The sequence below is a fragment of the Marmota marmota genome, unplaced genomic scaffold (genome assembly GCF_001458135.2).
Source record: "Marmota marmota marmota unplaced genomic scaffold, marMar, whole genome shotgun sequence".
NCBI classification, from domain to species: Eukaryota; Metazoa; Chordata; class Mammalia; order Rodentia; family Sciuridae; genus Marmota; species Marmota marmota.
In genome coordinates, this window is record NW_026000171.1 from 3,617,098 (window position 1) to 3,689,186 (window position 72,089).

A 72,089-nucleotide genomic window follows, 5' to 3' on the forward strand; every position below is an offset into this window, starting at 1 on the left:
AAACTGTCTGGTAAATCAGTTGTCTGCCACCTTGCCCTGTAAACAAAGACAGTAATCATTCCTGAAATAACAGACACAGAGAGCTGGGACAGTCTGGGGCAGCCTGTGACAGCACTCCTGTCCACCACATGAGGAGGAACCTTCCTCCTTTATCCATCCACCCATCCACTCTAGACAAGACCTCCCGGGTCCGCACCAGAAGCTTTCATCAGAATTCTCTTCTCTTCTCCAAAGTGACTTTCAGTTCTTTTGCTGGTGCCCACCATGCACCCCACCTTTTCCTCACCCATCATCTCTGCCCTGGACATTTTGACCTCCCACTTTCCATTTTGGTATGGCTTCCTCCAGATGTGACAATACTCTGCCACTCTGTCACTTCCCAGTCAGAGTCAAGTCCCTGACATTTCCAGGAGTGGTCCTGGTGGAAAGAGAGCCTCCCCGATGGTTTCTCTTTTTTATACTTCAGTGGGCCTAGACTTGGGTGGAAGTTCCCTGGTCCCAGGTTTACCCTAAGGTTCGCTGGCCACTTTGTTTATGGGCGTTCTGTCACTTGGCTGGGAAGCAGACTTGCTCTGCTCTCGTCTGAGTGGAGAGGGAGAGGAACGTGAGGAGGGTAGTGAATACAATCCGGGGGTGGGCGCGTGGAGGAGGAGAGTGAGAGACCAGATGAATCACGGAAACTCAGAAGCATCCTGTCCTAGACATGGGGTCAGGAAGACAGATGGGGCAGGGGCGACAACAGCTGCCCCCTCCCACTGGCGGCTCTTCCTTGAGAAAAAGAGGTGGGGCTGGGAGACAGTCAAACTTCAATGTACCTGGAGGAGTCTACAGGGTGCAGAGCCTGCTCTGCCTCAGGGTCCTGGGGCAGCCCAGCCTCTGGGAGGGGCTCAGCTGACTCCAGCAGCATTGGGGAGGGGATCCAGCCTCCAACCTGTTGCTGGCTTAGCTGCCTTTCTTTTCTTCCATGTGTCACTCAAATCCACCACCTTAGAGTCGTCCTTGCTTCATTCTTTCTCTCACACCCCACAGCAGTTCTTCCTGTTGACACTCCCACCAAAAGCTTCAGAATCACTCCACATCTCACCATCTCCACTGTGACAGCCTAGTCCAAACCACCATCAGACCCCTGCTAGGTTATCCGACTAGTCTCCTACCCAGTAATTCCATTAACATTTAAGACCAATCACATCACTTTTCTGCCCAAAACTCTGCAGGAATGGCTTCCCAGCCAGCTCGGTGCACAAGCAATATCCCATAAGGCCCTGGTGGCCTGCCTCCCTCTCTATCCCCAGCTCTCTCTAGCCTCATCTCCTGCTGCTCCTCTGGCTGCTCACTGTCCTCCAATCATATGGCCTCCTCACTGCTTCTAGAACATTCTAGCAATGCTCAGACCTCAGGGCCGAGCACAGTCTACTCACTCGGTGGAATGTTCCCACAGATATCTACAGCTCATCCTATGACCTCCTTCTGTTCTTTACTCAAATGCTACCTTCTAGGTGAGGATTTCTCTAAATCCCCTATTTTAGCCTCCTCTCCACACTCCCCACACATTTCCTGATTTTCCTCTATTGCAGATCAACTCACATAGCACACAATAAAGTTTAGTTACTTATTGCATCAATTGCCTGTCTCTTCCCACCAGAACCTAGCCTTCTTGTTCCTGGTATTTATTTAGTGAATCTCTGGTACCCAGAAAAATGCCCAGCACATAGTCAGTACTCAATAAACACTTATTGAATGAACCAACAAACAAACGTCAGACACATTTTGAGAAGTAGGCCTTCACAGAGTAGGAAGGGAAGCCTGGTGAAATGGTGTGTGTGTATGTGTGTGTGTGTGTGTGTGTGTGTGTGTGTGAGAGAGAGAGAGAGAGAGAAAGTATGTGTTTGTGCATGTGCGTGTATGTTTCAGGGATGTTTGACAACCACCTTCACTTGGGTTCAACAATTTGTGAGCACTTGATTATTTGTATACATGTTTTAAACTTATTTATTAACCAGAGTCAACCCTTCATTTGTTCTCTTGCTCAGGAATTCACCAGACACTTATGAGGGAAGTTCGGTATAGGTGCTCTGCTAGACATGTGGTAAACACATGATGAAGAGCACAGTCCCTGTAGTATGATAATGAGGGCCCAGCACTTGGAACAGAACTGGGAGGGCCTCTGCATTAACTCAAACGGAACCCAGCAACATCTAATTGGAAACTAAATCCAGTGCAAGAAATTCATCCTAATGTATTTTGCCACCAACAGGAAAAGACATTTGGATGAGTGGCTATGAATGGGAATGTCCCCATCCAGAGATCCTGGAAGAGCGTAGGACTGGTTGTCAAAGGCCTTCCTAGAAGTAAGACTGTGCTCCTTCCAGTGAGGACAGTCAAGGGTGAGCAACTGTCAACTATGAGAGGGAGCAACATGGGTGACTAGAAAGGCTGCCCTCTCTGAACACAGGAGACCCTGCGCATGGTGTCCTCCCAGTTCTGTGAGAGACAACTCTGACCTTGATATCTGTTTAGTCCTGTAGATGTAAGAGGCAGATAACTCCTGACATGGCTGATCTATCTTGCCTTCTTGGAAAATTTCCCCTGTCTTTGGTGACCTGCAGAGGGGGATCAAGCCCTTTCTCTGCAGGTGCCCAGCATGTGCTGGGTGCTCACGTGTACTGACAACAGTTGGGAAGCTGGTCAGGGGACCTGGCATCTTGGCTATCTGCCTGCTTTCGTCAAACCCCTTGACGTGTCAGCTGGACTCAGCAGTTGATGTTTTCACGCAGCGTAACACACAGCCTCGGAGACTCTGCCATTTATTTATTTGTTACTTTTCCACAGCCACCTGCTCCTGGGTGGGTCTGCGGCTCTGCCATGCACTTTCTGGAATCTCCAGTCCTCCCCATACCTTGTCTCTTTTGACCACACCACCAGCTTTTACCCTTCTCCTAACAGCCTCACCCCAACCTTCTGGGCCCCCTCTTTGACTCCAGGGGGTCCGATCTCAAGTTTTTCTGTCCTGGTTGCTGCTTGTGCAAGGCCTCCCGAGGGCCATCAGGCAGGGTCATCCAAGGAAGGGTCTCGTCTTCCAGGGAAGTTGAGGGTTCAGGTCTTCTCTGTTCAGCCACTACCACAAATGTATGCATCAGTCTCCTTTCCAGGACCACCGTGCCCACATTTTCCCTGCCAGGAAGGAAGGAGAACAAAAGGAAGTGCAGTTAGTGACATGATGGAGGGACATATGAGGAACGCCACCAAGAAACATGAGGATTCAGCTTCTTTCCTGGCTCATGTGATAGTGGCACCGTGATCCCCCATCTCCCATCAGAACCTTATTCCTGGGCTCCCCAGTTTGCTCAGATCATCCTCCCACCACCCACTTGGACCCAGCAACTCACCAGCAACTACTGGACCTGCAGCCTGAAGCCATTTCTGCATGACTTGTCTTTCTACACTGCTGTCCTTCATTCTCTACCTTGAACAGTCCCTTAGTCCCCCGAGAATCAAGTCCAAGCAATCTGCTTGCCTTCCAGACGGCCAAAGTGCTGCCTTCCATACTCCATCCAGCTGGTCTCCCTCTAACACTTCTGGTCATCTACTTACACCTCAGGGGGACATCTCTGATCCTCAACAGGCATTCAGGTAAGGAATAACCCTCCTTCCCTGGAAGAGTCCTTGTAACGGCCTGACTCCTCCCTTATCCCACTCCCCAGAGTGCTTCTGTTTCCCATGCCTACCTTCCTCAGTGCTCCCCTCCAGACCCAGTGAAACCCCACCAACCGCATGAGCCTCTCCCGCCATCCCAAGGATGAGTGATCTCTCTCTCTTCTCTGATTTCCTGCCGCTTTGCAGTGTGTTCATTCTCAAGACACAGTGTGGTTGGTTTCTATTGGAAAGTGAGTGAAATTTTCAGCTCAAAGTGTCCGGTGCCTGCCTCTGCCAGGCCCTGGGTAAAGAAAACGGAACTCCTCATTTGTCAACCCCGAGGAGATGCGTGTGTCTCTGTCACTAGCACAGAGCACTTCAAGAGCAGGCCCGTGGTTGTCTAAACACAAACCAACCAACATCACCTACAGCTCGGTTTCTGCATGTGTGAAACTGGGCATGACAATGACATGGTTGTTCCAAGTGTGTAGAGCTACCCCAAGATCCAGGTGTTTGTGAAACTGCTTTGGGAAAAGTGAAGAATCACAAGAACTCCAGGTGATGTTATCATCATGCCTATGCCATGGACTCCTGCAGGATGAAGATATCTAATACTTGTAATTTCAATTAATTGGGAGCCTGCCCAAGGGTCCCACATCTGGAGGGACCTCACTGAAGCATGAACTGAAGGCAAGAGCAGACATCCTGCATGGACTAAGAGTCACTGACCTTCTAGCCATGAAAGGACAAGGATGTCACCCAGTGCTTTCAACTGGCCTCACCAGTAGGCAGCAGCTCCTACCCAGGGATTACAAACAAACAGGAGCCAGGCACAGTGGTAAAAGCCTGTAATCCTAGAGGCTCTGGAGGCTTTGGAGGCTGAGGCAGGGAGATCATGAGTTCAAAGCCAGCCTCAGCAACAGCGAGGCACTAAGCAACTCAGTGAGACCCTGTCTCTAAATAAAATACAAAATAGGGCTGGGGATGTGGCTCAGTGGTTGAGTGAGTTCAATCTCTAGTACCAATAAAACAGAAAAGAAAGAAAAAAAAAGATGGATGGGAGAGGGGTCCTTCCTAAAGCCCCACAAAAAATAACAGTAACAAAATAATTTTCAAAGAGGAAAGTAGAGGTGAAGTAATAAAGAAAATAAAAACCAGGAGAGTAGATGATGGAAGGAACAGCATTGAACTTGGAAGGCCAAGATTTAGGCCATGCCATTGAAATAGAAGTTGATTAACTCCAGGGAACCCAGAGATGCTCAGAGTTGGAGATATCCCAGTACAACAGAAGCAGGGTCAAAAAATGATCACAGTGAGAAACACCCTTCCAGCTCTCCTCCACCATCTCAGAAAGCCATGCTGCTGCGCATTCACTAACCTACCAAAAGATGAGACGTTTATTGCAGAGAAACTGGATCAGAAGGGCTGGAGTTGGGAACAGCTGTCACTGTGTAAGACAGGCTGAGGTGGTGCACTGAAAATAGGGGGCTTAAGTTTGTGATGTGAGAGACCACACAATGGACCACTCAGTGGTGAGACAGTCTGCCACCTTCCTTGCTCTGCTCCCAGAACAGTATCAGGCAGATAGTATCTTTCTTGGAGGAAACAAAGAGTTCCAAAAGAGAAGGACTTACAGCCATTGGTTCCCAGAAGTCCCCAGTAAGAGGTTCTGATCCAGCTTCATCACCTTGTAGTGAGCTCACCACTCAACAAGCCCAGACTCAGAGCCACCAACCAGCTTTTTATTAGCACTTCACTCTTGAAAATAAACAGGTATCCTCCTTGTAGGACAAACATCCAAGGAAAGCTTCCAACAGTTCAAAACAGAAGAGAAAAGCGGGGGAAACAGAAAATCCCAGAAGCAGAAAATACTTGGAAAATATTCTAAATCCCCTGATAAATGAGAGAACATTTTACCTATGAAACAAGAATAGAGTGTCGTGAAAAAATGAACCGCCCAAGAAGAAAAGATATTCTTAAAAATCATAAAAAATACGATAACCAAAATTTAAATGCCAATTGAAGATCTAGAAGACAATGTCGAGGAAGACTTCCAGAAATCAAGACAAAACTATCATGGAAAAAAGTAAAGATAAAGAAACTTGAGAACCAGTCCAGGAGATCCAAAGTCTCATTAATAGAGTTCTAGAAAAAGAAAACAGGCAAAAAGAATGGGGAAAAAATAATGAAATAATTAAAGAAAAATGTTCAACAGTTGAAAAACATGCATTTCAGACCAAGAGTGCTCACTGAACAACCAAGGGGATAAAACTAGTCCTACAAGGTCCAGGACCATGGAATCTAGAAATTAGGATGGCATCAGATTTTACCAAAAGCATCACAAGGAGTTAGAAGATAATGGAGGTGATTTTCAACCTAAAAGGCTATTCTCACCCAAGCAAGTGGTTTCCTAGTCCAGAGGTGAAGGAAAGCATTGGATAAAGTCAAGTTTAAGGTGAAAGTTAGCCTGTTATGTCCACATGAACTAGGAGGAGATTTACATTGCTCAGGAGACATTTACTGAACCCCCACCCTCCTTTTGGGCATCAAACAATGACAAGTATATAAAAAATTAAGCAATAAAAAGAAGATATTTAGCAATTCCATAGGAAAATAAAGTCATGTGAGCAATGAAAAATAATTATACCACAGAACATTAGGTGGCTCGATGAAGAATAATATTTACACAGTCATAATAAAGTAGAACTGAATAGTGAGCTAATAAATATCATGACATTTATACTATAGTGGGTTGAGAAGGTCTATATAGTGGGGTGTTTGTGTATATCATGGAGAGTAATGGTGGGTGGTGTTAAAAAAGCTAAAAGCTTTCCTAGTAGGAAGTCAATTTTTTAAGACTCGAAAAATAAAAATTAAAAAGCAATGGAAGTGTATTATTAGGAAGCATAGTCACAAGTCTAGATGAAACAGCTACAGAGCTGAAGGAGATTCTATTTGGGAACACAAGAGGGCAAGTTCACGGTTGGCTAGTGGCCTTATTGAATACGTTATCTTTTAAGCTTAGACTAATATTTCAATTTAGAGGAAAAGAAATAACACATGAAAAATTCCCCAAACCAAAAGACACAAGTCTCCAGAATGAAAAGCCAAGCTTCTAAGGTTGCCATATTTTAGCACAAGTAAGGACACTCAGTTAAATTTGCATTTTGGATAAGCAGAGAAAAGTGTTTAGTGTAAGTATGTCCCAAATATTACAAACTTTATTTGCAGTTTATCTGAAATTCAAATTTAATAGGCATCTTCTATCTTGTCCAGGAAGCCTATACCCAACACATCCACATGAAAGCACAGAGCCATGATTGCAAAGTACCAAGAAAAAGAGAACACGTTAACACTTGAGGGGGAGGGGGGGGTCACCTAAAAAGAAATCAGAAAAGCACTGACATCTCACGGCAAGACTGGAAGTTAGGAAGGAGAGGAGGAAGGCCTCCAGAATTCCGAGGCAAAATGATATCCATCCTGGAATATTATACCCATCCAACCATAAATGAAATTTCAGAATTGAACAGAGGCATTGTGAGGGAAAGGTTAAAAACCCTAGTTTCTACTTACCTTTTCTTAGAAGCTGACTGGAGGATTTCCCTTCCCTAAAAGGAAATAAATCAAGAAAGAAGGAAACATAGTCCAGGAAAACAGAAACGCAACATAGAGGAGAAGGAAAACAAATTCCCATGATACTGGCTTTGCTGGGGCAGAGAGAAAGCAGGCAAGATGGATGGGGAGAATGGAAGGTTCCAGAATGAAAGATTTTAGGGGGAAATAAAAGAACCCACAGTGTGATGCATTCTATACATTCAGTGTGATATGACACACACAAAAAAAATGGTGTCTAGAGGGATTTTTCAACTCAGTCGGAGAGTTCGGAACAAATTATAAATAGGAACACAGAAAATTAATCAGGTGAAGAAAATGAGGCTATTATTAACAAAATGTTTACAAGAGATTAAATGAACATTATCATAATGCACTGCTTGGCAATGCAGAAAATAATACTTGATAATGATAATGACATAAACACTGAACACTGACTTAAACAAAATATTATGTGGGAGGCAGAGAAAGCAGTAGAAGACATATGGCTTCATGGACAAACACAAGAGGTAATGTTCTACCTCTCAGAGTCAAGGTGTTAAGAGTAGCCCTAAATGATCTGTCAGTCCACCTTACCACTCTAACCTTAACCCTTAGTGCTCTCCCACGACTTACTTTGCTCCTGCGGTGAGGACCATAGGATGTTCTCTTCCTCAATTATATCACATCTTCCCACCTCAGGGCCTTTGCACATGCTGTTCCCTTTGCTTAGCATGCCCTTCCCCATGTATCCACGGGGCTCCCTCCTCCTGTACTCCAGATCTTTTCTCAGATTTTGTTTTCTCAGTAGCATCCCCCGTTCTCCCACTTCCTTATTAAGGTTGCATTTTATCCCTGATATTCCCTATGTCACCCTCACCACAGTTTATTTATCATTCATAAACTTCTGTAAATAGGTTACTACTTCTATAGAAAGAGGTGGTTAGAGTAACAGTTTATTTAAACATTTAAAAAATTTATTCTCCCCACTGGACCAAGGCTCCATGATCACAGGGAATTCTACTCCCTACATGAATCCACAACTTGTTCACCGATATATCCCTGCATAGAACAGAGTGACTGGCACCCAGTAGGAGCTTTAAAAGTATTCATTAAATGAAAAAAATAAATCAAGAAATAGCAGCATATATATATTTACTGAAAGACAAATGTAAATACAAAAAAAAAACTATTAAGATAATTGAAACTCTCCTCTGAGGACTTGCTAAGGACAAGAGAGAGAGGGTGTGCTGGTTTTCCTGAGAAGACTTATATTCTTGTTTGGTTCACCAAAGCATTTGCAAATATTACCTTAATGAACATTAAAGTAATTTTTAAAAATATGATCAGTTTTTAGCCCATACACACCCAAATGGTACTCCATCCAATTTCCAAATGAAATGGTGACTGGTCACCTACTCCCATGTTCAGATGTGGTTTGAGTGTGTCTCCCAAAGGTTCACTGGCTGGAAGCATGGTCCCCGGGTGGTGATGGTGAGCATGGAACCCTAATGAAATGGGGCCTGGTGGAAGGTAATTAGGTCACAGGGGCTCCACCCTCATAAACGGATCAGTGACATCTGGGAGAGAAGGTTGTTGTGGAGTGAGATCATCCATGCCCTTCTGCACACCACCATTTTTCCTTTCCACTTCTCCACCATGTTGTGGTGCAGCCAGGAGGGCCCTCGCCTGCATGCTGGTGTCATGCTGTTTGGATCATTCAGCTTCTCAAATTGTGAGTCAAATACACCTCTTTACCCAGCCTCAGGTATTTTATTATAGCAACACAAAACAGATCAACACATCTGCAACTTTATGTAATTAAGGCCTAGAAGTCATGCTCCTCTTCTCATTCACCCCTTTTTCTCCCATCTACCACCTCAATCCATCCTGAGTCTTGAGGTAGTTCTCACCTCCTCATAGGTCTCAAACCCATTCACCTCTGTCCATCTGTGTCACTATCACCCTAAGACCATCTTTTACCTGCACACTAGCAAAACTCGATAAATGGCCCACCCACATCCATCCAGTACCTCCAACCTATTACAGTGTGACCAGACTGATATTTTCAAACACAAATCTGATCCTATCACCCCCCCACACACACACACCTGCTTAAAACCTGTCCACAGCATCCCATAGATAAAACTCTTAACCTCTATGCCTACAATCACTGTACCATGTTTCCCCACCCCAGGGGATGGCATGCTGTTCCCGCTGCCTGGAATGTGAACTCCATCTCCTTTGACTACTTAGCTCCTATTCATCATTCAAATGTCAGCAAAAATGTCATTAAACTATATTCCCCTATTTTAGGCTCTCATAGCACTTTTGTGGGTATCGGTCCTTTGTAACACTTGCTTGGCACATTTGCAGTTTTACACTTAGACTTATTGGGTTAATATCTGTTTCCACCCCACATCCCCAACACACATACACACGTGCGTGCGCGCGCACACACACACACACACACACACTCCAGAGAGAGGCCGAGTTCTAAGCTTCATGGAAGAAGTCATTTGTTTCATTATATTCCAGCTATGTTTTAAAACTTCAACAAGCAACTTCCACTCATCTGTCTCATCCCCACCCTAAAATTCTACAACATGGAGACGGCATGCTTTTCTGTGAAAGCCCAGTCACCCTCTGCTCTATACCACCAGTGCCCATCCTCAGACGTGATTCTGGAAATGTATGCTAACATGCAGTGTGCAGGAGATTGTGTTGCATGTAGTTGCTGGCCTGGAGAGGTGTCACCAAACCCAGGAGGTTTGCTTTTTAGACACAGTCATCAATGATATATGTCGAGCATTCCACATATGACCTTGAACTGATTCCTTCCTCCACAATCCACCATACCTTCAACTGGCTGAACCCCAGTGACCATCTGACTGAAGCTAAAGATTCATCACTGTAGCAAATCTAATGATTTTCATCTTGTCTCAACACTATTAGCACAAGGCTTTTGTGTTGTGGATGTGAATGTGTGTATTTTCCCTTGTTTTTATAAAATTGGAGTAAAATATACAAGAAACTAACCAAACTATTGCACATACTTTTTTATTTTTTATTTATTTGTTTGTTTGTTTGTTTGTTTGTCTCGTTGGTTACTAGGGATTGAACTCAAGGGCACTCGTCCACTGAGCCACATCCCCAGCCCTATTTTGTATTTTATTTAGAGACAGGGTGTCACCAAGTTGCTTAGCACCTTGCTTTTGCTGAGGCTAGCTTTGAACTCACAATCCTCCTGCCTCAGCCTCCCTAGTCACTGGGATTACAGGCAGGCACCACCAGTGCCCAGCAGCACATACACTGTTATATAAAGCTGGTGATGCTGACTGGCAGAAAGGGCACCATGAGAATGACCATTCATCAGGTAATGCACACAATTCTAAGCTGAGCATCAGATGGGGCACTAGGGGGCTCTAAATTTCAACATTTAATGTTGAACGCCACTTATTTACACTACCTGTGCAATTAGGCACTACCTGATAAACCAATGTTAACTTAACCCTTTGCTGAGTAAAATAAGTTTAAGTTCATCTTTTTTCTTTCTTCCTCTTTATCCAGAACTATATGAGAAACCAATATTTTTAAAAGTTCCCTTTAAAGAGTAAGACTACCAGGTAATCTTCCTTAATAACTCTCCTTCAGATGCAAGTGGTAATTAGTCATGGGGACTCCCAATTTTTTAAATTCTACAATATAATGCAACTGGACCACTACACTTATATTTTTAAATATATATATTTACATATATTTTTTAAATATCCATCTTTCCCCCAAAATCAGTCTCTGGCATTACCTACTAGGGATCACATCTTTTTTTTTTGGGGGGGGGGTACAGGTTCCAGGGATTGATTTCAGGGGCACTCGACCACAGAGCCACATCCCCAGCCCTATTTTGCATTTTATTTAGACACAGGGTCTCACGGAGTTGCTTAGCACTTAGCTTTTGCTGAGGCTGGCTTTGAACTCACAATCCTCCTGCCTCAGCCTCCCTTGTCGCTGGGATTACAGGCGTGTGCCACTGTGCCCAGGTGGGGTTCACATCTGTAGTGGACTTCACTCCCCAGAGCTTGGACTATGCCATGACATCAGGGAGAGTCGAGGACCAGAATCTGAGGGATCTCCCTTACTGGATGCTGTGTGAACCACTGACCAACTCCATGGCCTCACCAGCACTCACTCTTCCTGTCACTGTTTCAGAAGTGAGGCCCAACCACTGCTCCCCACCATCCTGCCATTTCTGTGAGTGACGTGTTACTTCCTACTCCCTTCCAATATATCATCCAAGCCCTCTGGCTGCCCAGAGAGGTGGAGCTATGATGTGCGACAAATGAGGTCTACGGTTTATTTCAGTACCCATAGGAAAATTGTCAGGACACTCTCAAAGCTTCAGCTCACCCTTATCTTTAAGGGCACATCAGTCACAATCATCTACGAGAAATAAATTCAACAAGAAACGATTCTATACCCATCAGATTAACGCCTTCCCTGCAAACCCTCAGCTAGAACATTCAGGAGTGAGAAGCGTGACTCTCAAACAGAGCTGGTGATTTCTTCCATCTGTTAGTCTCAATTTCTATATTCATCCATTGCAGTTTTTTTAAGATGGGAATTTTTTTCCTGATATCCCCCACAAAATATACTCATTATAAACAATTCACACACTTCTGCCATCTAAAAAACAAAAAATTTAAAAAAATTTTTTTACACTAAAAAAAAAATCACTCATGTCCTAAATGAAAACTTCTTGCTTTGGAAGTCATACAAACTTGGCCTTAAACCGCTTGTTTACTTGGTGGCCTCATCCAAGAAGTGGAAATAATAACTGAAGTCACCCCACAGTGTGAGGATTTGAGACAGTTGTTGTTATAAGCCACAATGTTCAGTAACTTTATAATTTATGGCTACTAGTGTTATTGATATACTTTCTAGTCTATACATATGTACATATCACTGTGTGGATTTTATGTTTCCACGAGGTAACTTCTGCATGCTGAAAAGTTATTTAGAAGATACATTGTTTTAAATAAATAAATATTCAGTTTATTAAAGTTACAAATCTTTAAATCAAGTTCCTCCTTAATTTCTTGAGTTTAACCCATAAATTTTATTCTTCTATTCATAAGCAGAGTTTGCTTGTTTTGCATTTCTTTTCTTTTTTTTTTTTAGCAAAAGCATGAATTCCTTGAGAGTCTTTGAAAGCAAATAGTAAGAGAACATTCTTAAAGTTATATGTTATATAACTGAATATTTGTGTCCCTCCACTCCCCCAAATAATTTAGTGCTGAAGATCTAACCCTTTTAAATGGGACCTCTAATTAAGGTTAAGTGAGATCATAAGGGTGGGTCCCTGATCTGATAGGACTGGTGTTCTCATGAAAAAGACAGAGAAAAAGAGCTCATTCTCTCTTGTATGCACAGAGGAAAGAAAGGCCATGTGAAGGCACAATGAGAAGCCAGGAAGAGAGCCCTCATCAGGAGCTAATTTGATGACACCTTGATCCTGCACTTTGCTATCATGTGGATGCCCAATGTTGCCCAAAGGCCCATGTGATAAACGCCTGGTACCCAAGGTGAGAATATTGGGAGGTGGTAGAGCCTTCAGGAGGTGGGGCCTAGTGGGAGGTCTCTAGGTCATTAGGGGTGTGCCCTTGAAAGGAGTCCTGGGACCCTAGTCCCCCTCTTGCTCTCTTTTGCCTCCTGGTGATAAGGTGAACAGTTTTGCTCAACCACATACTCCTGCCATGATGTGTGGCCTCACCTCAGGTCCAAAGCAACAGGGCCAACCAATCATGGACTGGAACCTCCAAATCTGGGAGCCAAAATAAACCTTTTCTCTTTATAAGTTGATTATCTCTGGTATTTGTTATAGTGACAGAAAGCTGGCTAACACAGACTGCCAGGCTCCAGAACTGTCAAAAAATATATTTGTGTTGTTGAAGTCACCCAGCCTGTAATATTCAAGTATAGCAGTTTGAGCAGACAAATTTAATATGAGAAGCAGTGAGGATTCCCCAATAGTTTGGACATAAGAAAAAGGTTAGAGATCAGCAGTAGGGAAAATGAAGGGACCCACACACCTCTAGATGTGTGGCCAGACTTGGAGATTGGAGGCCTGGGGATCCCAGTCTGGAAAATGCAGAAACACTATTGGGTTTGTGAATCAGAGATTGATACTCAGTCTTAAATTCACGAGATATAGCAAATAAAAATGCAGGATCCCCAGTTGCGCTTGAATTTCAGATGATTTTACAATATTTGGGACATTCTTATACTAAAAGCTATTCATTGCTTATGTCAATTTCTGGACAGCTTATATTTTATCTGTCAACCCTACCCAGTATAGATACAGCCTCTGCAGTACAATTTAGTAATACATGTCAAAGTCTTTAAGGCATACACAATCTTCAGCATAGCAATTCTACTTCCAGACATTTATTCACAAGATAAGAGATAAATGTGTATAGGTCAGGATATTTATCAGTGTATTGCTTTATAATCATGAAAAAGTGAATTAATAGAAGATGGTTAAATAGTTATGGTATTTCTATTCAAATGTATGCAGTCTTTAAAGTCATAATTTTATAATCTATATTTATTAACACAAAAGGACATCCAGAATATAGGAAGTTAAAAAAAGATAATAAAGTAAATTTAAGTTTGATTTTATGTCAACTAAATATTTTATATGCACAAGACATATACACACATAAACAAATCTGGAATAATTATGCTAAGATGTTGACAGGAGTTATGTCTGGATTGTGAGATTACTGGTAACTTTTACTTTGCTCTCTATACCTATAGGCATATTATATCTCAATAATCAGAATAAAACTATTATCATTTCGAAAAAAGTACTAGTGACATGACATTTAGATAAAAATCATACAAAACATTCTTTGCTAGTTCTGTAATCCTGTATTCTGAAGTAGCAAGTCCATGTATGAATACAGAAATTCATTACACAAAGTCTGAACAGGTTCCTTTTCCTATTTTGGTGTTGTTATGAATAAGCTATGACATCTTTCTCGTGCTGAAAGAGCCATTGAAGAACCTGGATGCAATAGATACTTGTTTCTCATTATTTGTTTGTTTGAAGAAAGGGTGTTACTTTCTTGGCTATCCAACATTTTAACCCTTCTTTTCATGGTGGATTACAAATTTCCCTAGAGAAATTGTCTCCATATTCCATGATCAGTCTAAGTCCTTTGGGTAAAAGCTGCTCCAACCTTGGATCCAAGGTGTGCATGTAACCCAGATATGTCAAATTGGAGCATACCATTCCCTTGGCCTAATAATTTGTCCACATATAAGCAGAAGGTGAATTTCTAACCAATGAAAAATCAGATCACAGGTGTTGTCAGGTCAAACACTATTTTTATTGAACGAGAACCTGGGAGGGTGTATGCCTGGATTTATTAGCTATCTTGCCATCTTTGGAAGCCAACATGAAGAAAAACTGCATTAAAAGAAATGAAAAAACAAAAACCCCATAGATCACATACTATACCCTTAGCCCAAGTTTAGATGAAGTTACATGAGTTAATCAAAGTCCCTTTTATGATTATTTGAGCTAGATTTTTAGTCACTTATAACCAAAATAAAGAACTGCACTAAATTAATTACAGAACCAATGAGACCTAAGCAATATAGCCTAATTATAATGATAATTATGTTTTATTCATCAGTTACTATGTTTAAGATATTTGAAATAAATTAATCATGAATAAATCCATCCATCCTTTGAGACAGACATTATCTTCTCTGTTTCACAGATGAGAATCCTGTGGCTCCACAAACTTAAATAATTCACCCCAAATCACACTGCTAGCTAGACGAAACCAAGACAGCAAAATACTAAAGTCTATGTTCTCTACTGCACCAGGATTGATCTTCATTGTAGACTTAGAACCCTCAGTTCTGGTCTCACACCACAGAGAATTATTTTACTGGGCTTTGGTTCACTACCAGTTGAGGCAAAGGAACTACCAGAAAGCCTAACTTCCCCTAAATAGCTCTGAGTTGAAGCCAACAATATAAAAAGTACACAGAGCCTCAGCTTAGGGTGGGGAAGGAAGTTGCCTGGTGCTAGCATTTTCTCTAATTTCCAAGCAAGAATCAACAACTGAGATTTTAGCTCATCAAGTGAACTAAAATGTCAAACGCCAATCACTAGTATGAATCCCAAAAACATTACTTAAAGTTGACAATAACTGCAAACCTCCTACTTTTTACTACCTAAAACCATGTATGGTGGACATGAACTTTGCATTAATGCAAACCTGACACACAGGAGTCATCAGATGTCCAATAAATCATCTTACAAAAACACAAGCATATAAATAAAATGATTCAGACACATTTACCCATGACCTGGTCTCTATGTAGTATTTATTTTCTTACTTTTCACAGTGACCCAAATCCCTAAAAAATTAAAAAAAAAAAAAAAAGAAAAAAAAAAAAAAGAAAATGAGGTACAACAGAGAAGCNAAGCTAGCAGTGTGATTTGGGGTGAATTATTTAAGTTTGTGGAGCCACAGGATTCTCATCTGTGAAACAGAGAAGCTAATAAATTTAACTCCTTGACCTAATAAGCAAGTGTGATATTACAGGATACAAGACCAATGTGCAAAACTTGGTTGTATTTCTATACATCAGAAATGGGCACATGAGAATTGTGATTATAAATGCAATAATATTGACAACTGCTTTTTCAAGATACAGGTAAGCATACATCTAACAGAACATGTAACAGGGCTTGTATGATGAAAAGTTCAAGGTAATAATGAAAGAAATGAAAGTATATCTAATTAAATGGAGAGATGTAGCATGTTCTTGGATTAAAATACTCTAGATGATAATGAGATCAATGCTCAAATCGATTTATAGATTTAACACAATTCCTATCAAAATCTTAGCAAGACTTTTTTCCATGTAGAGTTAATTATATCTTAAATTTTATATGGAAAGGCAAAGGAACAGAAAGAGCTAAGGCAATTTTTCAAAAAAAAAAAAAAAAAAAAAAGTAAATGGGGAAGAATCAATTGACCAGATTTTGCATCAATTTTTTAGCTGTAGTAATTAAGTCTGGTAGCTGACTGGATGCATGCATCAATAGAACAGAATAGAGCCCATCGACATACCCTCTTATAAGTATGGACAACTAAAATAATTTAATGCAGGAAGGATAGATTTTATAGCAAATGGTTGAAGTAATTGAACATCTATCAGATGGGGGAGAAAAAAAAAAACTTTGACCTAAACCTCATGCTACATAAAAAGAATTTCAAACAGAATATAGATTTCAATATAATATTTAAGACTACAAACTTTTTAAAGAAAATTTGGGAGAAAACTTTCTATGGTTTGATGAACAGTGTTAGATTTTATACCAAAAGCATAATTCCTAAATCAAAGTATTGATAAATACGATTTTATCAACAATCTATGGCTCATCTTGTAAACAACATGTTAGATAAAATATTCATATCTAGGATATCTAAAGAAGACAGAAAGGCAAACTATTTAATTGGGAATGAGCAAAAGACATGAGGGGACATTTCCCTGGAGAGATTATACAGTTCAAACACATGGAAGGAAACTCAACTTCACTTAGTGTCAAGGAAATGCAAATTAAAGACCTTGATGGGCCATCACTACATTCTTATCAGACAGCTGAATTTTTTAAAAAAGAAAAAGAACAATAACAACAACAGCAAAAATCCTGATAAGTTAAGTGTTGCATTCAAGTCAGGCAAACAAAATAGAACCATCCTGTCACATTTCGTGCAGGCAGCACTTGAAAAACAATCAGAGGACAAGGGTAGCCTCTGTTATCCTCAGGTTCTGCTCTCCAGGAGCAGCACCAGGGAACACTCCAGGGGGCATCCAGGCTGGGAGCAATCCTGGTGGAATGGGGGCAGCAGACAAAGCTCTCCCTTTGTTTCTGAATAAGCCCATTTGTCATCTGGGCATGATGACTTCCTGGAAGTGCTGAATGCTTTATTGAGGATATTTCAGGAACAAAAGAGATGTTGTACCCTCCAAGTTGTGTGTTCGAGGGGGGGAGAAATGTTCTCAAAGCTGCTAGGTGGGTATAGGGGATGTCAACTAGGAAATGGAATGTACGAGACCCTTTGTCCCTGAGGTCAGTCAAATGACGATAACCACCCCTGGCGCCATCCCAGCCTCATCCTGAGCTCTGGGAATTTTCTAACCTCAAAACTCTTGGAGAAAGTTCTCTGCAGCCTGGTGCAGCAGCACCCCAATACAAATGTTCTTTTGAAATCCACCTCTGAGCTGCCGAGCCTACACTGGGCCCATCCAACCACAAATTCCTAGCAGATGTTTAGCACGTGAGTGTTGCCCTCCTCCCTGGATTCCTGCAAGAGTCCCTCCCTCACCCCACCCCATCTGCTATGAACCAAGCAGGGTGCATTGAGGGTCTGCCCCTGCTCAGGGAGTATAGGGGTACATTGTCCACAGAGAATTTAAAAACCATCGTAAAACTGGCCAAAAGTCAGACCACTTTTTATTTTCATGTCAAATATAAATAATGTCAGTGATAAAATATTCCTCCTGGCCAGGTGGACCACCCTAACACCTCTCCCAGAAACTGGCTATGCTAGTCTTGGCTCCTAGGGGACAGCTAATCTTTCCCATTCCTGTCTTTCCTTCAGCAGGAGACTTCATTCAAATATACGTACCGAGCATGTCCTGCCCGATTTAAAATTCTTGCTTGCTCCCATGGCCACCAGAAGGAATCAACTTCTGGTAGCTTCATGGCTCTTCACCATCAGAATCCCACCTCATTCTCCAGCCTGCCCTGCACCCTTTCTCCCATTTCCTGTACCCCAAGCTCCCAGTTCCTTGAACACACTATCTCATTCTCCAGCTCTGTGCATGCATATGTTGAAGCCATTTCTTTTATTAAGAATTTTCTTTTCAACCTTGAAATTTCCAGGTCCTCTTCCAAAGCCCTGCTGATGAGGTCATTTCTCTGAGGAACCTTCCCTGATTCCCTCCAGTCCACAGGAAGAATCCAGAGCACCTACTATGTGACTCTGTATCATTGCAGATTCTACCTGCTCTGCTTGTATTTCCTAGTTTCCCCTAAATGTTCTCTAAAGCAGAGTAATTCCCAATCTAAAGGTCAAGCCAAAAAAAAAAAAAAGGAATTTTTTTTTTTGGCAAACCAAGTCTTAGTAGTTAACTGAGTTACTGTGCCTTCAACCTGTCTTCATAACCAGCTTGCTTTTCAGTTCTTGGCCCCTTGGGCCAAGCATATTTTCTTCTGTCCATATGATTCACACTCTATGAAACCATCAGGGCAAGTGGACCTAGAGCAACTTTGTGGTCTTGCTTTCTCTCTTTCTCCCAGAAGTCACCTCTAAATGAGATGGTCACAGATTTTAGTTCTAAGATACGTAAGAAAAAGAGACCCTCCCTTTGGTCTGTATCCCAGCCATATGTCTCAATTCAGTCTTTTACCCAAGAGCACAGAATTGCAGGCAACTGGAAGCAGTTTTAATTACATACTAACTAGATACTTTAACTAGATACTAACTAGTTGTATCCTGACTCCTGCATTGTTCGTTTTTCTATCACTCTTAGTGAGAGATCAGTGGTGAAGGGGTGAACAGCTGGGTGGGATCTGGGCCCTGGTGTAAGCCCCAAAGCTGCCCCCAACTTCTGCCTCTCACCACTGTAACTTACCACAGCCAGTTGTTCACTGTCTCTGCCCTCAGGACGTGGTCTCTCTACAAAGACTGAAGTCCTGCTTACTTTCCACTTCATGGGGCCTGGCACATTTAAGCTGCAGACTAATGTCTACTAAAGGGGGACAGCCTCCATGTAGAGTGTCCTCCACACCCTAATGATTCCCAGCCCTGCTGCCAACTCCTGCTTCTGTTTTCTTTGGTCTCTAATCTCCTGTTTTGTTCAGATTTCTGGTCCCTCCCCAGCCCTGCTGGGTGACTCCCACTGACTCTAAAGAGATCACAGTGGTGGGCAGGTGGTATGTGCCTGAAGCCCCAGCTACTCAGGAGGCTGAGGTGGGAGGATCGCTTGACTGAGAGTTCAAGCACAACCTGGGCAACATAAGGAGACCCTGTCTCAAAAGTTAAAAATAAATAAATAAATAAACACATCATGGTTATCCCACCCTCCCAGTGATCCTGGTTAGGGAGTGTCCTAACCACGTCCTAGTGGGAGCCGCAAGTTCTGATCCCTAGGAGGACTCTTGGCCCTTCCTGAATTCAGTCACAGCTGTGGGAGCACAGGAGGCCTGGAACTGCTGCTGCCATCTGTGAGCACAAGGGGGAAGTCCAGCAAGTCCCAAGAACAGAATCCCTCAAACCAACATCATTGTCTCTGGCAAACCCATTGCCAAAATGGTTCCATTTCCCCATGCACCCTTGGCAAAGTGACTTGGAAGCCCCTCCCATCAGGAGACGGGGTCTACTTCCCCATTACAGAGCCTGGCTTGACTAGATCTTTTGTTTCTAAATGCCACTGTCAGATACAGCCAACAGCTCCCTAAAAGAGTGCTGCTAAAGAATTGAAAAAAAAAAAAAAAGAGAGAGAGAGAGAAGGGCCCTAAATAATTTCAAAACCACACCAGCTGCAGAATAGAATACTAGGAATACAGAATATTATTGATTTAAATAGAAAGACCTCTTTTCTTTTATGAAGCAAAGATTAATTGCAAAGCGTCTCTAATCCTCATTAGAACACCCTGTAACAACAAAACCCCTCCCTTTTTTTGTTGTTATTTTTTGTTTCTTGTTGAATTTTTTGTTTTGTACTGTTTTGCATTGCTGGATGGAACCCAGGGCCTCACAAATGCTAGGCAAGCACTCTACTGCTGAGTTACATCCCCAGCCCTATGATCCCCATTCTATAGTTGAGGAATCAATACCTAAATGTGAGAAATGTGCCCAAGGTCCAAATGCTAGTGAGGAGAACAGCCAGAGTTCAAGTCCAGCTCAGTCAGATGCTGGGACCTGTGCAGTTTCCACTAAACACCATGTAGTGCCTAATTAATATCATTTCTTCAAAATTTGAGCTGAATATAAGCTTCCATAAGATATTATTTGGCAATTCATTACCTCTTAGCCAAGAGAATATTTGTATTAACACTTTGAACACCAAGATCCAGCTCTGTTATAAAGTAGCTATAGTGGCCATGTGGATTTGGGTCAATCAAATGATCTCTTAGGTCTTCAACTCTTTATTTCATTTACAAATGGGAAGTGAAGTCAGAAGATGGTTCAGACCCCTTCCAGCTCCCCTGACTAGAAGGTTTGCTATTTCTCCCATAGAGTACAAGCTGAACCAGAACCTTTTGTCCCAACTAAGCTTTCTAGGAAAGAGACTGAGACTGGCTCAAGTTCAACCCTGGTCCAATCCACTGTGGGGAAATGGGTCTGACAATACCAATCTGGCTCATAAGCTGTGGATATTGGGAAGTAAAGGAGGTTACTGGGTAGGACTCTTGGGCCATCTGACAGATGTCAGACCATATCCAACCAGAAAGGTAAGATCCACCAAACCAGATGTTCTGGGTCACATGTAACTCCAGGGACCACTTTGAGAGTCAAAATCTTTCCTTTGCTTTGGGAGAGAAGAGCTGGCGACTACCCTCCTTCCCTATGCTCCTTCCAAATATCATCCAGCAGAAAGTTCACAGACACATAAGGATCGTTGTATAACAGGAGAGGGACCCAGTAGCAGGCTGGCCTTGCTGTCAGAGAGAGAGAGCCTTCCCTGAAAGTCAGTGCAGGGAGATGAAAAGCCACGGACCCTCCAGGCCAACTTGCAGTGTGCAAGCCCTGCAAGAGGAAAAGAAAGATGTAGCTGCACAAAAAAGCTGGTGGTGGCTTGGCCTCAATGACAGGGCTGCCACATCAGTAGGCGATGTTAGATCAGCATTTGGTACTCCTGTCTAGGTGCAGTTCTGCTGCCTGTATCGCCTGTAAGGCCAAACCCCGCCTCCTCCATCCTGCCCCCCCAGCATCCCGATGGAGACTGCAGGATGCTGACACAGAAAGCCTGCAGTTCCTGGGAGCTTCTCCAGGATGCAGCCTGTGCGAGGAAAAAGGTTTGGACAAGAAGAAGAAGAGGAAAGAGAAACAAAAGTCCTCGGTTTGAGTCAGGGACAGATTTCGAGCTGAGAGCTGGTTGCTGGGTGGGGGCTGTGGAAGGGACGCATGCAGTTCCTGGTTATGGCTCTTCTGGCCCCTGACCCACCTTGCGAAGCTCCTGTCAACCCAGAGGGGGGACTCAGCTGCAGCAGGAAGTGGCCTCTCAGGAAGGACTCAGGTGGGCTTTGGGGTTATTTGGAAGTAGGGAGGGAGACGGTATTGGGTACAGGGCCAGGGAAGCTGTGATGGCTGTGAGAATGCTTGACTGGAGTGGCAATAGGGGAGAAGGGGACACAGCAGTGGGACAGCCTGGGTGTAGATGAGAGTCTCTTGGTGCCGGCAATGCACTGTGCTTTCTGCAGAGCAACAGCAGAGAAGGGCCTGGATCTGAGGCTAAGGGTCAGCATGTCTGTGTCTTCAGACCACTGTGGGTGATGTGGACTGGCCAGCCCCCAGGCTTTCTGTCCCTCAGTGTCATTCTCTCACTGGTAAGTGGGATGGGGCGTGGGAGGATGGCATCACTGCACAGTGCACAGGGAAGGAGGAAGGGTGCAGTCACAGAGGTGGGTGAGGAGGGAAAGAAAGGGCTCCCGAGTCAGCACTGAGAGGCACCTGAAGGACTGTTTCATCCTGGGAGACTCTCAGGGCATGGAGGCTGCTCTTCCCAAAGGGCCTGGCAGGACTGGCTGTGGGCTGGGCAGAGAATGGCAGCTGCTGACACACAAAGATGCTATGTGACCTTGCACAACACAGTCAACCTCTCTGGGACAAGAGCAATCATAACACTGGATTGTTATGGTAGTCCATAGTAAAAGAGACTTATAAAATATTATAAAATTATAAAAGTATTAACTATAAAATCATAATCAATATAAAATATTGCATATAAATATATTAAATATAAAATTACATATCAAGTATAAAATTATTAAATATAAAGGTGTAATAGAATTTCTTGGGCTGGTGGTGTCTTACTGGCTCCACACAAGACCTCTTGAGAATTTTTTTTTAATGCTTTATCTGGGTTTCACCCTGGATCAATTATTCAAAGTAGAGCAAGGGACAGCAGACAGGCAGGAAGACTTTTTAAAATCTTCTTGGGTAATTCCAATGCTCTGTAAAGTTGAGACCTGCTTACGGGTCATAGGAAGTCTAAACATCCTGAAATAATCACTTGGAGCTCATGTATTTAAAAAAATGGAGTCTCCAACTTCTCCCAAATCTACTGATTTTTAGGGAGGCCTAGAAGTCTCTGTATAGCTGATCTTTTATATCCATGAGTTTCATACCCAATGATTCAACCAACCTTGGATCAAAACCATTCAGATAAAGATTGTACCTGTACTGTATATGTACACTATTTTTCTTATTCATTACTCCCTAAACAATGTAGTTTAACAAATATTTATATAGCACTTACATTTTACTAGGCACACAAAGCATCTAGAGACGATTTAAAGCATACAGGAAGATGTCTAGGTTCTATGCAAATACTATATGGTGTTACATAAGGGACTTGAGCATCTGCAGATTTGGGTATCTGTGGGGAATTCTGGAACCAGTCTTCTTCAGATTCCAATGGACAACTGAATTTAGCAAGCAATAAAAGCAGTGTAGACATGTTTATTCCAGCAAGGAGTTTGCCAATTACCTCCTTACCCACTGGATGAATAATCACACCTAGTGATGGTTCCTGAAGGCACAATGAGGGGACACATTCTCTTCAGACAGCATATTCAGATGCTTGTTTTGAGGAAGGGGTCCTGCCAGATAGCCATATCCAACCCCATTCCGGCTCCACCGAAGTGATGGTCCAATTAAAAAATAACAAATTTCCCAGCCAGAGAGCCTGGGAACTTTAAGATAAAAGGGAAAGCAGGATGAGCTATCTGGATCACACCGATGAGCCGTGTTTTTGTGTTTTGTCGATAAGGTTGTTCAGGATTCCTTGCTTCACATTCTGTCTGCCGACTGTTCCATTCATAAGGCTGTATAAACACACATGCAGACACACACACACGCTTGCACTCACTCCACCCTCATCAAGCCAGGAATGGGAGAATAAAGAGGAATAAAGGAGCCTGTGAACTGGGATCAGGCGACTGTGTTCCAAGGGAACACAAATAGTGTTAGTTATGAAAGGTATCCTAGCGGTTGTTTGGTTCAGACTTTTGATCTCACAGAGGCAATATCAGCAATAGCAGTTGAGAGTAGAACTCTGCAGCCAGACAGCCTGGGGTGAAATCCCACCACCCTGCTTCCTGGAGAGCTCCTTCCATGAAATGGGAAGACCACGGCAGGGCAGCTGAGTAGGTTACATAGGTGGGTAGCTGTGCCTGGTGTGTGGTGCACAGGACGGTTTTTTGCTGCTGTGAGCATTGTTGCTGATGATTTATTCCAGGCAAGGAAGTCAAGGCCTGGCAAGATGATTGCTTTGTTCACACTCTCTGACTCTTATAAGAATATTGCCAAAGGGAAGAGTCATGAATGTGAGCAAATCTCTATACTAAGAGTGCTCACTGTAGCAGCACTTATAAGAACAAAAAACCAAGCAGCAGCTTAACTGTCCAACAGTGGGGTAGCTTACCAATCTGATGAAATCCGTGTGACAATTGCCTGAGAAAACTAGAGCCATAATGTGAGGTTTTTAAAATGAAATCCTGCATGATTTCTGTAGAGATACAGAAACAGAACTAATGTTCTGTCAACAAACTATCAACGCAGGGTATCTCTGGTTGTCAGTTGTGGGGATTTTTATTTTCTTCCTTATAATTTTCTGAATCATATTAATTTTCATAGTGAGTAGTGAGTCAAAAAATAAAATAAAACAAAATAAAGTGTTTGTTTCCAGAAACTTGCTCAAGGCCAAACAGCACCTTAGAAACACACAGGTTTTCCACTCCTGTCCAGGGCTCTGCCCCCACCTCAGGCTGGATTAACAGCAGTAGTAAGAGAAGCCAAATGGGACAAGAAGGATGAACAGACACCAAAAAGTGGCAAGATGTGGTGGAAACGTGCAGGGCTGGATCCCAGCCCAGAAGCTTCCTAGGGCATAGCTGCAAAGGCAGCCCTGGACACATTGCCCAGAACCTTCTATCCTAAAGCCATAGTGTGGCAGGATGCATGAGCCCAGCACACAGTGTGTGCCCTGGAGGTTGCTCCTGGTCCTCTCTCAGAAATAGAAAGGAAGAAACTTCAACACTGTGTGAGAATACAGTGTTGATAGAGGGTTCTACCAATGTTTCTTTTATCCTTTCTGCAGTCTCCCTAAGGTGCCCAGATGCAGAGAGTACTGGTTAGCATCCCTGCTAGTCTGCATTCGAGCTTCTCCTTAATATAGAAGCCTTTCCGTGCCCAACATTTTTCCAATCATAATGCCAAGGTGCTCGACACAGCCAAAACCAAGGAATGTTTATTTTGCAACATCAAAATAAAAAAGGATCTGGAAACACTTAAAACTAAGATAGATCTCATCTAAGAAAAATAAAAAGGTAGAAAGAAAGGGGGGGCAGAGAGAGGGAGGGAAGACAAAAGTACAAAGATTGATCTTGATACCAGATAAAATTATTACCTCTCTCTAAAAACTTCTCTATAACCTGTTCAGTTCGTTCTTTAGATGTTAAATTCTGATCTTTGTATCTAAAATAAGAAGCTGGAGCAGAGGAGCTTTGAGATTCAAATATTCCGTATTCAATTGAAATTTTAGCAAATCCAACTCTTTTTCAAAAATCTCTCCAGTGGCAACAACCAAGCAATAATGTGATTAAGGAAATGATCAAGAAGAGATCAAGCAAGCCCCGCCCCGCACGCTTGGTGACTGCCCTTGAGCATCATAGGATCTTCAAGCAGAAACTCAATTGTCCAATCCAACCATCTCATTTTACAAATGAAGGCACTGGGCCAGAGAACAGTGCTACTGGCCAACACATGCTGAGAGCCAGACAGGTGACTCGTCCAGGGCCACACACCAGCCTAGTGACAGACCCAGAATTAGATGCAATTCCCTTCTTCCCCCACAGTCTATTTGTTCTGATTTTCAGTGGATTTAAAGATCAGAGATGCAAGTAGATATCAGAAATGCTTTCTCATGGCTCAGGATGTCTAGAAAAGGAACAGGTACAAAGGCATTCACAGGTAAAAGCAATGACATCCTTTCTTCTTCTGATTCTGAGCACAGAAGGAAAACTACAGAAGAAAGGGTTTAGTCCTGGGCCAGCTGGTGTAGGAGCAGGTGGTGAGCCTCGGGCCCTCTAGGATGAACAGAGAAGAGTCAAGGCTGAGCTCCTCCAGCAGCCCAAAGAAATTCTAGCTGAAAAGAGCTGCCCTGGAAGAACCCAGTCCACCTGGAATTGTTCAACACTTGAAACACTTCAGGAGAGACAGAGCAAGTGTCACACTTGAAAGCAGTGTTTAAGGAAATAGGAAAGAATGAGAAAACCCAGTTGCTTTAGCTAATGGTATTTGTGTCTTGCTCACATTGTGAATAAGATTTTATAAACTGGGCTCTGTGGTGCATGCCTATAATCCCAGTGGCTCGGGAGGCTGAGGCAGGAGGATCATGAGTTCAAAACCAGCCTCAGCAAAATTGAGGTGCTAAACAACTCAGTGAGACCCAATCTCTAAATAAAATACAAAATGGGGCTGCGGAAGTGGCCCAGTGGTGGAGTGAGTGCCCTGAGTTCAATCCCCAGTACCTCACCCACAGAAAAAGATTTTGTAAATATGACAATTAGTAATATGATCATTAGTAAGGTTATGTTCTCATTAGTAGGTTTAGTTAATTAGAATAGTGCTCATGAAAACAAACATGTGACAATCTTTGATTTGGTTAAGAACATGCATAGATTAGTTAGGACCACACCACAGCAAAGTGATGCAGGCATCCTCATCCACCCGGAAGAGCATCCAAATTGTAGACATCTGCTAACAAAGTAGATCAGAAATGGAATCTACAAAGATCAGCTCCCACATCTACCTTCTTAGAAGACTTTCTATTGAAGAAGGCTATAAAGGGCCATAGGGAGAGGGTGTCTCCTTTCACATTATCCAGAGTCTTATCAATAATTGTAAATATTGTGACTTTTTATGTAACATAAATTAATAGATTGAGAGTTATTATGATGGGTTGTAAACAAGAATGGCTAGTGAAAACGGAAGAATGGAAGGCTCACAATAGGTTTCCTATTAGGGGCTGAAACGTGGCTCTGTGGTACAGCATGTGCCCAGCATGTACAAGGCCCTTGGTTCAGTCCCCAGGGCAACCAAAAACCAAGAATAAACAAACACTTTCTGTCCAACTGAAGAGGGGTGTGGAGAACGCTAAGAGGACTGAAGCCACAACATGGTCCATATGAAAAATCTCTGATGGCAGAAACTCCACGGACTCAAATCCATTGGAAGGAGTTTCAGATCTCTTTGACTTTCTCAATATGTATTTCTTGGATTAAACTTTCCATAGGGTATGAACAGAAGTTAGAGAGAGAGAGAGAGAGAGAGAGAGAGAGAGAGAGAGAGAGAGAATCAGTCTGTGGCAAAATAATTATAATAATAATTTTTACAACCCATCATAATAGCTCTCAATCTATTAATTTATGTTACATAAAAAGTCACAATATTTACTGAGTTAAAGAATTGACCTAGGCTTACTTGCTGGAAGACTTCTCAGAGCCTTTAATTTGAGGCACACATGTGCTGCGTGTCTCCCAGAGGCAACATTCTGAAGCTCAGTGCCTGGGGATGGCTTTTCATGAGAATATCATGTAGGACCAGAGTTCTGCAAATCACATCTGGGGAACTCCGGCATGAGTTATTCTAGGTAGCATGGCCAGTTAGGCATCCATCTCAGTAGAGGACAAAATAGGAGAAAGGAAGTCGAAAGTGCGACAGGTGATGTACATCTAAGGCAGGAGGAAAACAACTCAACAAAAAAGATCATGAAGCTCAAACACAAAGAGTTCAAAGGCGTCTGTGCTAGGGATGCTCTTTCTCTGGGGAATATTCAGAACAGGTCTGTAATAACTTAGAAATGCAGAGTGATGGATTCCATGAGTTTTACCTAAGTCTCTTCCTGCTCCATTATTCTCTGTCAGTTTGCTTTGTTCTCTATTTATGTACCATTAAGTGAGTGCAGATGGCTTACTTGCAAATGAAACACATTCCTGAAATGCTGTGTATAAAGCAAATATATTATTTGTAAATGGAGTCATATTTTCCACTGATACAATTCCAAAGAAGAATGTTAACCTCACACATCATCAAAGGCGTAGAGGAGGCAATTCCACCTGTGTCCTTGAGCAGCTCTTGAGAGCTCTTCTCCCCAGGGCCAACCCTGGAGAGGGATTGGCCAGGGACTTCTGATCTGAGCACACTGTCCACAATTGGTTATGCAATCTCTCAGTCAATCCCCAAGCATGTTGGAAGTTCTCAACTGATCCCAGAGATTCAGAATGGACAAGTCATCTCATTGCTTTCTCTGGGCCCACTTATATGAAAAAGCACCTCTGATAGCAAAATGATACTATTATACACACACAACTTTTCTGGAAGGTGTATGGAAAAACTGAAGCAGACAGACATTGAAATGGAGGCTCAGGATAGATTTCTTTTAATTGCAGCCTGATTTAACTTTTTTTGCACTCTTGTCTCATCTAACCTGCTACATCTGAACCAGAGCCAACTTTGACAAAGTTAAGTTAGGGCATATATTTGGGGAAAATGAAAGTATAGGATCCTTCTACTTTTTTTATTTGTTATATACTGGGGATTGAACCCAGGGACACTTAACCACCAAGCCATATCCCCAGCCATTTTTATATCTTATTTAGAAACAGGATCACACTGACTTGCTTAAGGCCTTACTAAATTGCTGAAACTGGCTTTGAACTTACAATCCTCCTGCCTCAACCTCTTGAGCCCCTGGAATTACAGGATCCAGCAGGATCTTTTTAAATTCTGGTTTTCAGAAATAAAAGATATCCCCAAGGAGAGAAGACCCACATGAAGTCACTGAGCTCTTGGAATCCCAAGGATTTGGATCTTACTCTAGTTCTAATTCCTTTGGCAACTGACCTCTTGAATTCTGGCCCTGAAATATTTTAATGAAATTACAGGTAAAACTAGAAGCTGAGGCAGGTTTTTCTGATCTCCTTCCAACAGCAGTTGGTTCAGTTCTATGACCATTTAATCTGCGACCAATAAACTTCCAAGGCAGGAGAGTCCACCTCAAAGCCAAAATACTGAGAACCACCCAGGATCTGGGAACAAAAGGGATCTGGGAAGGATGATGACGTCATTCCCCCAACAGGACAAGGGCAGAGCCTGAGCTAAGAGCCAGTCATTATTCCAGGAAAGTGATGAGTCCCTGTCTCACGCCCTCTTGGTGCTGGCGAGCAGGAATAGAGTGGTGTCTCATTATCTGACACCCTGGAAGTAGGAGGCAGTTCTCAAATCAGAAATATCCAAATACTGAATTTTGCCCTGCCGTGTAGTTTGAATCTTAAATGTCTCCCCAAAAGACTCAGTCTTCAGCTTGGTGCTGTTGGGAGATGCCTAGACGGAAGGCGTTCAGTCATCAGGGGATATGACCTTAAAGGTGATAGTAGAACCCTGGTCCCTTCTTCTTCCTCTGTCTCTCTCTCTCTTCCATATCCCAGCCCCTACCATGATGTGCTTGCTATTCTTCCACTAGAGGCCTAAAAGTAATGTGTCTGTCCAGTCATGGACTGGAACTTCCAAAACTGTTAGTCAAAATATCCTTTTTGTCTTTATAAGCTTATTTATCTGGGGTATTTGTTATAGTAATGGAAAGCTGACTAACATGGCCTGACTGCTCATTTTAATCACTTTAGATGGAAATCCTTAATTGCATCACATATTTCTCTGCCTGCTTAACTGGACAGAGGACACAGCACATTCTTGTTACTATGTGGTACCATCTTCATTCAGCCTCGTGATCCTGTCTCTCCTAGGTCACAGGGATCATCTTCTCCCAGATACAAGCTTCCACTTCCATGCTCATTGTCCTTTCTATCAGCCACATGCACTCCCACCTCATCTAACCTGCGACCTCTGAACCAGAGTCAACTTTGACACAGTTAAGTTAGATCACAGAGGAAAGCTCTGCAGAGAGGCCACAGTCACCAAAGTCTACAGGGTCACAGGATGACAGAGGTCAGTATAGTTTCCCTAAACATGGCACCTTTTGGTCTTTTGCTTCATAACCTTTGGCAGAAATGGACATATAGAGAAATGTTTTCTACCCATGAGGAAAATAAGGCCATGGGCATAATGAAAGCTGACCAACAGCCCCAGTCTCCGCATCCAGAAGGCTCACGGACAGCCTCTGGCCTTGGCAGCAAGACCCCAGGCTTCTGGTCTCATGGATTCAGGGTCCTTTTACCTTTCAGAGACTTGCTTTTTCTGTTAAATTTATTGACTTGGTAAAGGAAATCGTCATGGATTGGAAATCAGGAATGAGGATTATTGGAAGCAAAAAGAGACTCAACTCACTCTGAAGGGAACAACTATAACCCAGCTCCTGCTGATGATTGTTGGAAAGCAGATCAGGCCCAGACCTTTTGTTTTTCAATAAAAAAAAAAATACAGAACTGTGAGTGAAATCTCCCAATACTTCCTAATATCACATCATTATTGTCACACTCAATCTGACGACTTAGGACCTATTGAAAGGAGTAAAGTACAGTTTTAGGGTAGGCGCTCTGCTTGTGCTCCTTCTATAGTCACTAAAGCCATGTACAGGAAGGTTCCATATGCAGAAAATAAATGAATAAATAAATAACAACACACACACACACTTCCAGGTGCGTGTGTTGGGCTCCTACAGGTGCACATGTGTGTGCTCTCCTGGGTGAATATGGTCCCTGCTGTGAAGCACAGAAAGCAGTTACTGCAGGGAACACAAGCTATTTTCCCCATCATTCCAGACCTTTCTTCTCTTTCCAGCAATGCCAAATTGCCTTAAGGCAGCTGGGGAGTGCTTGTCTGATTTATGGCTCGACTACCATGGCTTCTGGAAACTTTGTTCATTCTTGCCCTAGTCCTGTGATTTATAAAAGACATCTATAACCCAGCAGCAACTTTTTCTTCTCTACCAGGGCAAGCAAGTGCAGGGAAGAGTGGAGAAGCTGGTTTCTAATTCCCAGAGCATCTGAAGTCAGCACTCTTGGGTAAGATGCTAAACTTTTGCATTCCTTCTTCCTTCCTGAATCCAAAACAGAAGCCTCAAGTGACCCCCTGCTTTTCTGACAGGGGTTTCTCTAGCTAAGCCTGATGCTTCGGTAACCTGGAAAGTCTGGGGAGGGAAAGATAAAATTGCAAACATTTTAATTCCATTTCCTATGGGAAGTTCTGCTAAGGAGTTTGGTTGGATAGGAAATAAAGTCATTCATTAAAAAGAAAATATTCAAGTAATCCTTAGATTTCCATCTTCTGGGAAAAAGGATGCTGGGATCAGAGTCAGTAAATGAGTGTTCCCGACTCAGCTCTGCCCACATACCTGTGGGGTCTTGAGTTAATCAGTTCACTTCTCTGCCTCAGTTTCCTCCTTCATGAAAAGAGGCATTTACTGCCCCTTTCAGCTCTCACATCCTGTCTGTCTGTGACCTTCAGTACTGCCCTTGGCAATGCTCTGGTGCTCAGAGAAAGGTTTAAGTAAAGTTTCTCCTTTTTATTTTGGTTGGAAATGAACCTTGTTGGAAAAAAAAAAATATATATATATATATATATTACCAGTATATCCATCCTATTCCTCCGATAATCATTTGGATGACATTTTTATACATTCACTCATATCTTAAGTGCAATTATTTAAAGAAATTCTGCTGTGATTCTTCTAGGCAAATAGCCTTCTGGTAAAGCAGAGAGCTAACCAAAGTCTAGTTTTTATGTCATTTTTCATTTAAATGTTTGTGTCAAAGAACAAAACCGAAAGGTGAGGACCCTGCCTTTCTTTTGAGAGAGCAGGTGGGCCTGGGCCTGCTCTCAGGTGGACATTCAGTGTCACTCATCAGAACTGTGCTTTGCTGAGAGTTCATTTCCTGCTAAGCCCTTTAACTGGCAGCCTTGTGTAACCCTCACCACAATCCTAAGAGGCAAGTGGTATCAGCTTCCTTGTTTTGCAGATGACAAAACTAAAGCTTAGCAAGGTCAAATGAGGTGCAGACCCAAGTTCAACTCCAAAGGCAGGCAAGCTCTGAATCCAGAAACAGGAGGGCAGCCATGCTTCCTTGCCCTGGTCTGGGTCCTTCAAGAGAAGCTGAAGGGGTCACAGCAGAGCATTCTGGGCTGCACTGAGACCCCCAAGGAAAGCTGCAGTAGTTGCTCTTTAGCCAGGAGGAGGCAAATGAGACTCTCATATGTAGAAGAAGCTGGCTTCTTCCAACTTCAGGGTCTCCTCTCCCTCCACCTTTGAGAAGGACAGGGAAGCTGAAACACAGCCTGCAAAGTGGAGAGGACATGAAAGTGGTCGGGAACCGAATGGGTAGTGAGGATGACGACCAGAGGGAGAAGAATGGAACAGAGTAACAAAGGGCTCTGTAGAACAACGTTCCATTTATCTGAGACGTCCACACAGACATAGGAGAAATCTCCAGGTGCTTTCAGAGCCCCATGGGGGAGGGGCTTAGCACACCTGCAGCTTCTCCATCACAGACAAATTGGCACGTAAACAAAAATCTATATATGCAATTAGGAGCCACAGCTTCGCTCTTTCTTCTTGCTCAGTATGGGTCAGACGCTCACTGCACTCCATTCCACACACCATCTGTGATAGACCACACATAGCCATGTGCCCTTGAACATGTCACCACCCCTCTGAGCCTCAATTTCTCTTCTCCACCAAAGAGGAAAACAACCTGCCTACCTGCCTTGTTTTGTGGTAGTAGGCACATGATCATCATAGTCGATCTTTATATAGTGCTTGCGAGTTTAAACATTGTACGTGTATTAATCTATTTAATCGGGGCTGGGATTGTGGCTCAGCAGTAGAGTGCTTGCCTAGCACCGGTGGGAACCGGGTTCGATCCTCAGCACCACATAAAAATAAAAGCATTGTGTAGAGTCCATCTATACCTAAGAAATAAATATTTAAAAATAAATCTATTTAATCATCAAAACAGCCCTATGTTGTCAGAGCTATTTTTACTCCCCTCTCCAGTTGACCAAGAGGGCAACTGAGGCTCAGAGCAATTTCATAACTTGCCCCAGTGTCACCCAGCAGAGGAGGGACTTGGACCTAACCACCTGGCTCCGGCGTTCATGGCCCTCACCATTTTATTCTAGAGCTTACTGCCTGAGGAGAGCGCTGGGTGGGTCTTTGTCAGAGGACAGCCTCCTTCTTGTTTCTATTAGAACTCCCCTCAGAGGGGAGGCTGCACAGCAGGGTCCAGTTCACCGGGGAGGGTGAAGCTGCCGTCGAGGGTGGCAGATGCTAGCCAGGTGCCCGGCAGGCTTCCTGGAGGTGAGGGAAGGAATGGGCATCCTCCAGCCCCTCCCAGCCAAGGGACTGTCTTGCTATGTTCTTTTTCAAAGTGGTGTCTTTGCTGCCAAGACCGGGTTTGTCTGTCTCCTGGAGACAGAGGTTGTCAAGCCCTGAGAGAACAGCAAGCATGTCAAAAATAGCAGCGCCAGCAGACTGCGCGGCTGCAATTTCCTTTTGAAATGTCGGCTTTGCTCTCGCCAAAGAGCCAAGGTCTGTCTACCCTCCTTGCAAACTGCAGCAGAGGCAACTTAAGGGTCCAAAATGTTTCCCAGGGGCAGGCAAAGTGTATCATCACAGGAGCAACTGAGAGAAAATTCTCCATATAGTAACAATGATACGGTTGGAGTTGGGTTAAATGAAGAAGAAGAAAAAAAAATTTGCCATAATCCGCAGCAAGGTCGGCCCCAAATAGGTCAGTGATAGCCAAGGCTAGACCAGTGTTACCTGTCCTGGCTGGTTCTCTCGTTCTCTCTCGTTCTCTCTCTCTCTCTCTCTCTCTGTCTCTCTAGGAACGAGAGAGTCATTGTCCTGTGGGGATAACACTTCCTAAGTGTCACTGATAGGTTTCCACTCCTCCTTTAGGGTCACATGTGAAGCAAGGGGATGAGGACCAAGAAGGAACAAAGAAGCAGGCTAAATTATTTCCTCAAGTTCAGAACAAAGGGACATGAAAACAGGACAATCTGCAACTCCGCAGGGACTGCAAGCCCAGAAGGGGAAAGTGGTGCATGGGGAAACCCAGCAACATGAGAACTAAGAGCCCATCTGTCCTTATTCCCAGTGGCCCGTGTGTGGGAAGATATGTTCTCTCCCTCCAAACCCCCAAGTGCCAGACCTTATTCTGCCATGAGATATCTGTGCAGCCTGGTATAAAGAGGAACACAGAAAGGAACCCTACTGTTGAATAAATGGATTTCTTTCCCTCCTCTAAGTGATCATGACACGCTAGAATCAGACCACACTTTCCTTCCCATAGTAATAGCACACCGTCAAAACCAATCAGAGCCAGGATGGCAAGTCCAGCCACATTGTCCTGGGAGGACAATGTTCTCTGGGAATCTAGCTTGGCATTTATGTAGAGATGCAGGGCAACAGAAATCCTGCCTGAAGCAAGAGCTCAACCAGTAGGGAGAAGGAATAATAAGTTGGCAGGACTAGAAAGTGTCATCTGGCAGAAAGCCCTAAGGGAGAGAAGGAAGAGATCCTGTGGCACAGGCCAGAGGAAGAAGAGAAGGAACTGGCTCACAGATAACAATGCAAAGGTAAAATGAATGAAGGTTGTCATCTCCCACTTCTTTGGTTTATCCAAAGCACTAGAGACTGCTGGTCCTCATTCTAGGGCAAAGAAGGGTTAATGACTACTTTAGTGGGTAGTTGAGGTTGGAGGTTGGGAGAAATAAAACCTTGGCTTCTAGGAAATTTCTTAAGGAAGTCAGAGTTTACAGGTCCAAGAATTAGGTGGGGCTTTTGGTTTGTTTGCAGAGGATTTATTTATTTGTTTGTTTGTTTGTGGCCCCCCAAAAAAACACATTCTTTGAGCAAGCTCACCTCCCTACTCCTATATAATTAATATGTCCAACACATTCATCATTAGTTCAGGATGCGCTAGTCATACTCTGCACCTACCAAAAGAATGGCTTGACATAATTTTGGAGAAAGAAAAAGGATATAAATCCTACAGTAGCTTCATAGACCAAAAAAACACACACACTATCAGTTCTTGGTATCGTACACAAATTGCAAGGTGCAACTGCATGAAAGCTCTGAAGTGTCCCCGTGTGGCAGAAGAAAAAAACTGTCATTCCATTACAGACCTTCAATCTGGTCCATCACTAGAGATGCTAACCTTGACTTATAAAACCAAATCTTCCTCCCATTGCAGTGGGAGACTCCCAGGTTACTAGACTCATATCTCCTTTTCCCCCAAATTGCAATGTTTTCTGTTGTTGTTGTTAACTTTTGGAGTTGTTAATGACAATAATGATTGTCCCCACAGTTCTATTTCAGAACATTTCCATCACCCCCAAAAGTACTTTGGTGCTAGCTTAACAGCCCAGTCTTGGGCCCCTGAGGAGCCTGGGGTTGTCCTAATGTTCTGATGTCCTGATGCAGATGGGACTTAAAAACCTACGTGCCACAGCCTCCAGTAGGGCAACCACACAGTCTCCTTACGGACTGGTGGGGAATCTTAACCTACATCTCCAAGGAGCATCTCCTGCACCTTACACCACTGGGAATGGTGTCTCTCAGTCTCTCTGCCCTAGTGCACAAGGGAGCCAGCCACAGGCTAAGCAAACCTCCAAGTCAATGATTGGCAGTTATCAGGCGACCCCGAGTGAAGGACTTTCCCATTCTAACTTCAATCTTATACCTTCCTCCCAAGTCCTCTTTTTTTCTGTTTATTTTCCTATTCCTACTGTTCTTTTGTCTTCAACATCTCTGCAAGGTTCTTAAGGTTCAGGAACCCTAAGATGACATACTCTAGTACTATATGGCAGAATATTAATATAAGGCATCAAGTTCATTCTCTCTCCCCTGCTCCCACCCCTCTCCCCCTCCCTCTTTCATCTTTATATGTTCAGGAAATCACTGGGAGATGTTTTTCTAAACCCAGAGCATCCCAAGTTCCTTGGTAAGTGCAGGACATCCCCCAATAGGGGAGTGTGGCAAGAAAGGATGGGGAACTGAGATGTCAGGAAACAGGGAATCCTCTGGCTGGAGGCCGACCTTTTCAAAAACACCCAGGATCACAGCTGTCCTAGAATTCAACAGAAACACCGTAGGTGCTGCCAGCCACCCAAAAGGTACAGAGAGGGAGAAAGAGGAAGAAAAATACACAGAGAAAGAAGAAGAGGTTGAAAACAATGGGGTGGGGGCAGGAGAAATGAAACAGAGAAGGAAGAAAAAAAAGGCACAGAAAGGAATAAAAAAAGGAGAAAAGGGAGAGGAAAGAGAGGAGGGAAAGAGATGGTAAGAAAGGTGTGGGAGAAGCAGCATTGAGAGGACAGAGACAGAGGAAAAGGAAGTGAATGGAGGCACAGAAAATACACAGAGATGGAGCAAGGTGGTCACAAAGAAAAGGCAAATGAAACCCTGCTCCCCCACCAAACTTAATCTTCTCCTACTTTCTCTCCCTGCCGTCCAGATTTCTAATTTGGCATGGAGGCTGATCCAGGAGCAAAATTCCCCCACAGTAGGACCTACCTCAGGTACAAAGACAGCCAGCTGTCCCTCCTCACTCCTCAGGGACGCAGAAGGAGTATCCCTCAGTCCAGGCTGAGGCTGACAGTCCCAGGAAGTCCTCTGGGAGTCCCTGTCGGCTCCAGTCAGGTATAAAGATGGCTTGGTATAAAGAGTCCACCTTTCCTGGCAGCTGGGAGTCCCCATCCCAGCTGGGCCAGCAACACACAGTGCGTATTCTCCTGATGCTCAGGTCACGACATCCACATAAAGAGACTCACAGTCAGAGAGGGGCCATTGGACAAAATCCTTCACAGAAACTAGATTGGGCCACAGTCTTTCGGGTTTTCTTCCATGTCTCAAGAAGAACTGTGAGATCCCTCCCAGGAGCTCGACTGCTCCCCGAGAAGAAGGGGCTTCATTTCTCTCAGTCTCTCTTAGAGCTGGGAAGATCCTCTGTCTTAGGAGATGAGAACTCCATGACACCTAAGGCTAGGACTGTTCTCAGCAAAGCCCAGCCTGGCTGCTTCTGGAGGAACACACTGTCCATTCTGAGGGCTCCCCTGGTCATTTTTAAAAGCATAACATTGATGTTGGTTTAACTGGGCAGCTGCTAAGCATTCAAGTTTCTGAAGACTCAGGGGTAAGATGAGGCAGCTTCAAGGACTGGGTAGGGGAAACCAGGAAGAATCCAAGGAGGAAGTTCAAGAAGTTTAGTTTCCTCCACATTTTCCAAGGTCCTGTGTCCCTGTCCTGGCTCTACCTGCCCCTAAACCAATAGTAGAAGGTGCTCCCATTTGAGAAGCTGGGAATATGTAGTCTGTTCTCCCTTGATGCCCGAATCAGAAGACTGAGAGAACAGTCTGGAAGGTTGCTACGGCAACCAGAGTCCCTAGAGATCCCAGCTCTCCACAAACCTTTTACTTTCAGGCATGCTCTGATTTGAAAAGGCAATGTTTGCTCAGGGATGATGATGAGCATGATCACATACACATATCTACAGATACATGCATACATGTCCCAACAGGGGGCATCCCTTTAGCTACTGACATGGGCCCTTCTTTTCCCAAATAGCCAGGAGTAACAGAAGAGATTTGGAAAAATAGCACTTCCTGACCTTGGAACAGGTTTCTGAATCATAAACACCTTTGTCTCCTACTGTGTTTCAGGTTTAAGGAAGCCAATCTCCTAGGCAAGGTGACCTCCAGCCCTAAAAAGGATCTACCCAGCCTGTCTAAAGATGATTCTCCATTCCGAAGGGTAAGAAAAAAGACTGAGGAGCAGCCCAAGAGCCCAGGGAGGGATTTAGGAAGTGAAGAGCTCATAATGAATGGCTATTCTTGGGTTTTGGTTCCAAGGCAGAAAATCGGGGGGGGGGTGTCTTACTTCTGGGAGGTGGGGAGACAGGGTAATGAACTAAAAATCAAATCAACAACTATAATTCACATATGTGCATAGTGTCTTCCCCAGCTTCCCAGATGAGCTCATTGACATTCACCATGAGGTAGGGAGGGGAAGACATTAATGTTCCCATTTAATGGGGGGAAACTGAGGCACAAAGAGGGACTGTGGTGCCAAAGCTACCCTGTAAAGCTGTGGCAAAATCCAGATTTCAGTCTGGCACTCACAGAAGCTACACTGCCTCTCAAGCAAACCCTCAAAGGCTATCCCTCAGAAGTTGCTCTTCGGGAATTTTTATTTTTTAAAAATTTTCATCTAAGAGTCTTAAAGCATAGTTATAAAATTAAAAGCATTGTAACAGTCCTTTCAGTTTCAGAACTGCACCCAGAAGAGATTCGAACAGTACATCACAGTTTATCAAAGGCAAGAAACAAAGGGTAAAGTGACCGGGGAGAAAAGAGGGAAGTGGGCAGGTGGGATGGATGGCAGTAGTTTCACAATGGAAGAGGATGGCTGAGTCCAGGTGGGAAACAGCCAGATTACCTTACCAGTTTGAGCAGGCCAGATACAGCTCCAGGGGGCAGAGCAGGTGAATGTTTGCTTGACTCAGCAAAAACCCCTACCAGTGTCAGCAAAGGAATAATGCTTGTTCCTTAACCTAAGCCACATATGTCATTACCCATAAAATGAGAAGAAACTGGCAATCAATATGTGTTTTCACCTGTCTACAGATTTGAGCTGGGGTTGCTTTAGAAAGCCTTCACCTGAAATCCTAAGTCAAATTCCCAGGAAGAAGAGTGGAAAGCCAGAGAGGGTTCTGGTGAAATGAGGGAGAAAAAAACCTGACATCTGCAACAAGATTACTCTGCCCCTCCAAAATGACAATCTCTGCTTAGTGGTACCTTGCTTCTGGTTTGTGATCAAGCCAGTTGCTTGACTATATTCAGCCATTTCTCCTGGTTCTGTAGGTCCTGTTTCCAGTTCCTCTGCACAGGAAGGCACTTGCACAAAAAGAGTATTTGGCTCTGAGAAGGAACCTTCCTGGAAGCTCAAGAGAGAGTCAGGGATAAGAGTGGGGAGGACTAAATGCAGACCAAAGACCAGTGTTTCCTATACCAGATCACAGCTGGGAGAATCCTTTGGCCCCTTGGTCCAGGACTGACCCTCATGTCCTCCAGATCATCCACTTTAATTGCATTTTCTTTCATTCCATCCAAGATTAGAAATGGATAACATATTTTGAGGCTGTATAACTAAGTCTGTATAGAGGGTGCTCTGCAGGATGACCAGAGCAGGTGTTACAGTTCATGGAATGAAACAGCACATTGAGTACTGTTTCCATCTTCCAGCTTCCACCAGTTATCAAGAAGCTAAGACAGGTACATGCCCCCCAAAGCAAAAGACAATAAGGAGAGTAATAGGACTCAAGTATGGCTGATTTCCATCCTATTAATGTTTCTGCTCCTAAAGATAAGACAAGTTCCAGACAGGAAAAATCAGAGTCTTGAGGGAAGGTCAGACAGAACAGTATATCTCATCCACGTGACAGAAGATGGACATGATTGGGTGGCACCGTTGCAATTTCAAAAATGTCACTTAGATGGATAAACCTTGAATGCTGTTCAGGTCAAGCAACAAGGTTGACAGTCCAGGTATTTGGTCCTGGTTGCCATGTACTGGGTGTAGGGAGAGGGAGTCAAGAGGTCAGCTGGATCTAGGGTGAGAGTTGTGAGGATGAGAAAGAAGCCTAAGAGTTAGTTCACTTAGTACACCCTTCTCATGTAGGCTCTGCCCGCCTGGGTCAAACCTCTGTGAGCATCCTTTTCTCTGCAAATGCCCGATGTGGAGTGGGAAGGTAGCTGGGCCTCCGTTCCCGGGGGGCCTCAGAGAAGTCCGGCTTGCCAAGTCCATTGTCAGTTGCCTTCAGGTCTGGTGTAGGCTGCCCACAAGTGACGTGGGTATACTGGCCTTGCTCCTCCTGCTCTGTCTCCCGGTGGTAGAAGTAGTTGAAGTTGGAAACGATGACTGGCACAGGCAGGGCAATGGTGAGGACCCCAGCGATGGCGCACAGAGAGCCCACGATCTTGCCCCCGACAGTCATGGGGTACATGTCTCCATAACCCACTGTGGTCATTGTAACCACTGCCCACCAGAAGGCATCTGGGATGCTGGGGAAGAGTGAATCATCATCATCAGCCTCTGCAAAGTAGACAGCACTGGAAAAGAGGATGACTCCAATGAAGAGGAAGAAGATGAGCAGGCCCAGCTCCCTCATGGAGGCCTGCAAGGTCTTCCCCAGGATCTGCAGCCCTTTGGAATGGCGGGAGAGCTTGAAGATGCGGAACACCCGGACCAAGCGAATCACCCTGAGGATGGCCAGGGACATGGCCTGCTGCCCATTCTGGCCACCCCCTCCACTGGCTGGCTGCTGCTCCTGCTGCTGCACTAATTCAGTGCCCAGGGTGATGAAGTAGGGGAAGATGGCCACCAAGTCAATGATGTTCATGATGTTGCGGAAGAAGGCCGGCTTGCTGGGGCAGGCAGAAAAGCGCACCAGGAGCTCAAAAGTGAACCAAACAATGCAGAGAGTCTCCACCAGAAAGAAGGGATCTGTGAAGAAGGAGCCCCCAAGAGTACTGAGTGAGGACGAACCTCCTGTCCCCATTCCCCCAGAGGTGATGCCCGGGTGAAATGTATAGGAATCATCTTCCTCTTCCTCCTCCTCCTGACTTCCCCTGGAAACTGGGGAGACTCGGCTCACACCACCATCATTGCTTCCACTGCGACCATCTGCACGAAACTGGGGCAAGGTCTCCAGGCAAAAGATGACGATGGAGATGAGAATGACCAATACGGAGACAATAGCGATGCCTCTGGCGGGCCCGGAGCTCTCAGGATACTCAAAAAGAAGCCAAACCTGGCGCTGGAAGGGCTGGGAGGGTAGCGGCTTCTCGTCCTCTCCACCTTCGGGCAGACAGCCCTCATCCTCCCGGAAGGCCGCCAAGGCTTCATCCCCCAGTTGATAGAAGCGAATCTCCTCCATGAAGATGTCGAGGGGCACGTTGACCGGCCTCCGCAGGCGGCCCCCCGACTGGTAGTAGTACAGGATGGCATCGAAGCTGGGCCGGTTGCGGTCGAAGAAGTATTCATTCCTCAGTGGGTCAAAGAAGCGGACTCGGCGGCCAGGGTCCCCAAGCAGCGTGTCAGGAAACAGCGACAGGGTGCGCAGTTGTGTCTCAAAGCGCAGCCCGGAGATATTGATCACCAGCCGCTCGCTACTACAGCAGCCCCCGCCGCCAGCGGCCTCCGGGAAGTCTCCGGCATCCTGTTGCTCCCCCTCCGGCCCACGGACCTCCCCCGGCGCCGCCAGCGTAAGGGATTTCTCCGATCTCATGTCCTCTTGGCTGTGCGCTCCCCGCCACTAGGACGGCGCCCACGACCCAACCTCGCGCGCGCGCTGCACCCGCTTCCCAGTTCCCGGTTGCGCTCCCTCCTTAGGGTGGGGCTCGCGCTCCTGCAGGCTAGCGGTCTGACCTGGCGTTTGGGTTGGTGAGCCCTGAAGCCCTGATCCCTGCAAGGATAGGTCTGGGAGGTGACCTGGGCGCAGAGGATTTGGCTCCGTGCTTCTGATACCCGCGCCTCGGTGCTGGTGCTTACTGAGATGCCTGGAATCTCAAACTGGCGCGTGAAATTGGCCGTCCGAAAAGACGCGTGGCTTCGCCCCTTGCTGTGCCTGAGGCTGGGCTCCTGGACGCTGGGGTCCGCCCTCCAGACGAGCTGGCTCTTCCCAGCTCCCACTGCGCTTCTCCAACAGCTCAAGCCCCCGGCGGCCGCTGGTACCGAAGCGCCAGATGCGCCTCCCTCCGGCTCGGCAGACTCCTGCCCGGACTCGGCCTCCGCCCTAGGTCCACCGCGGGGTTTGGTTTGGCCAAGGTCGTGGTTAAAGCCGCCACAGACACCACCTCCTCCCCAGGAGCTGCTCCGCAAGCTTCGGAGAGGGCCCTGAGGCTGCCCCGGCGCGCCGGAGCGCGGGGACCCACCTCCCCACGACTCTAGCCTTCGCTGCCGCCGCCGCAGCAGCAGCGGCTCGGCTCTCCGCTCTGCCCTTCCTTCCCAACACACTCTCCAAGTGACGTGGCAGGCCCCGCCTGCTGCCCCCTCCCACCCCACTCCCACATCACACCCCTCACCCAGCCAGGGGCTGCAGGGAGCCAGGGCGCTGTGGAAATAGACACACACTTGCCTCCCCAGTAATCTTCCCCGCGCTCTGTTGGCACGCCTCTCGCTTTCACACAATCACCATTCATGGTCCCCCTAAACAGGAGCCAGTACCCTAGTACCACACCCCCTCAATTGCCGCAATCAGCTTTTCTCATATGGGTTTACCGAGTTGACCTGCGCAGTGTTCGATCACTGAGAAATCGCACCTCACCCCCACCTCAACACACCCCTCCCACGACTTGATACAGAGCAGTGTGCCTCCAGTCATCCAGACATCTAATTTAAAAAATTAAATCCTATGTCGTCTCTCTGTATTTACAAAGACCCATATGCTGGTTTCTCCAATATCCTACTGTAAAGAAGAAGAAAAAGAAAGGGGGGGGGGAGAGAAAAAGAAAAAGGAAGTATTTTTGAAATGTCTTGAAAGCTTCCAAATTAGATTGTATTCCAATGCAATTCCCCCAGGGAATATCTCTTTGAAAACCTGGGAAGGCGAGGCTGCAACTCTCCCAGGATGGCAAAGTGATAGTAGGAAAGGGTTGGGAAGCCTGCCAATGCCTTTCTCATCACAAGTCTTCCTTCTCCCAGGGAGTCCTGGGAACGTTAGGTAGCAGTCCCAGTGAAGAAAGAACCAGAAGATGGTGGCATCAAAGACATCACAGCCAGGAAAATACACCTGGGGGAAGCCTTTGCTTGCAGCCTCCCTGGAATGCATCTGGAATTTCTGCTTATTGCACAGCCAAGAAAAGGGAGGAAAGGGTGGAAGAAAAAGTATGTCAGAGGCTCAATTTTAAAAAAAACTGCATTTATTAAGCATCTAATGTGTACCAGCCACATTCTAAGTGCTTTACCAGAAAGATGGCCTCTGCTCCTAGACCAGGCTACAATGAAGATCCATTGACCAATATTTGGATAGGACAAAGTTTGTTATTAGGGACCACTTAACTCTTTCCCTGACTCTCTAAGAGCATACAAGTAAGAGTGGCTTTCTATCCATTTCTGCCTTTCACCAAATAGTCTTTCTTCACTACACCAGCTGATTGAGGGTCTATAGGGGTAGGGCTCATCTTTGCAAACTGCTACTTCCAGGTAGATTGACACTTGCTTCTCTATGCCTCAGTTTTCTCCTTTCTGCCTGGCTGTGGCCAAAATTAGCTAACAACTGCAAGGTGTCTTTGTGTGGCTGCTTCTGCATTAGTAAGAGTTCATTGGAGATAGCAATGAGAACGATACATAAATGTACTCTCAAACCACAGGATGCATGGAAGAGTTCTTTGTATTGCACAAAGTGTTTTAAAACTGCAGTTGTTCTCAGCAGCATTTGCTCCCAGAGGGGATGAAGGGGAGGAGGGAACTAAGGCTTCTGGACCTCTAGGGAAGAGGTCAGGTGGCGAGCGGGTAAGGGAGATGCTAGCTTTAGAACTCACTGCATTCTCTACTTTGTTCCTCACCAGGTCTTCCATGCTACAGCTTCTGCTTCTTTTCTACACTGTTAGTATCCGTTTCCCCCTCCTCTCTCTTGCATGTTTCATTGAAAGGTGAGAAAGCTAGTATACTGGTTTACCCAGTTTTCCCATTCACAGCCTTTGTAATTAAGCAATTCGGTCTTCATGCAAAAATTGTTCCATTCAAAAAAAATAAATAAAGGGAAGCAGCAATAAACACAACATAGGAGATACTTTTTTATCTTTGTCCAATTTTCTATAATATTCTCTGGTTTATAAACTGGCTGGCCCTTGATTCTTTTTGGTTTTGTTTTCAAATTTTATAGTCAATTATTCACTGGCATATTCATTTAAATCATTGCCGCTTTTATTCAGGAGATTGTCAACTAGGTCAGTAACTTCGAAACAAAGAAGAATGGGAAGAACCCTGAATTCTGCCAGAAGGGTACACAGCCAGTTAAGCCTGACAAGTGCTGTCTGCCACCCTACAGGCAAAGCTGATGTTCTGTGGTCAACCTTCACATCAGGCATAAGGCTGCGCCCCAAGAAAGGTTTCATTGTGCACGGGGAGGATCCCCTGAGAGGGAAAAGCCATTAGCAAGTTCATGAATCAGAGTTCTGTTTTTAGTTCTTTTGTGAAATAGACTCATTTCTTAGCTCAAGAAAATCCCTATGCCTAGATCATTCTTCCTAAGTATATATTAAGGATGAATCAAATCACACCTTCAGAAGTGCCAGTTCCCAGGTGAAGGAAGACAGGAGACTCAGCTCCTTTCTTAGACACTGCAATGCTGCTTCTAGTGACAGGTGATCATTTCCCAACACACACCCAGCACAATTTCAGGCCGGCACAGATTGTTTTCTTGTGTTGTTGTATCTAGATTCAGATGTCTGCAATGCTCATATGGGGCTGTTCATTTACTTAACTTGTATTGGAACAACTACTGGGTGCTCTACATGGTGTCGGGTACTGAGAATTTAACAGTGATCTAGACAAAATATCTACTCTTGTAAGTTTATATTTTAATGCAATATATACATTACTTTCTAGACAGAAAATTTTCATGAAAAACAATAAATAAGATATTTACATATTGTATAAATGTTTTAGAGAAAGGGAGGCTGTGTCAGAAATGAACCTGGGATTTAGCTTTGAAGAGGGTAGGTTGGTGAGGGAAGTTCCCTCTGAAGAAGTAGTTTCAACGGAGATTTCAAAGATGGGAATGCAGCAGCCATGCTAACAAGCAAGGGGAGAGCATTCTGAGCAGGTAAGTATCAAAGCCCTGAGCTATACAGGTCATGGGTGTCGAAGGATCACAAATAAGACCACGTATGAGAGAAGTACAAGGTGATGTTGGAGAAGAAGCAAGAGATAAGGTCTTAGGGGGTGAGCTGTTTAGATTTTGTCTTAAGGGCTATGTGAAGTCAGTGACGGTTCTTAAACAGAGGAGAGAGATGATGTGATTCACATAGAGAGTGAAATGAGGATAAATGGCATGAGGTCAAAGACCAGGAAATCTCAGTTGTCTGGGGAAGGGGTGGTGGTGAGTTGAACTAGGGTAAAGAAAAGAGAGTAAAGACAGAGTGGGGAGGTCAAGGAGGACACGCTCCCTAAGAAATCACCTGGTCACCTGACTTTAGGAGATGGAAGCAGCAGTAATTGATAATCCATAGGCATGAGAAATAAGCAATGCCAGGTTTGGGGTTTGAGCAACTAGTGGTGCTATTGATTGAGAAAGGTAACATGAAGGGTTAAACAATGGGATCTATGAAGACCTCATTTTTACACGTTAAAATGGAGAGAAGAACTAGACATGCAAATGAAGACATCAATGAGGCAATTGTTTATTCAAGTCTGGAATGGGGACAAGAAATCTATAATTATGAATTTAAAAATCAAGAAATACTTAAATCCATGACACTAAAGCCTTCAAGAAAGACAATAGACACCTGGATGTGTGTACCAATTGAGATAAGTGCACAGCATGGTACATAATTTGATGACCATTGATATTCTTAACTCAGCCCCAGGCCCTAGAATGTCCTTATCCCAGGTGTATAAATGATTAGTCTACCCTATTTTTCAGGCTTCTTTTTGTTACCTTTAGTACTTTGCTGTGTGCACATGAATGTGTGTGTGTGTGCGCGTGCGCGCTGCTCATTATCCTGGCAGTCAAACCCCTAAAGTTGTGTTCTGGGAGAGGAAGACAGTGGTTATAGTCTCAGCTTCATTATTTCAAGGGCTCTGTGGGAATGTTTCTTCTCTCTGCCTCCTACCCACAGGCCCCTGCAGTAAGGATGGGTAGCACATGGTCGGATCCCTGGCCACTTGCTGAGTGATCACCTGTGCATGAGGACACGCCCCCTAAGAAATCACCTGGTCCTAAGCATTTCACTGTGTTATGAAAACTACTCAAAGCCAATTGGATGCAGACATGTGTTCCTCATCTCACTGTCTCATCTCTGGGTAGGGCTCATGTCCTATGCTTCAGTTCTTCAGGATGTATTATGTGGAAGTTCCTCTGACGAAAGACAATCATGATCCACAAGACCCAGCCTCTCTTTCTTGTTCCTCATTCACCCCTTTACCCAAGGAGAACTGGGCCATTTTCACTCCTTCTCCTAATCTTCTCTTACTTTCTCAACTGGGGCAATGAGAGAAGAAAGTTTTAAACCCTGGGAATCCTGGGGAACAATACCTGGTGATTGGATGGTTCTATACTTTGCAGACAACTTTTGCTATTTGCCTTTTGTTTTCCTCCCTACACATACACACACACACACACACACACACACACACACACACACAACATCCCAAATTTTGGTTATCTAAGAATTCCATTAAAAACAAATCAGATATCCTCTACTTGGAGGGCTAATTTCCTGTTGATGGCACCCATTGTTTCCACAAACTAAAGTCCCCTGCACATATTTAGTAGCATCATTCTTAGACCTAATGTCCCCTTCCATTTAGTGCTTGGAAGCAGTGTGATCATTTCCTTTCTCCATGACCTAGTGGACAGGGGGAAGGATAATTGCAAAGATCTGTTCTATAGATAAGCACTATTTATAATTAACTGCTTAATCAGAGTTTTTAACAGTGATGATGAGAATGTCAATCACAAAAATAGTGATAATGAGGCTCCAGAAGTCACTAGAGAAAAATCTAACAGCTTTCACCTAAGTGAAGTGTATATTGAGGAAGGAATGCATTAGACGTCCATGCCATGAGAATTGACAGCCTTAGGAAAGGATTCTGTGTGCCAAGAAATACATCTATAAGAAAACCCTTATCTTTCAGGAGGATTCCAAGAGAGCTTGCTAGCATGACAAGTATGCAGTCTGCTTCCTCCTGCCATCCCTTTATTGCTATAGTCATGAGTGCTGTTTTCCAAATCTCTCCAGCTCCAGCTGCTCTCAGGGCTCTTTAGCTCACATATGCCTGGACGGTACCAGACAAGTAGGTCCAGCCAGTGAATTACAAACAGAAGGACTGTTTGTAATTTGACTTTTGGGAAGGGCCCCAAAGTTTTCTTAACCAGCATCACTCGAGATGACGGCTGATCCATCAGAAGAGTGTTCTAGGGTGAGGTGACATGAAGCGAGACCCCCAGCCAAAGCAACAGTAGCATGACTAGGAAGGAACCCTTTGTAGTTCTAAGCCTCTGGCAGTCAAGGATTGATTTACTACCATTGTGTAATTGTGTCTGTACAAATTGACTCAGATATTGGTGCCCAGAAGTGAGAAGTTGCAGTAACCATACCTAAAATTTGTGATGTTGGCTCAGGGGCCAGATGATGGACAGTGAAGGAAATTTATTAAAGACCATTGCATGCAATCCCTGTCAAAAGTAGCAAAATATTTAAAAAACTGTTGCCTATAATCATTTAGAAGGCCGATTAAAACTTGCATATCTAGGTTCAAAAACAGATTGTTACTATCATACAGTGGCTACTCTTGGGTGTGGGTAAAAAGACAATGCGCTCAGAATAGAGTTGGCCAGTGAACAAGAAGAGATGAAGAGGACAGGAGGGTCCAAAATGGTAGGGCATTTTCAGGGTTGACAAAGGTAACTGCTTCTCATCACCCAAAATAAGTAAATAAGATTTAAAATATCTTTGTGTAATATAGGTTGACTAGGACCCAGGCTTGCTTCATAGAACAAATCTTCTGAATGGATTAAGATAGATTAGAGCAAAACTTTGAAGCTGTGGATTCCAGAAAAGTACTTTGAATTGTACAAAGTGAATTAGGAAACAGATAAAGATTGAGACAAAGTTGTAACTTCTCACAGAAAACAGATAAGACTTGTATTACCCACTGTTAAGTTCATTGAGAAAAATGTAAGTGTGATTATTGGCTATTGGCACAAGTTGACTGGAACAGAGAAGGAAAAGCTGTGCTAGTCAGCTTTCTATTACTGTAATAAAATACCTGAGAAATCAACTTAAAAAAAAAAAAGAAAAGCTATTTTTACTCAGAGCTACAGAATTTTCAGACCATGATCACTTAGCCCTATCATTTTGGGCCTATGTCAGCACAATCCATCATACTGAGAGCCCATGATGGAGAAGGCTGCTCACCTCATGGCACCAGAAAAGCAAAGAGAGAGAGAGAGAGAGAAGAGAGAGGGGAAGAGTCCAGGATCCTAATATCCCCTTTCAGTGGACATCTGGACATCCCAATGACCTAACTTCCTTCCACTAGGCCTCACTCCTAAAGGTTTCACCACCTCCCAATAGTGACACAAGGCTACCAGACCTTCAATACATGGGCCTTTGGGGGACATTCAAGATCTGAACTATAACACAGTTACACCATCAAAGGAACCATGACCTGTAGCCATCCATCACTGTTCGGAACCTTTAGGCCCCTAAATTTTTATGGACAGGAAGAAAGAGGAAGCTGCTCAGGTCCCAGGGAAGATGTCATCTCATTGCCCATCTCAGCTGTAATCCAGGAGGATAACAGAAAGAAGGACCTTGGAGGGAGAAGCCAAGGTGCAGAATACAGTGGACTGGGAGCCCCTCCTGGGCAGCTGAATGACACTGAACTCTGCTTAGCAGGACTTTAGACCTGTGATGGACCAGAGATTGCTCTGTTTCCTCCATTTTCCCCACTTCTGAATGTCTAATGCAGTTTCCCTATTCCAAGTGAACCACTGCATAGTGTGTTGTGGGACAGGGGCGGATCACTGTCCTTTCCATTCATAAATCTCTGAATTAGAAAAATCTACACCCATAACTAATGTGGAGACTAGAAATACAACTTCCTAAGGTACAGCTTACTTACTTACTTACTACCATGGAGATCCTACAACTTCATTGTGATACCACCAAGACTGGGTAGACTTTTAGGGTTAGCTACCACAACTGGGAGCCAAACTTTCCATGGTCAAAGGGTAGAATGTAGTAATTATTGCTGTTCATCAAATATTTCCAGCTCTCCACCTCCTGAGCATTTTGTAGGATTCTTCCTGGTGATCGTATGATTGAGTAGGAATCGTGTGCCCAGATTCAGAGGATAAGTTGTGTCATGAGTCATATCTGACCTGCAGCATTCAATTGCTAGAATTCTTTTTGCCTGCCATAATAATCCCTAGCACTTGAGAAGGTGGCAGCCCCATCAGTTTATATGATCCAGACTGAAAGATATAAAACAGAGCCCCAAGAACGCCAAGAATGAGCAATAAGTAGTTTGAGAAATAAACAGTCCTTTGTTGTAATCCACTGACACTTAGGGTTTGTTTGTTACTGTAGCAAAAACCTAATCCCTCCTCACCAATATGCCTACTTACATTCCTGCTTAAAAGAGATATACAGAGGTGATTAATGTTCTGTTTTCTATTGCTAACAAAGAGAACTGAACAGATACCATGATTTCAATTAGCTTTGGCCAGTATTTTGTTCTCATTACTGCTTACTTTTCCTCCTACCATGCCATTCTGCAGGTATCTTTATGTGGGTCGTATTGAGCTGGTTTGGAATTTCTCCTCTTCCTTGTCTATTTTCTGACCTAACTCTGTACCATGGAGGTAGCAGCCACCTGTTGTCTAACTCCAGAGTCCTGTCTGACACCTCCAGTAGAGTCAGAGACTTGGCCAAGTCTTTATGATAAAATGTTATAAGTTCTTTCTGCTTATTAAACTAACGATAAATATTTTCTAAGCTAGTAATAACTAATTATAAGCTTTAATGAGTGTTCTACTGGGTCCTAAGCACGTTGCTCAGAGCCCTGAGATGGGAGTTTTCCTACCCTCCTTTATCTTATTTTATATTTATATTCTGGGAGCACTGGAGATGGAATCCAAAGGCTTGCACATGCTGGACTAATGCTTTACCACTGAGCTACACTCCCAGTCCCACTTCTTCTAAAAAATGATAAAAGAGAAGCACAGAGAAGTTAAATCGTTTCCCAGGACGTAGAGCTGGTGGGTACCAGGCATCAAACACAACCAGCAGTGAGTGCAGAGCCCACATTGGAGATACTCTGTTCTTTATTCTCAAACTGTGTTTTACACAATTCTAGTTGTACATCATGTTTTTATTTGAGTGTTTCTGTGGTGCTGGGCATGGAACCCAGGGCCTGGCACATACTAAACACATGCTTTCTCACTGTCATACATCATGCTAGCAGGTGTTTACACACATACACACACAGTAGAATGAGTTTGGGACTCATACTTTCTCACAGAGAGGTTCACAATAGACTTTAAAATCATAAAGGCTCTAGATACATTCTTTATAATTATTTAATCCAATATTTCTCAAATGGATTTAACCGTGGAAACCTATTTGTCAGCAAACCTTACCTTCTGAGAGACTGTGTACAGAAGAACACACTTTAAGAAATGAGATCATAGAAATCAAGCTCTAGGAGAAATGGTGACCATCATCTCACCCAACCACATAATTGTTCTGATGCCAGAATGGAAATGTAAAATGAATAAATAGCTTCTCCACGGTCTTGTGGTTACAGTGACTAAAGTCTAGATCTCTTGATTCCCTGTTCTCCAAGATAATGATGCTCCCTGATTATAAATAGCAAATTCTTCCAGGACAAATTCTTCAGGCAGGACAGAGAGGAGAACAAGTTTTCCTTAGATTCCAATTTTTGTTAGTTGATGTTAGTTGATAAACGTTAGTTGATGAATGACAGTAAGGATCAGAAAAAAGGATAAAGTAAGCAAGGGATCAGGTGGCCTATGCATAGAACCCTGGTTACTAAGCCAGTAATATAAAGAATGCCACAAGACCCAAAAGGCTCTCCCTACAACTACCACATGGTCCTTCTTGAGGTACTGATGGAATAAAAGCAAATTCTGCATCATTGCATATGTGAGCATGAATGTGTGTATGTGTGTATGTGTGTGCACATACACAAAAGGAAGAAGCTGAGGTGGTGGAGGAAAGGGGAGCTGGACGAGACAAAGATTTTTTCTGAATAGCAGGTGCTGGGGAGAGGGTAACCAAAACCCCCTTCAGCAATGGAAGAACAAAAAGCTCTGACTGTGAAAGTATGTTCTGGTGAGATGGAGGAAATATTTTCCTGCTTCTTCTACCCCTGGAATGAAGGACAAGTGCTTTGAACATGACTCCGAAGAGATTGGCCTTGAACCCTTGGCACTGTGAAAGATATTGTAATTTCAAACTTTCCATCTATTGTTTATTTTGTTAGATGGGGTAGAGAGCCCTTTTAGTTCTGAAAATGAATCAAAGAGCTGGATGATTAAGAATGGGAAAGCCCAGTGTATGGTTTGTGATGGAGAAACTAAGGCAAAAGTTAAATTGCTCTGCTTCAAAAAAATAAAATGAATTTCAGGTTTTTTTTCCTTAGGGAAAGGAATTTGGGAAAGTCTATAAATTGTAAAAGGGAAGCTCTCTGTTGAATGGAATAGGTCCCCAAAATAGAGTGGGATAGCCAAGGTCTCAGAGACATCACCTATAAGATATAGTCTCAATGTGGATGCAGAAATTTGAGTGATACCGGATGTCTACTTTTTCTATTCTGGACTAGACTTGAATTCCCCTTCCAGTCTTAAAGAATGAAAGGGAGTGTTCCAGGAGAGGATGAAGGGGAGCTTGGAGGGCATCCTAAAAGAAAGAGAAGCCGTCTGGTGCAGATAGATGGGAGGAGTACACGGCCACTGCCTGTTTCCTTCCATCACCCAGAGGTGGGTCATGTCACTCTTGTAAGCACACTCCAGGCCACAGGCAACTGAGCCCAATGAGTTGAAATTGCATCTTTTGGGGCCTCTGTGATGCTATTTCCCTTCCTGAGGAGCAAAGGGTGTGATTTTAATGTTCTGGTTCTCCTGCGTTACCCATCTAATGAAATAGCTGGGACTAAATAATGCAACACTCCTGGTCCACTGATGGTAACTTCTCTCTTTTTTTAACTACAGTTTCTAATTCACTCAAAGGAACAAATTATGTTTTATGGCCTTTTATCAATTATTCATTCCCTCCTCCCCTAGCGCTCTCGGTGGTTCAGGAAGCCAGCAAATGGCCTGGAATGAGGAGGATCTCATTTCCTCTCAGACACAATTTACAGAGGCCAGCCAGGCTCCCGGCAACAGAGGGGCACTGATGCCAGGTCAGACTGAGAGAAAGGCCCCCAGCGTTCTGCTCCCCATACACCCCGACTTTGGGGAAATTCAGAGTTGGGTCCAGGGAAGATGGAAGGCAGATAGTGAAAGGGCGCCATGTTGCTCTTCTTTGGGGCACCAACACTTTCTCCACGTCTCCCTACAGGTGGAAGCCTTGCCCAGCACCCTCCACAGACCTGCCTTCTCCTCTCCATGCTCTTCTGTGACAGTCGCATGCTAATTCCAGCAAAACCTAGATCTGGGGCAACAGCAAGGTGACCGGAACCCAGAGAAGGGGGGGACCCATGTGTGGAGGGTGCAGGAAGAGCTCTGGGAAGAGGGGGAGATTCTCACAGACACCGCCACTCCTTTCCATTTCCATTTCCCATCAGAGTAGAGTGACCAAGGGTTACACGAATGTCACTACATGAATGATGACCTTCTTTGGAGGATACTTTACAATTTTTAAGGACATTCACAATCTGAGCTTTGTAAACTACACTTAGAGCCAGAAGCCAAGCCAGTCTCAGCTGCTGAGGGGCCCATGTCACCTAACTTTCCTGGGCCTCAGTTTCCTTTTCTACACAGCCAGGAGCTTGGACAAGAGACCTGAAGTTCAGTGTTATTTAAAATGCTAGTGTTGACACCCTCAGAATCTGGAAATGTGCTCCTAATTCTAGGCTTATCTTAATTCTGCTTCCTAGGGTGTCTGAGCATCTGCCTCTTGACTGGCAGAACATTTTCCCAAAGAACAGCAGAGGCAACTCTTTGTTGGGGAGTTCTTCCAATTCTTTTCTGGCCTTCATGGTGACACCTGACATCAACACCCAGGTCCTTTCTGTGGGGTGAGGACTGGGGTTTATGCATGGCTGCCTGCAGAGCCTAGGGCCTGATTCTCAGAGGGGCTCTGAGGGGGACATGTTCTTGCAGCTGCATTATATACAGCACAGGCAGAGAGAATGCAAACACACTCATCACCCCAGTGCCATTTCCCCATGTTCCCCTCTGAAGTATTCCTGCACTGTTCTATATTGGGAAGTGCCATTTCTGAGGAGAAGATGAAGGATGGCAGAAGCTGAAGAATTTTATACTAACAGCCAAAATATGGGGAGGTGGAAATTACAGAAGAGGACATTTCCAACTGATTTGTGATCTAAAAATCTCAAAGTACTCTGTATCTACCATTTATTCTTAGAATCTATTAATCAGAAAAGCCCCAGTCAATTAATGCAACCATATATTATCATAGTATATCATTAAGGATCTGTGAACCCTAACCTCCCCAACCTTTTATTAATTGTAAAATACATAGAATTCTATACTCATTTAAGGGGTGAGCAGTATTTTTGCATATGGAGAGAACAAAAAGAAGGCCCTGGGGCTGAGGTGTGGGTCAGTGGTCGAGTGCCTACCTCACATGTGTGAGGCACTAAGTTCAATCTTCAACACCACATAAAAATAAATAAATAAAATAAAGATTCATCAACAACTAAAAAAAAAATTAAAGAAAAAAAGAAGGCACCTCCAGAAGACTGTCTCCTTTACCTAAGCTCTGTCCTGTTATCACTGCTTCCTGTATTTTGCCTGTACATACTGGACGCTTGACAAGAATTTTTTTTTTTATTTAACAGACATTTATTGAAGATCTTTTGTGTATCAGATATTGTGTTAAGCAGTAGGTATAAAAAGGAGAACAAAATGTTCATGGCCACTACCTCCAACGATGGTCTATCTAGCCACATGTACACACATGTACATGTGCATATAAGCACACACATAACTTACATAGATTCACACAAGTATATATACATATGCCTACATCTACATATGCACACATACATACATTCAAATGTACACTTTATATATATAATCACACACATACACCTATGCAGATTTATACACACATATATACATATACTATATACATACACGTACAAATTTCTACCTGTATACACACACCTATTACATCTACACACACACACACAATCCCCAACCAGCCTCAATTGTTTCAGTGTTCTCCATTCAAGTCATCCCAGCTGAGGCCTCAGACACCAGGGAACAGGTATAGAATATTGCCACTACGACTCATCTGAATTCCCAAACCACAGAATTGGGAAATATTTAAATAACAAGAAGTTTTTTAAGCTTCTAGTTGCTGGGTACCTTCTTATGCAGATACCTTCAGAGCCCTCAATAACTTGTAAAAAGTCACTCAGCTGATAGGTTATAGAGCAGAGATTCAAACCCAGCTGAGCTACTGTAATGAATGCCTCCTGGGTCGTGCATAAGATGCTAGAGTCCAGAGGGCCCAAGTGGTCAACCTGTCCAAGTGCTTTCCTGAATGCAGAACTAACCCTCTGCAGCTTCCCTTTTCACACGTACATATGCGAACAGGCACACACACAGACACAGACCTGGGCTTGGCATTACGGAGTCTCATCCCAGGTAGGGTGTTCTTACCATGACAAGGTTGTAGTGCAGCTTCTCATTTAAGGAGAAGGGATCAGTTGAGCTAACTCAGCAGCCCTCCAGAATGCTAGCTGGAGACCATACTCTAGCGATGCTCTGCAGCTCAGAGAAACCAGACATAAGGTTCCAATTTGAATTCCATTTCCATGAAAGAAAAAAGAAACCTTCCAGCTTAATCCTCTGGTCCTACCCAAAGCCAGGAAGGGGCCTGCTCTAGGGAAGTGCCCCACATCACCACAAGGCACAGTCTGCTCCTTTGTCAAAGTAGGGAGGCTAAGAATGAAGAAGGAGGGCAGACCCAAGGCCATCCAGGGACTCTGCAGTGGGCATTCCTGATTTTGCCAGCTCAGAAACTGGCAGAGAAAGGAGCAAAGCCACTTCGGGGGCACAGGAAAGGGAAACTGCAATTTTTGACCTCTTTTATACATCCGGATCTCATATTTCCCAGCTTCTTAGGGAATTGGCAATCTAAGTGAGCATCCTGGGTTCCTTTAAAGCCATGGATAGACTGAGACTAAGCAAAGGGGACTTGGGCCCCCATATTATAAAGGGAACATAGAAAATTCTGAGTGTGGAGTCATATTCAAGGTAACAAACAATGTCTTATTCATGATTACAGCCCTACTGCCTAAGGTGTGCCTGGTAAATAAAAGACTCTCGGTGTTTGTTGAATGAACTAGTTTGATGTCAAGTTTCTAAAATTCTCCCGGAAGTGGCCTGATTGCTCCCTGTTCAGAATCATACCCAAGATATTCTGGGGAAGAATGAAAACACGAAAAGGAGAGGTTGCCTACTGGTAGAGTTCAACCTGCTGAGAGATTACCCCAAATGCCACTCACCAGCTGTGTGATCCTGAGCATGTTTTTAACCTCTCTGAGCCTCAGTGTTCCCATCTTTAAATGAAGTTAAAGTTTTTCTTCTTTTCAAATTAACCTGAAGAAATCTAGAATGTTTTACATGAAGCAGATGCTTAAAAGTTGTGAATTATGGGCTGGGATTATGGCTCAGCGGTCGAGCGCTCCCCTAGCATGGGTGGGACCCGGGTTCGATCCTCAGCACCACATAAAAATAGAGGCATTGTGTTGTGTCCATCTACACCTAAAAAATAAATATTAAAAAAAGTTGTGAATTATCCATAATTTATTATTAAGATTAGTATGAATTCTCTCTCTTTACCGTGAGTTTATCACAACTCCGGGGATAAAATTTTGCCACAGAAATGTATAACCCTACATCTCCCTGTCCTTTCCCTTTCTCTCCGCCACTTTGTTTTTGCAGTCTGGTGTAACTGACGGCCCAGGTTTACAGATACACTTTGGGATGTGAGGTTACCCTGGGGTGTATTTGCTGTTCCAAAGAGAGAGAACCTCTATGAAGTTTTAGGGAAAACTGTCCAAGACTTAAAGTAGCTTGGGTTTAAATCCCATTCCCCTGGTTCAGGCAAGTTTCTTAACTAATATGGCTTCCAATTTCTCCTCTATAAAAAAGGGCGTTAGAACAGAATCACCTCCTGTCCATCATGGGGCTGATGGGCCATGAATGGGCAGGTTGTGCCTGCACAATGCAGCTGGTGTGAGTGACGTCTGTGCTCCCTGGTGGGAAGCTGTAGACTCCCAGAGGAAAGGCACCTTTCTCTAATCTGCACAAAGACCTCAATGAGCTAAGGCAGCCCTGGGCTGGTGGAAATGAGATACAGTGAGAACATCACCGCTACATGTCCTTGTGCTAAACAGGAGGAAGCTTCTAAAATATACCCCAAATCTAATTATTTTCTCATTCCTTTGGACTGTTCTAGAAGCTCTCCTTCAGTCTCCTTCGGGTGGTATGCTGGAGTTGACTCACAGTGGCTCCTAAGAGCTGACTACTCCAATTTCCAGGAGTTGTGAGACCCAGTTGTCAAACCGTCGGTAGTTCAAAATTGGCGACGGAGGGAGCATTTACATCCCAGAAATTAGCAAACATTACAAACCAGGGCCTTTATCCCCCCAGAGAGCTGTAAAAACAGCACACCACTCACGCCAACCCTCCTTCAGACTATTCTCCACCCACAGCCAGAGCAATGTTTTAAAACCATAAACCTACATGTGTCATTTGTCTACTTCACAGACTCCAATAGCTTCCCGCCCCGTTAAGTACAGAATCCGAACTCCCAACCATGGCCTGTCCACTCTGTGGTCTAGCCCTGAGCCCCAGCTTGCTAAAGCCCCTCCCTCCCTTCGGCAACTCCAGCCACACTGGCCTCCCCGGCTTCCTGCCCACTGAAGCTCTCTGCAGCCTCAGGAGCTTCATGCTGGATTCTTCAGCCAAGCAGATTCTTCCCCAGGCTACCCTCACATGTCGCTTAATGAGGGGGACATGTTATGAGAAGTGCATCATTGTGTGAACATTGTAGAGTATATTCACACAAGCACAGATGCATAGCCTACGGTTCACCTAGACTACACTGAGCACGCATGTGTGTTATTGATCCTAGGGCTGTGATGAACAAAATAAATATGAGACTGAATCAAGCAAGAGAAATGATGCGATCAAGAGATGCCATACACACGCTGCGGGCTGCTGTAACACACGCCTGTCATCCCAGCAGCTCTCCCAGGAGCATCGGAGTTCAAAGCCAGCCTCAGCAATTTAGTGAGCCACTGTCTCAGAATAAAAAAATACAAAAAGGGCATTAGAACAGGGACTGCAACTGTAGCTCAGTGGTAAAGCACCCCAGGGTTCAATACCCAGTACCAAAAAAATAAAAAGTTATAACTAATATGGATGACAGAGAAAAACAGTTATAAATATGCTTTTATTTTTCAAAGAAAAGGAGTAGAACTTTTCTTCAGACTTTTTGGTATCCAGACCTCTTAATACCTAAAACTTACCGAGGAACAAAAAAGCCTTTTGATGAAGTAGGTTTTATCTGTTGATATTTTCTGTGTTAAAATTAAAACAAAAATTTTAGTGGTGCACGGTGGTGCATACTTGTAATCCCAACAACTTAGGAGGCTGAGGCAGGAGGAGCACAAGTTTAAGGCCAGCCTCATCAACTTAGCAAGACCCTAAGCAAGTTACCAAAATCCTGTCTCAAAATAAAAAAATAAAAAGGGATGGTGATGTAGCCCAGTGGTTAAGTGCTCCTGGGTTCAATCCAATAAATCAATAAATAAGTGAGAAAGAGAAATGTCATACCCATGTTGAGGCTGCTGCCAGCATGTCACAACACATCATTTTAAAGTAAACTATTTTTCTGTAAATGGAAGCAGTATGCTCTAACCTGAAGGTAAAAGGCATAGAGCATAGTACATACATAAACCAGTAACCAGTAACAGTCATGTATTAGCATTGAGGATTATGTACCATACAGAATTGGACATGCTACTCTTGTGTGATTGGCAGCACAGTGGCTTTGCTCACACCAGCACTCCAACAAGCACATGGACGGTGTGTTGCGCTATAACATCACAACAGCCACAATGTCGCTAGGTGACAGGAATTTTTCAGATCCATTATAATCTTACAGGACCACTGTCATGTATGCGGCTTGTCATTGACTGAAACGTCATTATATGGTACATAATGTCATTGGCATTGCTCCCTTCTTTCTTGTCGCCACCTGTGCTTTGTCGATCTCTTGCTCTTCACAGCACTTATCACTACCTCACATAATTCATCTACATTTTAACAGTTTTATTGTTATTATTAACATACCATACAATTCACCTGTTTGAAGTGTGCAATTCAGTGGTTTATAGTATATGTACAGAGTTGTGCAACCATCCCCACACCCAGCTTCAGAACATTTTCATTACCTCCAAAAGCCACCCCATTATCTATCACTCCTGAAGTCCCCCATAGCACCCCCATTTTGACCAGCCCTAAATAACTTCTAATTTTGTCTCTATACATTTTCCCATTCTGGATAGTTCATATAAATGGAATCACACAGTTTGTAGTCTCTTGGGACTAACTTCTTTCCCTTTACATATTTTTGAGATGCATCTGCATTACATCAATACTTCATTTCTTCTTACGGCCAAATAACATTTCAGCACAAAATATATCATATTTTATTTATCCATCCATCTATTGAGGAAAGATAGGGTTATTTACACCTTTTAGCTATTATGAATAACGGTGCTAGCATTAGTACATGGAGCATTCATACACAGCATTTTTGTGTGGACATGTCCCATGTCTCTTGAGTATATGCCGAGGAGTAGAATTGCTGGGTTACATGGTAGCCCGTACTTAACACTTGAGGAATTTTCCAGACTGTTTGCCAGAGTGGCTATGCCATTTTACATTCCCACCAGTGATGTATGAAGATTCCAGTCTGTATATCCTCATCAACGATTGTTATTTTCCATTTTTAAAATTATCACCATTGCTAGTGAGTATGAAGTAGAATCTCTTTTGCCGTTCATTTTGTATTTCCCTAGTGGTTAATAATATTGGGCATATATACTTATTAACCATTTGTGGATCTTCTTTTGAAGAATGATTATTCAGACCTTTCGCCCATTTTAAAGAGCTATTTATATATTCTAGATACAAGGACAGCCTAATTAGATATATAATTTTCAGTGTTTTCTTCTATTTTGCATATTGTCTTTTTAAAGTTAATATACTATTTTAATAGCAGTTTTAGGTTTACAGAAATATTATGAATTGCCTCTTTACTTTCTAGATAGCACATTTGAAACAAAAATGCTTTTAACCCTATGAACTAAAATTTATATTTATGTGTGTGTGTGTGTGTGCGCGCGCGCGCACATGCCTGTAATGTCATAGCTAAGAATCCAATGCCAAGTCTAAGGTTCCAAAGATTTTACCTATGTTTTCTTCTAAGAGTGTGATAGTTGCTCTTACACTTAAGGTTTTGATCCATTTTGAGTTAAATTTTGTACATGGTTTGAGGTACAGAGCCAAATGTCATCCCAACCTAAACATTTATTTTTTAAAACTTCTCTATTTTAAAGCTCCATAAGAGAGGATTTTTTTTTCAGTTTTCCTCAATGTTGTAACTATCCCCAGCATGTAAAACTACCTGACACATAGTAGGCCTTCAATATTTGTTGAGTAAATAAATGGTAATTAACAACAAATGCTATTTATTATCATTATTTTACCCTTTCAACCCCTGTGGCCTTCAACTCCAGCAGCTTAACATTCCAAAGACTAAACAATCTCTCACCTTGACTCTTCTTCCTGGATTTGGTCCTTCCTGGTTATAACCCTGGTCCTGCAAAGGACCTTTGGGTCATTTCAACCCTTCACCTACTGTCTGCAGGCTTCCAAGTACTTGTCCTCCCTCTCTCTGCCTCTCCCCAGTTCCTCTTCTTTTTCTGGATCTTCCCACTCCCTGAACCACTCTGTCCTCCAGGGATCACCTGGGCCCACCATCTTGATGACCCCTGAGGTTCACCTAGATTCTGACTTTTTACCAGGTGCCTTAGAGATTCCCATTAAATCCCTATGAGGCTGTTCGCTCTTGGTATTATCATTATTTTTAATATGTGGACCTGAATCCTAAAAGATGTACTCAAGCTGCCTACAGGTTAATGATAACTTGTTAATGATAACACTATAACCAGGACCCAGATCTTCTGTCTCCAAACAGGAGCAATTCTCATGAGCAAAATTCTTCATATTTTTCTTTGCAAAAGGAAAATTGTATTATATTCTCTGCATGCCTCCCCAAATTTCCAGTCCTCTGCTGTCAAACTATACATTTTTTTATATCTGTTAATTTTTGATAAGTTATTGCTATGTCAGATTCTGCATGGTTTTACATATATTATTATTCTATTCTTTAGTGATTTCTGAGGTTCAGAGAAGTTAATGGACTTCCCCAACGCTACCCAGCTAGTAAAGAATAGAGTTGGGACTCAAACCCCAGTTTTTAACAACCACTCTTTCCTATGAGAAAATCCCCATTATAAGTTCCTTTCTCCACAAGGAGAAACAAACCTAGTCCAAGGAAAGACCATCCATAGAGTTCTCCCTCACTCTAGTGGGGAAGAAGGCTATGCATTGGTCCTTACCCTCTCCTTTCTGAAACAAGGACCCTGAGCCCCTCTCTCCCTGGAATCCTGAGTCTTGTGCTTCCTGCCCTGGCCTGCCTGGTGTTCTGGTCACCCTCTTCCTCCTCCAGCTCTCCTAGCTCCTGAGCCAAGCCCCAGCCTCCTTTTTCCCTCCTACCCCACTGTAGACCATTTTCAAGCTTTCACTCTGAGCCAGAGGAAACCTGCAGCCCTCCCTCCTCCAAGAACAGGAATAGCTCATGGCTCCGTAAAAGCTCTGTCCAGAGCCGCAGTCATTATTTCACTTTAGCTTGTCATGTCCCTATTTTAAATGACCCCTATTCGCTCTCTGCAGCCTGCTCCCTGGCCCTCACTCATGGCAGTGGCTATCTTCTAATGACCTTCTAATGACCACCTTGGACACCTTCAGAGGGGGACTTGCTTCCTGGGCCACCATTAGAGCCCCTGTGTTCTAATCACAGGCTTCACTACTAAGCCTATAGCAGCTCTCAACAACTGGACATTTAATGGAGATGTATCTTTCCCCCAGGATGGCTCTAAAAGCAGCACACAGTTAATAGTTTCTTCCGGCTGTTTTTTCCAAGGTAGGGATTGAACTGGTGAAAGGAAGAAGAAATACTCTCCTTATTATGTCCTAAAATAAATACTTGTTCAAATAAAATCATCGTCCCTGAAATGTACAGGAAAAGAGGTGGGGGTGTTCATTCCTGATTTTGATCCCATTATATTGGGGGTTGGAGGGGACAGGAACTTGAAGTAGATTAGAAGCATAAGGGCCTTAATGCTGGGGACAGGCAAACCATTACTTGATTATAAAACATTGGTATTAGTGTAACCTCTACTCTATGTTCACTCCATTTGCATACTAACTTGCACAAGCGTTCAAATTAATCTGCACCTTACTCTTAGGTCAGATTCCATTTAATTCTCCTTATGATCTATGTGGCCCTATTTATTCCTCTAAATTATCTTGTCTGATCTAATCCATCCCCCTTAATCACTGCTGATTCAGCTCCCATTGTAATCCTCAATGAGAAGATTTAGTGTTTGTGAGTTAGGGCTGGGGGTGGAGGGAGCAATTATCAGGAAAAGAAGGAGCAAAGAAAAATAAGGAAGGCCATGGGCTCTGCTAGCAGAGCATGATTGTAGAGCAATCCGTCTGTCAGAGCTTTTTCCTAAGGGTGCTGAGGGCTAATGGACTATATTTCCTTATGGAGTATTTTTTACCGATGCTAATGGTCTATTTCTTACTGTTTTTTCCCCCCTAATACACTACACTGTAGAAGAAAACATTAAGGAGAACGGCTCTCACAACCCACAATTTACATTTCCTTTCTGCAGCATTTGTTGCTCTCTGAGACACTCTTTGCAAGACAAAATACACACACACACACACACACACACAAACTTGCACTAAACACCATAGACTAGATTCATCTCTAAGCACTAGTAATTACTTATATAGTTTAATTCTAGAAATAATTTTATCTGGATAGCTAGATAGTTGGTAGACAAGCCAGTTGTTCTGTAAAACATTTTTCCTTTTCCTCCAGGACACATGGTTAGACTACATTTCCCAGCTTCCCTTGCATCTAATTGGGTGTGGCCATGCGCCTGAAGTTCTTCCCAAAGTATTATGGGTTACCTTGTGGCTTGACCCTTAAACTACACAAACCTTAATATCCTCTCTCCTTTTGGCTTAAAAGGAAGGATTCTGGGGACTACAGGATGGGAAGGGACTGAAAGCCACGAGAGAGAGATCCTGAGTCCCCAAATCACAGATAGATGAGGGCTATGCTTAAGTACCACCAGGCCAGGAACACCCAGGTTAGACTGTTGTGTGAATAAGACATAAGATTTTATTGAATTATACTACTAAATTTTGGGTTACAGCAGTCAGTCTACCTAACTTCTACAACCCCTACTCTATAAAATTGAGACTCCAAGAATTTATGTGATTCTCCCTAGGTTGGCTGGCTATTAAATGGCAGAGCTGGAATTCATAGCCAGATCTTCTGACTAAAACCACTACTTTTGCCATCATACCACAGCTGCTTCATAATTGCTTCTGTTGCTTTCAAGGGAGCAAAAAATCTGCTGAAACAAGCAATCATTTTATATGAGTGCATTTACAGTTCATTGATGCTGTCCTAATTAGGACCTTAATGAAGATGGCTCTGGGGAAAAGAAACCTAATGCAGGGAGGTAATCAGGGCCAGATCCTGGACATAATATGAGAAGAGATGCTACAAAGTCACCTTTGAGCAACCTTAGCTAAGAATGAAAGCCCACAGAGGTTGGCATCAGGGGTAGAAAATGGATACACTACTCATTAGAAAAATGTAGATCAAATGTGACCCCTGGAAGAAAGGCAACTGTGAAAACGTAAGGAAGAACCCATATCGTGTCAGCTTTTCTCACTATAACAAATAACTCTAGACAGTCAGCTTATAAAGAGAAAAGTATACTTTGGCTCACAGTTTTAGAAGTTGTAGTCCATAATCATTTGGTCCTGTTGCTTTGGGCCTGTGGTGAGACAGCACCATGGTGGGACCACATGGCAAAGCAGAACTGCGCAACTAAGTAGGAGCCTGGAAACAAAAGAGAAGAGGAATTGGGGTCACACTATCCCCTTCAAGGGCACAACTCCAATGACCTAAAGAACTCCTACAAGTCCCTATCCCTTAAATGTTCCATCACTTCCAATACCTTCACCCAGGGGAGCAAGCCATTCACACATGATCCTTTAGGGGTCATGTAAGATACAAACTACAGCACTTTGGAAGTCATTATGCAAAGGCAACATATCAACCCATGGTGACCCACTTTTCTATTTGAAAATTTTCAATTGCTTCCCAATTGCTGTAGCATTTAAAAACAACAATTAAAAACTCCTTAACGTGCACACAAGCTCCTCCATAATTCCCACTCTTACCTATGCAGTTTCAACTCTCTTCTTTAAGAATGGCACAGAAGCTGGGGGAGAGGTATATTATGCTCCAGTAATCTGGACTATCTTCATTCTCAGGGCACACCATGCTCCAGCTCTTTGAAAATGTTGTTTCCTCTGCATAGATCCCCATTCCCAGTCCCAGCCCCATATGGCTCAGGTCTGTTATCATCTCTGTTTCCTGTCTGGATTTGATGCTGTTCTCTATACCCCACAGTCCCTTCCATACTCCTACGTTTCAGTGTTGATTCAGAATGCATGGTTCATTCTTGCCTCCTACCAGTGTATGCAATGTGTATCTTACTTCCCAGAATTAAACATAGCACGTGGAACACAGTAGCAGTAGTAGACAATACTGTCTGGGTGCATGGAGACATGGTAGAATAAGCAGGATTCTAAAGAAAAGTTATTAGTATTATGGTAGACAGAATAATAGGCTCTCCAAAAATGTCAACATTTGATTCCTGGAACTATGTTACATGCTGATCAACCGACCTTAAGACAGGGGGATGATCCTGGATTATCCAGACAAGCCCAATGTAATCACAAGGATACTAGAAGATGGAAGAGGGAGGCCAACACTCAATGTCAGGATAATGAAATGTGAGAACAATTTGATGAGCCACTATCTGCATCAAAGATGGAAGAGGGTCACCTACCCAGGAAAGCAAGTAGCCTCTAAGAAGGTATAAAAGGCAAAAAATGAAAAAAACAAATGATTCTCATGAAGAGCTTCCAGAAGGAAATATTGGCCTGCCAATACCTTGATTTTACCCCAGTGAGATCCATTTTAGACTTCTGACCTCCAGAACTGTAAGATGATATATTTAATAAATAAATATAACTGCAAGATGATGGGCTCATTTTAAGCCACTATTCATGGTCATTTGTAACACATGCAGTCAAAACTAATCTCGGCCCTTTTAAAGGTTCCAAAGGAGACAGCTGCTGTTCATTTGTTCACATTAACTGAACATCTGTGGGCAAAGAGCTGTGTTAGGACCTGGATAGATTCAGGGCTGCATCAGAACAAATCCTGACCTTGAGGTCTGTCTTTCCAAAGAATTGGAGTGGGGGAGGTAAAAGAGAGTAGAAAAGAGAGAAGGAGCTGCATAGAAAGGAAAGAGAACTTGAACTTGTTTCTGGAAGGTCTCTCTTGACCAACAGAAACATAGAGAAACAGTTAAGGAGGCTACTTGTCCCTCCAGTATAAGGTGCCTTTGAAGGCAGTCCATTGTGGGCTCTGGATCAGGCTGTCTGAGGAGCCCAGAGCATCTTACATATGGAAAAAAAGCTGTCCTACCAGTGACAAATCTGCAGAAGACAAGGAAATCAGGATTATGGAATTGCTAAAGTCAGAGTCACTCTTATCCAATCCCATTATTCTACAGATGAATTATCAAGGCTAAGATAGAGGAATCTCACCCTCATTTCAAAGGCCATGTCCTTGATTCAATCTCTGTGGTGGCAGTCACCACCGGTGTCATACTTAGTGTTTGTGGTTGCCTAATCCCATTGGGCTGTCCATTTATCAAAGGCAGAGGCTAAATCTGATCCATTCTTTTACTCCCTTTAGCAGTGACAGGAATCAAAAACTGAACATTTGTTGAATGAATGGATGTAAGATCCTAATAGAAAAAATCCGATAGACTTCCCAAATTGAGGAAAGAGAGAGAAATAGCATTTTTTCCTCAGTAAATATTTATCACACACAAAAAAGTTCAGTTTTAACAAGTTGATTCAAAGGCATGTTTTTTGTTTATTTCAAAAGCTGTATTTTCCTATTCTGCTACATTCCTGGAAACCCAAGTTGTGGTCCTCATCCAGTCCCTTACCAGTTGTGTGACCTTGTAGTGGTATGCTAACTGTTGAGAGCCTTGCTTTCTTCATTGGGAAAGTGTAGATAATAGAACCTATCTTATCAGATTGTTTGGAGGATGGAAAATAATATCTGCACAGTCCCCCAATGCCTAGCACACAGTAGATGCCCAATAAATGATAAACCTTCAGAACATCCTCCTAGGTTGGGGTTCTACCCTTTGCACTCAGCTGGGAAGTGCTGACTCCATCAATATAGAGCTGCTCTAACCTGCCAGGTTCCCTCTGGTACATGCTGCAAAAGCAGAAATCTCCATCCACCCTCCTTTTGCTTGAAGCTGCAGCTACCTCTGCTGTCCTGACAAGCTGAGGGAGTGCCCTGATCCTCTTGAAGCCTATGCCTGATAAAAGATTCACCCAGCCATTATCTGCAGAGATAACCTAAAGTGTAGGAAACTCCTGTCTCTCAGCAGATGACTCCCCTGCATCAATATGTAGTAGAGTCACTAGTGAGGTTGGATTCTGACATAACATTTTATGTCAAAATGTTAAACTAAAAAGTCAAACCACCTGTTATCCCAGCAGCCAGAAGGCTGAGGCAGGAAGATCACAAGTTCCAAGCCAGCCTTAGCAACTGTGAGGTGCTATGCAACTCAGTGAGATCCTGTTTCTAAATAAAAATATAAAATAGGGCTGGGGATATGGCTCAATGGTTGAGTGCCCCTGAGTTCAATCCCTGGTACAAAAAAAAAAAAAAAAAAAAAACTACAACTGTATATAAAGTATGCTTCTAATCTTATAAAAATGTAAATATATCCAGATACACAGGTTCAAAAGAGAAAAACGGGAAAGAAACAAATATGTAATTATTACCTCACTGTGGTAAAAGTATGCATGTTTTTTGTGTTCTTATAAATCATTTTTTAAATTTTTTTTTACTTTAGTTGATTTATTCATTCATTTATTTATATATTTATTTTATGTGGTGTTGAGAATCTAACCCAGTGCCTTTTATACATGCTAGGCAAGTGCTCTACCACTGAGCCACAAACCCAGCCCTATGCATGGTTTTTACTGGTTGATTTTGTGCTTATGTATTTTGGAAATGTTTAAAATTTGCATTTTGTTAAATTTACAAAGACAAACGTAAGGAGACTTGCTTGTCTGGCTATTCCTCAGAGAGAAGGCACCATGAAAAACAGTTCAGGTGTTACTTACAGGCCCAACATCACGCTCTCCTGGGGCTCACCCTGATTTCTTGCTAGGCTTTTTATTCCATCCTGGCAAATGCACTTTGGCTGTCTTTGCTCCAATTCCACATATCTTTTCACTCATAGTCACCCCCTTAGAACAGTCTCAGGGCTCTTGAACAAGAAGCAGCCATTTCTCCTCATTCACTTCCTCTAATCCCCTCTTCCTCAGGAGGCCTCCAAGGCCTGAAGACTGAAATGGGAGTTTTCTTCCACCCCCTGCCAACTCCATCCCTGATTCCCCCTCGTCCCACTTCCATTTGCGTATCATTCAACTGGATTCTGCCAAAAGTGAGATAAGAAAAATGAAAATTGGGACGGTAAGTGGGAAGAGGAAAAAAAAAAAAGGAGGAGAGGAAACCTGTAACATTCAAAAGAAGCAGGACTAAATTTGCATAACCTTGGTGTATCTAGGCCACTCTTCCAGCAACTCCAAACACTCCAAAGGCAACACGAAGGAATTCAAGGGGTTCTCTTTTTTTTGGCCCCTGTAGTTGGAGGCAGAAGAGTGCGCATCTGAGGGTAAACAGAGTCTTCAAAGAAAAACAGTGTATCCCAAGGTCCTCTCTGACAGGACCCAGCCTCAAGGCAGGCAATGATTCCCCTTTCCTGTCCCCAGAGCCACACCTGTGGTGAGCGTATTTGCCTTGGCCTTTCACATTCTCTGACTCATGGGTTTAATTAAATTTTCTGTCTATGTGTCTTTTAATACACTCTTTTTATTAATAATACCAGCTGTGGCTTTAGAACTGACTTGCACACCACCCAGACTAGAGACCCATTTATAATCTGGAACATCAGGGGCATGATGACCGTGTTAAAGGCCTTACTTATTAAAACAACATTATAAGAGAATCCCTAATTCTGTACAAGGTTTTATTTTTCAGACCTGGGATATTTGTCTCTCTTCTTGTTGCTATTTCAGGGAAAAGAGCTGCCAAATGGAGTTTTTCCGTATTTGACTTAAAAGGGGGCAGGGGCTGAAGCTGATCCTTATTTTAACATCGGTGCCAACAGCTGGCCTGAAATAAGTGTTCACAGCCAGGTTTTTGAATTCCAGTAACCAGGAGCCCATTATGAAAAGACTCCTACAAATGTCTCTCCCTGAGGCCTCTGGCCAACTACAGTGGAAAGCTTTGAACTTGTCTGGAGCCAAAAAGATCTGAGATGGCGTGGAGACAGACAGGGTGCTGGCCAAGAGCACAGTGGGCTGAGCTGGTCCAAAGCGGGTCTCTCTCCACAGCTGAACTTGCCAGGGCACTCCAGTCCAGGGCTGGGGCTGCGTTTCAGAACAGTTTCCTGTTGATTGGACCACACTGCATTTAGGGGGAGGTTGGCCAACTGGTCTACTTGCCTGAAGAGGCCCAGTCCAGACAGAGTCGCTCTCCCTTGGCTGCTCTCTTAAGAACCTCCCCTCCTTGACTTTTGGAAGCAGCCCTGGAAGCCTTTTTGCTTGACCCCAAACTCCTCTGTGAATAAACAGGATGCTTGGAAAAGCTCAAGATGGCCAGGGTCGGCTACGTTGGCTATTGACTCTCACTTGGAGAACAGCAGTGGTAGGTTCTCTGAAACTGCTTCCAGAGGCTCTGGATACTGCCCAGACATCTCAGATTGCTGGAGCCAATCACTCTTTCTTTGTATCTCTCTCTTTCTCTCTCTGAATTTGAACTGGCTACTGAAGTTCATATTGGTAGAGGTGAGACAGACAAAATGCATTTGCTTTTTTAAAACCGTACTACTTTTATTTCTTTTTCAATTAATTTTTATTATGCATTACGATTATAATAATAGTGGGATGGGACTCAATGTGATGTGCTAATACATGCACATAGCATAATTGAGTCTGTTTTGTTCCTTCCTCCCTTCCCTTTGTCTCCTTCCACTGCTCTTCTGGTCTCTCTTCTATTTTCATGTGGATGTTTCTTATAAGATCTTAAGATCCCTATTCCCAAAGGGATCAGAGAGAAAGGTGAGTTCTGTAAGTGGGAACCTTACTCCCTTTACAGATCTCAAGGCTGCAGTAGGACCCCAAAGAAGAATCCCCTGTTCGTGTTCACGTCTGAATTTCCATTGGACAATGTGTTCATGTGTTCCCTATTGTTCCTGCTGAAAGATGCAAACAGTGGACTATCATACTGATGAGTGCAGCAGTGCTCCCCTGGAGCTCTGTTAATCCTACACACAAAGGCCTTAACATCAGAGGAGGAGTAGGATAAGGGAAAGCTCAGGCACAGGGAGACAGCCACCAGAGCTCTCCCGCGGGGAGGGGAATAAAGGTAGTGACTGCCCCAGATAGAGGCCTCCTCCCAAGGCTCTTTCACAGCTCGCCTGCCTGGCTAATGCCCAGGCTTAGCTATGGCCATTTTCACACAAACCCATTCTTTGCTGCTGCCAGAGCTCCTTGAGAGTGATCTAGGGCCACAGGATCCACCCCTCCCCTTCTGTCACTCTCAGAATCTGCTACTTGTTCTAGGGCTTGCAGGTACTTTTGCTGGTCCTGCTGGTCCCCACACAGCTGCACCTCCAATCACACCCATTCTTCAGTGTCCTACAGCACCCATGCTGGCTTTGCCTGGCCCTCTCTGTAGTCCCCAAGCCAGTGTTTCTCAGTCCTCTCTGTCAACCTCCTCTATAGCCCAAGCCATGCTGTGGAACTCAGGAGTGAAACATTCCAGTTCAGAAGAGCAAACAAGGCCTGGCAGCGACCACTGCTAGGGCAGCAGCACTACCCAGGGCCAGCCGCCCCCCCTTTCTTGTGCACCTGATGCAGTGTAAACAAAAGAGTCCCCATGATAGTGACAGAGTCCAAATTTAGAAAGCAGAGCATCTGTGCCTACAGTGGCTGCACCTTGGAATCAATGGCATTTGAGGCAGACAGATTCAAACACACATTGATAACATGGCAATTACTATGCCTGAGGATGACCAACTGATGAGCTTGTGACTGCCTTTCTCTTTGTATTCCTGTCCTGGTTTCTGAAAATAGTGACCTTAATCTTAAAATGCACCTGTGTCCTGCTCTTGTGTTCAATTTGACATCAATGGATTCCTTCAAACTGGTAACATCTCTATGTCACTTGCAAAGCTTTAAATCTCAGAAGAGTATAAAGCTTTTTTCTGTTCTCCCAGATCTTCAACTGATTTTTCTTGGAATTTGGGATTTGGAAAAAGGAATTTTGTGTACATGCTGGGAAGGCATTTTTATAGGGAAAGACTAGACAGGATGTGCCCATGGCAAGGCCCCACGGGCTCTGGAGGGGAGATAAGGAGAATTTAAGGGAGGAATAGTGGGACTGGGGGACAAAGCCCCTGTGTAAATAGGAGAGCCCCATCTCCTCCACCCAGCTTTGACTAGAAAATGTATTTGAAGCAGAGCCACCAGCTCAGTTCATGAAGAACTTTTAAAGAACAAAAGAAGATCAACAAGTTATTTTCAAAGGATAAATCCTGACCTAGCCAGTATGATCTGTTGGAAAAGGAAAACATTAGAGAATATTGGCATAACTGCTTTCACCAATTAAAGTTACACTATACATATTTCTTGTCATAAATTTGACTCTTCTGCCTGGGATTTTTGTTGTTGTTTTAGGTATTTGTTTTCTACAGAGGACAATAGCTCCATGGTTATATTGAGCAATTTGGTTTTTATAGCTTAAGGATGACAGACTTGCAAATTGCAATCTTTTGGAGGGGTGGATGGTAATGGGGATTGAACCCAGAGCCCTCTGCATCCTCTGCCCTTCTTATTTTTAGATAGTCCCACTAAATTGCCAAGGATGGCCTCAAACTTGCATTTCTCCTGCCTCAGCCTCCCAAGCTGCTGGGATTACAGCGTATACTAATGTACCTGGCTAGCCTTTTAATCCTGAAATAAATTCACTCCTTGAAATTATATTTGCTAAAATGTTTAGAAGAGAAAAAAACTGTGATTTTGAAATTATAACTTATAGTCATGAATTGATTTTACCCACAAATTCAGGTGATAATTAACTCACTATGGTATTATCCACCTAACTATTTTAGGTAATCTCTATAAAAGGACTTTACAAATTTTCTTAAATTTAGGAAATTAGCTAAAGCACATTTTCCATTGTGGAAATGTATTATAAGTACAATAAAGGGACTCTGTAAGAGATTAAAACTGCTAGAATCTCCATTTGTTACGATTCGGCCCTCAGCCCTTCCTCCCTTAGGTCTCACGTGGATGAGAAGTTGTGCACCCTGAGGTTGGGATATGTAAGCCTGATGCAGATGATGCAAAGGACCTGAAGAAGGACAATCAGGCACATGATGGCAGTGACCCAGTCTCTAGGCCCCCTTTGGAAAAGTGACAGAATCCTGGGGTGATAGCTGCTATAATAAAGAGAATGGTGATCCAAATTGCTTCCCTGGGGTTCCTGCTTGAAGTTGGGTTGGGGAAGAACAAAAAGAGTTGCATTTTCACTTTGGTTTGGGACAGGTAGAATGAAAAAAGGAGCCACGCCTTTCACTTTGGGGTCAAGAAGAGAGAGCCATGTTGTAAAGTGAACTGTGGCTCCCTAAGACCTCCAGGCATAGTGTCCCCCTGCGGCCCATGAGGGAAACATGAGGCACAGGCTTCAGAAAAGCCAGAGGTAAAGGTGGATGGAGAGGAAAATGAGCATTGCAAGACATTGCAAGTTGTAAGAGATTACCACTGTCTGGGTCAGAGGGAGGGAATGGGCAGGACCATGGTTCCAGAAATCCAACTCCTGGTTACAAACACAGAAGGACTTCTCTGTGGGGATTTGGTGACCTTTGAAGTTCCAGCGTCATCAACAAGTTTAATACCTGTCAATGTTTAGATAGCGCTAACTTATGTAGAGCACCATCATTCTCAAAAATGAAAGGAGGTGGGGGAGAACAATTAGTGAATCAGTGAATAGGGATGATAAACTTGCAAATTGCAATCTTTTGGTGGTTACCAAGGGAACAGTTTCCTGACTGGGCTAAAGTCCATCACAGAGACAACCCTCATGAGTCCTGACCAATGAGGGCTGGAGGTAGCAGGTGACCAGAGGAACAAGTGATGGTCAGACTTTTGAATGAAGGAAGCCAGCCCACACCCTCCTCCTCATAGCTGACCTGCTGGATCAGAGCCTCTGGGAAGCCAGGGCCTCAGGTCTGTCTGACCATCTAATTACTATGTGAGAAAATTACAGATTTCCCCTTAAGAACAAAAGACACCAACGTTGGATTAAGCTGCTATTTCTTAGATTAAGCTGCAGTTAGTGGGAAGGGATATTTAATGTACAAGAGTCCTTCCTGATCCGAGGGGGATCTATTCCAAAACTCTCAGGAGATACCTAGAACCGTGGATCATACCAAACCCTATATAGACATTTTTTTTTCCTATATATACCTATGATAAAGTTTGATTTCAAAACTAGGCACATGAGATATTAGCAATAATAACTAATAACAAAATAGAAGAAGTATAATGATACAAAGTAATAAAAGTTATTTCAAACTTATGAATTTTTATTTCCAGAATTTTCCATGCAATACTTTTGGATCCCCATTGACCTCAGATAATTGAAACTGTAGAAAGCAAAACCCTGGATGAAGTTTTGCTTTCAATAGTTTATCTAGGTAGGCAATTTTTTGTTTGAATTTGTTTTAAATTAAAATGTGTTTTATTTTAAAATAATGTCAGACTTACAGAAAAGTTGTGAGTACCCAGTACAAAGAATTCCTGCATACCCTCTACTATGTTCAGCCAGTTTCACTTACCTACATTTGTTTTACCATCCCCTGTTCGACCTTTCATCCACATATGTAAAATCTGATCATGTCCTACCCCCAAATCCATTCAGTGATTGTTTCATAAAATCAAGGAC

At 43.6% G+C, this 72,089-nt stretch overlaps 2 protein-coding genes and 1 long non-coding RNA gene across 5 annotated transcripts in view; 1 reads left to right on the forward strand and 2 right to left on the reverse strand.

Moving 5' to 3' along the window:
• Positions 1–2,790: 2,790 nt before the first annotated feature.
• Kcna6 (potassium voltage-gated channel subfamily A member 6) lies at positions 2,791–40,859 on the reverse strand. 2 transcript variants are annotated; one of them, XM_015500738.2, is made up of 2 exons: positions 38,361–40,859; positions 2,791–3,171 (listed from the first exon to the last, which is right to left on the reverse strand). In XM_015500738.2, exon 1 carries the CDS (start codon positions 40,850–40,852, stop codon positions 39,260–39,262), a length of 1,593 nt encoding a protein of 530 aa, XP_015356224.1. In that variant the 5' UTR covers positions 40,853–40,859; the 3' UTR covers positions 2,791–3,171; positions 38,361–39,259. The 2 variants fall into 2 exon arrangements, with proteins under 2 accessions (XP_015356224.1, XP_048643621.1); XM_048787664.1 differs by having other exon boundaries at positions 36,082–40,859.
• Positions 19,997–37,934, forward strand: LOC125611883. Of its 2 annotated transcripts, XR_007342119.1 has the most exons (5): positions 19,997–21,558; positions 30,494–30,565; positions 36,023–36,086; positions 37,227–37,317; positions 37,829–37,934. It is a non-coding gene; the product is annotated as an uncharacterized LOC125611883 (long non-coding RNA). The 2 variants fall into 2 exon arrangements; XR_007342120.1 differs by lacking the exons at positions 36,023–36,086; positions 37,829–37,934 and having other exon boundaries at positions 20,197–21,558; positions 37,227–37,354.
• Positions 40,860–62,421: 21,562 nt separating the features above from the next.
• Positions 62,422–72,089, reverse strand: part of Galnt8 (polypeptide N-acetylgalactosaminyltransferase 8) — a 69,058-nt gene continuing 59,390 nt past the window's right edge. Inside the window, exon 11 of the mRNA XM_048787665.1 lies at positions 62,422–62,804. Coding sequence (XP_048643622.1) covers positions 62,793–62,804 — 12 coding nt within the window. The 3' untranslated portion in view covers positions 62,422–62,792. The remainder of the gene's footprint in view (positions 62,805–72,089) is intronic.

Excerpts from the sequence above, each read along its gene's own strand:
- Kcna6 (XM_015500738.2), bottom strand. The coding sequence starts at position 40,852 with ATGAGATCGGAGAAATCCCTTACGCTGGCGGCGCCGGGGGAGGTCCGT.